The sequence below is a fragment of the Monodon monoceros genome, unplaced genomic scaffold, assembly GCF_005190385.1.
Source record: "Monodon monoceros isolate NGI ecotype Baffin Bay Population unplaced genomic scaffold, NGI_Narwhal_1 Super_Scaffold_21, whole genome shotgun sequence".
NCBI lineage: Eukaryota > Metazoa > Chordata > Mammalia > Artiodactyla > Monodontidae > Monodon > Monodon monoceros.
This window is the reverse complement of record NW_021703778.1, coordinates 128,930,080-129,002,019: the sequence shown is the minus strand read 5'-3', so window position 1 is coordinate 129,002,019 and position 71,940 is coordinate 128,930,080. Positions and strand designations below refer to the sequence as shown.

The following is a 71,940-nucleotide window of genomic DNA, read 5'->3' as shown; positions in this document are numbered from 1 at the left end:
GTTTTGACCAACTAACGTTAATTTTGTCATTCCTACTAATTTTTGATAGCAATACGTCTTGCACTTTATTTCTCAATATTTTAATTAGAAGTGTGCATAGTTTCTATTGGTAGATTCAAGGATACTCTTATTATTCTTATTTTTGTCACTGTTATTATTTTAAAGTACCATTCATTGAAAATCTACTATTTGCCAAGTATTTTATATAATGTATCTTTACCTTAAAATTCCATGAGGAAGGTGTTATCAAACAGAGGCTCTGGAAGGATTGAGTCTCTTGTCCAAGGCCATATGTGGCCTTTAACCTATGGATTGAAAACGTGGCAGTGTTGGGCTTTAAACCCAAATCTATGGAGCCAAAGCCCATACTCTTTCCACACTATGCTATACTCACCTTGGTAGCCTGCTAATCCAAAGCTTGGTTTACATGGACCCTGGAGCCACTAGGCATTAAAAGTTTATTAAGTTACAGAGTGAAGTAAGTCAGAAAGAGGAAAACAAATACCTTATACTAACACATATATGTGGAATCTAAAAAAAAAAAAAATGGTTCTGAAGAACCTAGGGGCAGGACAGGAATAGAGACGCAGACATAGAGAACGGACTTGAAGACATGGGGAGGGGAAGGGTAAGCTGGGACGAAGTGAGAGAGTGGCATGGACTTATATATACACTACCAAATGTAAAACAGATAGCTAGTGGGAAGCAGCCGCAAAGCACAGGGAGATCAGCTCGGTGCTTTGTGACCACCTAGAGGGGTGGGATAGGGAGGGTGGGAGGGAGAAGCAAGAGGGAGGGGATATGGGGATATATGTATATGTATAGCTGATTCACTTTATTATAAAGCAGAAACTAGCACACCATTGTAAAGCAATTATACTTCAGTAAAGATGTTAAAAAAAAAAGTTTAGTAAGCATATAAAGTAAAAGCATCTTTAAAACCTGGGAAAACAGACAAGGAAAGCCTTTGTGTGTAATTCCTTCACCCTTTAATTCCAGTGGAGATTAGAGGCCCTTTCACTCTCCTTTCAATTTTAACTGTTACAGGCAAATTGATTAATTAATTAATTAATTCCATTTGCCACCCAACCCCCTCTCCCTGCCTTGTCAGAAGCAGGGCTGGTCCAGAGAACACAGGAATGTCCACAGGATTTGGTTCTCATCCTAACTTTTCCCCTTTGTGGTCAGCTAACCGTAACAACCATTTTTTAAGTGTTCGCTGTATGCTAGCTGCTCTGCTGAGCTCTTCAGATAGGGTATTTTATTTAATCATCACGACAAACTTACCAAGTAGGTATTGATAGAACCTGCATCAATGAAGTTTGAGAACAGACATTGAGCAACCCAGGACTCAGCCCAGGTTGACTGGACTCTAAAACTCCACCTTTACATCATAAATGTTTCTTGAATCAATGAATGATTCATTCCTTTTTGGTTTGAATCATTTGGTTCAGAATCCAGTTTCAAGATTTCAAGACTCCACTTCAAAAGGTCCACAGATAAAGCCCATCGGATGAAGACCACCAGGAACACACTTGTGGTTTAAGTTTGGTTAATTTACTTGCTGCTGCAAGAGAGCACGCAGCCTCTCCCGGGGATCCTGGGATGTCTGGGCAAGAGAGACTTGGGAGGGGCTTACCTCAGGGCATGGGCCAGTGCTGAGTGACGCTGAGGAGGGAGCAGAAGAAGCGGGGATCCACTGTGGACTGGTGCTGTCACGAACAGGGGCACTTTAGCAACTGAGGTTTCTCTGTCATCTTTGTTCTGGAAGCAAAAGCAGAGCAGGCGATGTCACTGGTAAGAAAGCAGTGATCACTCCAAAGGAGAGGAATTGTACAGCCTGAGGAGAAACATTGTTTACGTGGCCTTGGCCTCCTCCTGTTGCAAACGTTTTTTAAACTTCTGTTAGACATATTCTGGTCTGATTACCTGTTTCTTGGAAACTACCATTTAAAAACCTCTTTTCTGAATCCCTGGGTTGGAAATTGAGGCTCCTTCCCTGTGTCAAAGTAACCCACAGGGAGTGAGACATTCCATTTTCCTTGATATTTCAGACAGCGAAGTTTCTCATAAACTACAATGGCATTTCCCAGTAGAAATGTAATGTGAGCCAGACACGCAATTAAAATTTTTCTAACAGCCACATTAAAAAGAAACAGGTGAGTGGCGAGGCCTTCGTGGGGCAGCCAGAGCTGAGTCTGCTCAGAGGTCAGCCTCAGACACCAGCTCTCAGCCTCCCTCTCAGCCTGTGTCCTCGAAGCCAGAGGACCAGGAGGCCACTGGCCATGCCCAGCGGGCCCAGCATGCAGGAGGTGGACACTAGGCAGCAAGGCTGCTGCCAGAATCATTTCTCCAATCAGTGTTCAGAGTATTATCATTTTGTGAATTTGTGGTGGGGGGAAGGTAGGGCTAATTTATTTTTCAATAAGGTTGGAGATGTAAGTTTGGTCCACTGGCAGTGCGGAAAGAGACCCACTGAAGGGCCCCTCAAGCCCAACCAGTGGGCTTCCTGTAGAGTGGGAGTGCCAGGACTAGCCTGCTCTCGGGCTCCGGGAAGGCAGGCAGGATCTCAGGCCAGCCCGCTCATGACACATTTTGGATTTTTGGGAAGCAGATGGGATATTCCCACAGCAGCCCCCAGCTTTCCCACAGGGAAACCCTGGAGCCATCCTTTAAGCCAACAAGATGTCCTGGGCTTGAGCAGCAGAGAGAACTTCAGAGCCTGGGAGGTGAGGCCTGGCCCAGCCTGATGGGCCCCACCCCCCAGCTGCCACCAACCCCTAGGACTGTGCCTGAGGCCTGGAGTGACCAACCTGGCAGCTGTTCTGAGTTTCAGCAATGAGACTGCCAGGTCCTTGGACCTGGACCAGAGGGAAGTAAGGCTCAAGGACCTCACCCAGGCTGTGGCAGCCATCCTGGGCATCTATCATGGAAGCAATAAAGCTCTTCCTGGAAATAAATAAATAAACAAATAAATAAATAAATAAATAAGTTTTTAAAAACAACAGGTGAAATTAAGTTTAGTAATATATTTTAACTCAATAGATTCACAATTTATCCAAAATATTATTTCAATACAGAATCAATATATTAAAAAAAAGTTAAATTAGACATCTCACTTTCTTTTATTCATACGAAGTCTCCAAAATCCAGTATAGCAGATCTCAGTTTTGAGTTTAGATTTTCATTGAAATAGTTTATCTGTATTTAGATGTCATAAAATTTACAGTTGAAAAAGTGTACTCATGGACCCAAGTTATTCCAAACATACTTGAGTTTTCTAATAACTGAATCAAGTACCAGGTTGTAAATTCAAATTTAGACTAATTAAGATTAAGTAAAATTTAAAATTCAGTTCCTCAGTCACCCTAGTTACATTTTAGCCACATGTGGCTGGTGGCAACCATGTTGGATAGGTCAGGTCCATGATTTTAGAGAACAAGTTTTCTCATCACCATGCCCTTGATGATAACTAATGAAAGCAGATTTTATAGGTTCACATTATCCTTAGTTCTTTTTTTTTTAATTTTTATTTATTCTTTAATTTTATTTATGGCTGTGTTGGGTCTTCGTTGCTGCGCGCGGGCTTTCTCTAGTTGCAGTGAGTGGGGGATACTTTTCATTGTGGTGCGTGGGCTTCTTACTGCGGTGGCTTCTCTTGTTGCGGAGCACGGGCTCTAGGTGCGCAGGCTTCAGTAGTTGTGGCACGCAGCCTCAGTAGTTGTGGCATGCGATATCCTTAGTTCTTTCTTCTCCTATCCCACCTTTTTTGTACCACAAATTCTCTGCCACGCTAAAAGAACTCTCGATTTTCTTAGATTCCAGTTTTTCTCTTCAGCTGCAGGGCAGGCCCGGCTACCCTAAATCAAAGCTCAGGATGGCTGATCAGCCCTGTTTCCTCCCCTTTGCAGAGATTCTATCATTATTGTGAAATAGAGACATTATCGTCTACATCTTCCAAGTACATCCCTGACAGCATAAAGGGACTATAAAGAAGTTTTTCAAAGCTCTTCCCTGAAATTTGATGCTGTTACAAGTAAGACACACCACAGGTTCCTTTGGACAGAAATAATTAGAAGTGCCTGGAGTCAGCATTAAAGAGTTTTGTCAGGGCTTCCCTGGTGGCACAGTGGTTAAGAATCCACCTGCCATTGCAGGGGACACGGGTTCGAGCCCTGGTCCGGGAAGATCCCACATGCCGCGGAGCAACTAAGCCCATGTGCCACAACTACTGAGCCTGTACTCTAGAGCCCATGAGCCACAACTACTGAAGCTCACGCACCTAGAGCCTGTGCTCCGCAACAAGAGAAGCCACCGTAATGAGAAATCTGTGCACCACAACGAAGAGTAGCCCCCGTTCACCGTGTGGCGTACAGGCTTCTCATTGTGGTGGCTGCTCTTGTTGCAGCACGTGGGCTCTAGGGTGAGCAGGCTTTAGTAGTTGTGGCACGTGGGCTCTAGAGCACAGTCTCAGTAGTTGTGGTTCATGGGCTTAGGTGCTCTGAGGCATGTGAGATCTTCCCAGACCAGGGCTCGAACCCGTGTCCGCTGCATTGGCAGGCAGATTCTTAACCACTGCGCCACCAGGGAAGTCCCTCAATGACTAATTTTATTGTACATATATGCTTTGAAATTTGTTGAAGCTTTCTTCATGGCCTAATATATGATTATTTGTAACTGTTCCATGTATACTTGAGAAAAATATGTATTCTCTGATTGTTGGATGTTTATCTGGCCTAGTTGTTAATTGTTTTGTTGACATCTTCCATATGTCCTTGCTAAAATTTTGTCTGTTTGGCCTATCAATAATGAGAGAGGTGTATTGAATTGCTCACAATAATGGTGGATTTATCAATTTTTTTCTGTAGCTCTAAAAATATTTGTTTCATCTACTGTGAAGCTATTTTGTTAGATGCATACATGTCTCAGACTGCTCTAGCTTGGTGAATTGAACCTTTTATCATTCCACCATGACCTTCTCCACTCCTAACAATGTACCAGCTTTTTTCTGGTTAGTTATTGCCTGACATAGTATATACCATCCTTTTATTTTTCACTCTTTATATCCATGTGCTTTGGGCATATGACTTTTAAACAGAATATATCTGGATTTCTAAAATCCCATCTATCTTCTGACTGGTGAGATTACTTCATTTATACTTACTATAATTATTGATATCTTTGTAACTTTTTCTATCAACTATATTTGTAATTTCAATTTATCTCACCTTTTTTATGTTTTCTACTTTAAAAAATGATATAGTTAGACAAGAATTTTATGACATCTTCATATCCCTTGTTTTTCCTTCATTTCCACTTTCCATATCTTATTATCTAGAGTGTTTCATTCTAGGTTAGTTTAAATATATGCTCTCCTTTTCCTTTGCTTGTAGCAGTTTTTAAACAACAAATATTACAAAGGTATTTGCTCATCTTAAAATATCTGTTTGTCTCTCTGTACCTGCTGCTATATAGAAGCAGGTGCAGTTTGTCCCAAGAGAATAGCAGGGATGACACAAAAACCAAACAATTTCTATCATATTTTATCCTCCATTGCCTTATGCCCCATGCCATATGCATTATCCCATAAACACCAGTTCAGAACAGCCATATTGCCCCAGAATTTTCTATTTCCTTGGTATTTGGGTGTTTACCAGGTAACTTGGCTGTTTTTTGTTTTTTGTTTTCTCTCTGTAGCTCCTCTGAGATTGATCTTGGGGGAAGGAGCTAGTAACTTTACTTTGTCAGCATCTTGTAGGAAGCGGAACAGGAACTAATTATTTCGTTTAATTTTCCTAACATTCCTAAGAGGTAGATAAGGAAATGGAGATTCAGAGAAGTGCAGAAAACTTGCCAATGTGAAGTGGCAATTTTAAATGTCATCCATTTGACCCCAAAGCCTATGCCCTTTTCCATTCTCAAATCAACACGGAAACAAGCTATGTTTCCAGCCAGGACAATGAAAATACCTCAGTTTGAGTCCTGATTCTGCTACTTAGTTAGCTGTGGGATCTTGTACAAGTCACTGATCTTCAAAGTCCTTTCCATCACTAAAGCTGCTAATTCCTCAGTTATACTCTCTGCTTGTGTTTCAGTAATTCCTAATGAAATTTTAATTCATTGCAGTATGGTTTCTGCCACCATCCTTCAGCTGAAATAATTCTCACCAAAGCTGCCAATCACACCCTTGCTGCTAAACGGATTGAATGTGCAATGCTGTGTCCTTCCATATGTTATGCTTTGCTTTATTATTTCTTAATGCACTACAGTGCTTTAGTTATAGTTAACTCAAAAAAATCATCTGAGGCTTTGCAGGGGGAACTTTTCCCACAAACAGCTATACACACGGGTTTTATTTACATGTGATGCTGGACAATGTATTAAAAAAGTGAGAAAAGATTGAAGATAACCACACACAAATTAATTCAAGATGGACCACAGACCTAAATGTAAGAGCTAAAACTACCAAGTTTCTAGAAAAAAAAAATAGGAGAATAATGTTATGATCTTGTGGTAGGCAAATAGTTCTTAGAGAGGAAACAAAGCACGAAAGATAAAAGAAAAAAATTTAAATTAGACTTCATCAAACTTAAACCCTCTTCTCACCAGTGATGCTAAGAAAATGCAAAGGCAACCAACAGAGCCAGGTTTTCTACTGTTAGGGTGGGAGGTTACAGATAAGCAAGGGGAGGAGGCTAGAATGATCCATGTGGTAATGGATTAGAGGTGGAGACATCAGCATGAACTCATGATTAGCTTAATGTAGGTACAGATGTTTACATATAGAAATATTTATAGATCTGTATATACATATGTTAGTCTACTTTCTCACCCTATCAGCTGAGAAACTCCCTAGTAGCAAGGAGCACACCTACTGTCCAGATCTTGGTTTCTAGTACCATTCTCCAATAAGAGGAACCAGTGCTCCCTAGAGAAATGGCTCATTCTAGTATTGAGGCAAGGAAAATATAAGATGAACCTGGAGCATATTGTAGAGCCAGAAAGTAAAGTAATACTAAAACAAATAAACAAAAAGAGACAAACAACAAACAAAACACCCACAACAATGGGGACATGTCCAAGTGATGGAGGAACAAATTGAAAGAGCTACCAATGGCTGAAATTGGAACAATGTGAGCAACAAAATAAAGTAGTATTAGCATATAACCCAAAGTAGAAAATAAATATCCACAAGTTCTAATGTAAGTAATTGCATAAACAAATAATGGGGGAGAAGAGACAAATTTCCCATGCAGAATAATTACAAGTAGTTTTTATGTTCATATTTTGTGCTCAAGAAGATAGAGTATATGTTCTCAGTCCTTAAGTGTTTTCTGCCCATACTTCCTTCCTTCCAAAGAGTACAGTATGGAAAGGGGGAAAGAGAGTAATTTGACACCGGAGAAATCTGGCAAACACTCCCTCAACCAAATAATCAAGGTTAACATTAACAGTAATAAATCATGTTGATAAGATATACTCTTGATGTGATATGAGAATGGCACTTCACTTCTACGGTGTTTCTCCCCAAAGCCCATAATCCCAGTCTAATTATAGGAAAACATCAGACAAATTCCTATTGAGGGACATTCTACAAAATACCTGACTAGTACTCCGCAAAACTGTCAAGGTTACCAAAAATACGGAAAGGTCTAAGAAACTGTCATAGCCTAAGTAGCCTAAGGCAACATGATGGCCAAATATAATGTGGTATCTTGGAACAGAAAAAGATCACTGGGTAAAAATTAAAGAAATCTAAATAAAGTATGGACTTCAGTTAATAATAATGTATCTGTATCAGTTCATTAATTGTAACAAATGTACCATACTAATGTAACAGGGGGAAATGGATGTGGGGCATATCGGAACTCACTTTACTATCTTTGTGATTTTTCTGTTAATCTAAAGCTATTCTAAGATTAAAGATTTATTATTTTAAAAAGTCAATGTACAGACTGGGAAAATATACTCAAAATACATATATCTGAAAAAGGACTTGTACCCAGAATAGATAGAACTGCTACAACTGAATACTAAAAAGACAACCAAATTTTAAAAGATAACCCTCAATTTTAAAAACATAGGCATGACTTCCCTGGTGGCTCAGTGGTTAAGAATCCACCTGCCAATGCAGGGGACACGGGTTCGATCCCTGGTCAGGGAAGATCCCACATGCCATGGAGCAACTAAGCCTATGTGCCACAATGACTGAGCCTGCACTCTAGAGTCCGTGAGCCACAACTACTGAGCCTGCGTGCCACAACTACTGAAGCCCGCGTGCCTAGAACCCGTGTTCCGCAACGAGAAGCCACCACAATGAGAAGTCCGCACACCGCAACAAAGAGTAGCCCCCGCTCACCACAACCAGAGAAAACCCGTGCGCAGCAATGAAGACTCAAAGCAGTGAAAAATAAATAAGTAAATTTATTAAAAAAACAAAAATAGGCAAAAGACTTGAGCAGGAATTTCACAAAACAAGATATAAAAATAGTTAATAAGCACATGAAAAGATGCTCATCATCATTAGTCATTGAGGAACTATAAAATTAAAATGAGATGCCATTTTACACCACTAGAGGGGTTAAAATTAAAGAGAACTCCAAACGTTGGCAAGCATGTGGAACAACATGAGCTCTTAAACATCACTAGTGAGAATGTAAAATGGTACAATCACTTTGGAAAACTGCTTGGCAATTTTTTATAAAATTAAGCATACCCAGAATGACCTAGAAATTCCACATCTATATTTCCCCAAGAGAAATAAAACATGCCCACAAACATGCTTGTACAAGAATGTTTATAGCAACTTTATTCATTGGAGGTATCACACTCCCTGGCTTGAAACTATACTGCAAAATTACAATAATCAAAATAGTGTGGTACTGGCACAAAAAGAGACACATAGATCACTGGAACAGAATAGAGAGGTCAGAAATAAACCCATGCTTATATGGTCAATTAATCTATGACAAAGGAGGCAAGAATGGGGAATGGGGAACAACAAAGGGGAAAAGATAGTCTCCTCAAGAAATGGTGCTGGGAAAATTGGACAACTACATACAAAAGGATAAAATTGGGCCACTTTTTTACACCATATACAAAAATAAACTCAGAACGGATTTAAAGACTTCAATGTAAGACCTGAAACTACAAAACTCCTAGAAGAAAACATAGGCAGTATCCTCTTTGACATTGGTCTTAGCAATTTTTTTTTGGATATGTCTCCTCAGAAGAGGGCAACAAAAGCAAACTAAAAAGTTTTTGCACAGTGAAGGAAACCACCAACAAAATGGAAAGGCAACCTATTGAATGGGAGAAGATATTTGCAAAAGATATATCCAAAAAGAGGTTGATATCCACATATATAAAAACTCATACAACTCAATATCAAAAAGACAAACAACCCGATTAAAAAAGAGGACCTGAATAGACATTTTTCCAAAGAAGACATATAGATGGCCAATAGACACATGAAAATGTGCTCAGCCTCCCTTATCATCAGGGAAATATTGATACAAATCAAAACCACAATGAGCTACCACCCCACACCTGTCAGAATGGCTATTATCAAAAAGACAAGAAACAACAAGTATTGGCAAGGATGTAGAGAAAAGGGAACACTTTTGCACTGTTAGTGGAAATGTAAATTGGTGCAGGCACTATGGAGAACAGTATGGAGGTTCCGTAAAAAAATAAAAATAGAACTACCATATGATCCAGCGATTCCACTTCTGGGTATTTATCTGTAGAAAGTGAAAACATGATTCAAAAGATATATATCCCTATGTTCATTGCAGCACTATTTACAATAGCCAAAATATGGAAGCAACCTAAATGTCTATCAATGGATGCGTCGGTGGTATAATAAGATGTAGTATACACAGACACACAGACTCACACACACACACAGGAATGTTACTCAACCATTAAAAAAGAATGAAATCTCACCATTTGTGGCAACATAGATGGAACTGGAGGGTAATACGCTAAATGAAATGTCAGACAGAGAAAAACAAATACCATATGATTTCATTTATATATAAAAACCAAAACAAACAAACAAACAAAACAAAACAGAAACTGTGGGAAACGGTCAGCCTTGAGAGCAAGCTGTGGACACGCCAGGCATGCCGCCGCTGCTCCAAGGGACTGTGCCTACTTGTTCGCCTCCTTGTTTCATTCCATGGGAGATAAATCACCAGGGCCCAGAAATCAGAAAGAATGTAAAATAAGACAAGCAAAGCTGTCTCCCCCCTGCATTTTGGATGATTCCGGGTTTATGGGTTTTCTCCCAGGGAAGTTAACCTTGAAGCCGAGACAGTCTGTAGATGATGTAAACCACCATCTGGCAACCAACCTCCCTTTTTCTAGTCTATATAATCTGCAACTGTAGCATAATAAAATTTGCCTTGCAACCATCAGTTGTCTTGGTCCTTCTGACCCCATTCGTCGGTACTGCTTCAGTTCCTTACCCCTTCCCTTCTGACCCTGGGCGGTGAAATCCTCTTCCTGCGGCTGGTCCGCGGCAAGAAACAGACTCATAGATACAGAAAACAAACTGTTCGTTGCCCAGGGAGGGAGTGTCAGGGAAAGGACCAAATAGGTGAAGGGGATTAAGAAGTAAAAATTTTCAGCTATAAAACAAATGTCACAGAATATGGTAAATAATATTGTAACAACTTTGTATGGTGACTGATGGTAACTGGATTTATTGTGGTGATCATTTCATAATGTATAAAAATATTGAATCACTATGTTGCACACCTGAAACTAATACTGCATGTTAATTAGAACTCAGTTAAAAAAAAAATTCCACACCTACATTTCCCCAAGAGAAATAAAACATGACCACAAATAGACTTGTACAAGAATGTTTATAGCAACTTTATTCATAATAGCTAAAAATTGGAACAATCCAATATCCATCAACAGGAGAATGGATAAGCAAATTATTCAATGGAATACTTTTCAGCAATAAAAATAACGGCTGATTCATGTAACAGTAGGGATGGATCTCGAAAACATTACACTGGGAGAAAGAAAGCAGACAAGAGTACCTACCACTCCTATTTTTAAGGTGATAGAAATCAGAAGAGTGATTGTCTAAGCTGTGGGAGATTTGGAAGGGGGCTTGAGAGAACCGGGTGATGGAAATGCTCTATATCCTGATTGGGTGGTGGTTACACAGCTGTTTACATTTAGCAAAACTCATCAAATCATATACGAAAAAAACTATGCTTTTCACTGTATTTGATAATTTTACCTCTATTTAAAAAGAAAAAAAAAAAGGACGGGAAGAAAAAAAAGACTGGTAACGCTGAAAGGTAACAGTAAAAGATGTAAGAAGAAATTTGATGTGGTAATAAGCCCTTTCTTTAAAACGTTAAGTGAAGAAAATATTCCAATAAGCTCTGCTGGATTTATGTAATCACATAAGGACTCAGACTCTGAGTCCCCTCTCCTCCGTCCGAGTTCCTCGGTCTTTTCTCGGATACCCGCGAGGCCCCGCGAACTCCAGGACGGTTTCAGGCGTAGCGCGCTGTCGACCGCCGGCCATTGTAGCTCTCCGCCAGCCCCAGTACTCCCACCGCTCCCCGCCTCATCAATATCGCATCGCGGACCCGCCCATTGATTCAGCTCACAGCCACCCTTTGAACGGTCCGTTCACCTTTCAATCAATTCAAACATAGCAAGGAGCTAACCAATCGCAAGCCTCGGCGAAGGGAAGAGGCGGGTACCTTTACAGGAAGTGTTGCTTAAAATACCTCCAATCAGAAGTTCGGTGCAGGAAGTTTGAATTTTGCCGAGTCTTGTAGGCGTTCCTTCTTCGGAGGCGGCGGTGGTCTTCCAGGCCCAGAGGGTTCCTTTACTTTTAGTTTGGTTGAGGTTTCACGCTAGAAGCTGCCTCAGGTAGGTGGATGCTGGGGAGCTGGGGGAGGGCGCTGGTCCGCTTCCTTCTAGAAGGTCTAGAAGTGTCGGAGGACCGGCGGCTGCGAGCTGGACGCCGCTCAGGGGAGGCTCCTCTTAGGACCGTGTTACCTGTCCTTCCCGAAGCTGATGACGCAGTCCTTCGGAAGAGTAAATATTTGTTGCCATGATCCGTGTAGCAGCATCATTTCACCACCGGGGCGTTGTTGGCTTTGGGCCCCAACATTATTCCAGTGGCTCTTTCCAGGTTCTATGACAACTAAAAACGCCTGGGTTGACAACCTTGGCAAGCAAAACTAAGGCATTCTAGACTTTCAAGCTGGAAGAAACTCCAGTCAGCCAAAGAAGAGAACTTAGATGTGTGTGAAGAGCCAGGCTGCCTGGCTTAAGATTCCAGCTCCACTACCTTTTAGCTGTGCAAATGTGGGCAATTAATTTACCTCATTTGTATAACGGCAGTTTTACTAAATACCTTTTAGGGTTTAGGTGATAATTAAATATGCCTTCGGTGTTAGTTCTCTCTCTCTCTCTCTATTTGCCGTGTATAGTTCTATGCTGTGTTTTTAAAATACCTAGTACGTAATTTTAATTTTCTTTAATATTTGCGGGAAGTGGCAAATCAAATAGTAGAGGAGAGTTCTTGATTAAAAAAGCACAGTCCTTTGTCACTTCCCCTGGACCCTTAAAGGAGAATGTTATTAGCATCCAGGTCAGATGAATTCTCATGTTTTTATACTCTGTTGATTGCTTAAAATAATACAACATTTTAATTTGTTGCATTTCTTGTGAAGTTTTTTTATCTGCATTTTTCTAGTGGACTCCTTGTTGTTGAAGGTATAGTGTGCTTGTATCTTTTTTTAAATAGACATTTATTGGAGTATAATTGCTTCACAATACTGTGTTAGTTTCTGTTGCACAGCAAAGCAAATCAGTCATATGCATACATATATGCCCATATCCCCTTTCTCTTGAGCCTCCCTCCCACCCTCCCTATCCCACCTCTCTAGGTGGTCACAAAGCACCGAGCCGATCTCCCTGTGCTATGCTGCTGCTTCCCACTAGCTATCTATTTTACATCTGGTAGTGTATATATGTCGATGCTACTCTCACTTCGCCCCAGCTTCCCCCTCCCACCCCATGTCTTCAAGTCCATTCTCTATGTCTACCTCTTTATTCCTGCCCTAACTTTCTAATGGCAGACCTCCATCCTTTTTTTTTTTTTCCTCCTTCTCTTTTAAGCTGGCAAGACTTTTCCCTGGAGAATCAATCCTCTTTCTCCAATTTGGCTTGGTTGTTCTCCATACCAGCTGTATAGGAGATGCCTTTAGACTTTCCACATTCCTTTATTCTTTTCCTCAGTTGGATCCGCGATTTCTTGGAACCCATGACATTGTCTTTCTTGGACTCCCAAGGATTTTTCTAAGAAAAGAGCATATGCCAAGTAAACTGTATGATTTCTTACATGGCCGAAAAGAATTTTATTTTGCCCTCACCAGGGCAAACTGATATGATTATCCTTCTGCATCACCATGGTATTTCTGAAAACCCTTCTTGGGCTTCCCTGGTGGCGCAGTGGTTGGGAGTCCGCCTGCTGATGCAGGGGACGTGGGTTCGTGCCCGGGTCCGGGAAGATCCCGCATGCCGCGGAGCGGCTGGGCCCGTGAGCCATGGCGGCTGGGCCTGCGTGTCTGGAGCCTGTGCTCCGCAGCGGGAGAGGCCACAGCAGTGAGAGGCCCGCGTACCGCAAAAAAAAAAAAACCTTCTTTTTCTCAATCTCGTATATCTAACTGCCTATTTATCATTCCTACCTACCTAATAGGCATCTTGTGTGTTTTGTTTGTTTTGTTTTGTGCCTTGAGAAAAAATGCCAGCCTGCCTGCATTCATCACCAGGGGAAAGTTAAGGAAACTATTCTGTATACTATATCTCTATTTTCACCTTTACTTCCTACTCTATTTTGCAGTGCTCTCTATGGTAAGCCTAGACCCTCTTATTTATATTCTGGACTTTAGCTTCCTGGGCTTCACTTCATCTGTCAAGCAAGTTCCTGTTCAGAACCTCAAAATAGGTTGTAGTGTTTTATCTCTTGATAACCTCCTTCCCACTCTTCAGTCACATATTTATTCCATTTTGTAGTTTTTATTATGTAAATTAACCCATTTATTATAGGCTAGCAATGTTTCAAATGGTGGCCTTCTACTGGTCCTTCAGTTCCTTCAGTCTTCTGGTGACTTTACTGTGATGGCAGAAGTGGTGTTGTAGGTCCAGGCACCATCAACCACCGTTTTCATGCAGGAAATGCCAAATGCCCACAGCTTGTCTCTTCGTCTTGGTTTTGCTACAGGAGCAAGTGTGCTAGGAGTGCTGGCTGATTTCAGTTTTCTTCACCATTTTCCTGAGGGAGGCAACATGGGTCCCGTATTTACCCACGATTCTGACCTTGGTGCGTTTAGCCATGTTGCCACAACCTAGATCTGAGCCCAGAGAGCTGTATTTTAATTTTTTTTTTTTCAGAAGACTCTGGGGTGGGAGGTGAACTGGAATCCTAACTTTTTAAATAATCAAATGAAATTTCATGTAAGTTGGTCTTTCTTTTTCCTGATAGGATGGCTTCATCACATTTTGCCAGTCGACACAGAAAGCAATTAAGTACCGACATGATTAGAACTAAAATTGCTCATAGGAAATCACTGTCTCAGAAAGAAAACAGACATAAGGAATATGAACGAAATAGACACTTTGGTTTGAAAGATGTCAACGTTCCAACCTTGGAAGGTAGAATTCTTCTTGAATTAGATGAGATATCTCATGAGCTTGTTCCAGAAAAGGCCGATGTCAAGCCAAGTAAGTAAAAGTCTATTGTAATTTCAAGTGTTTGAAGAGTGAATAAAAGTTGGTTTAATACCTGAGGTTAAAAACAACCCTGACCAGAAGAATGGAGTTTTGAAATGCCATTCTAAATAAATAACTTGGTGTTTTCTACAACTAAATACTGTCTATTTCAAGTAAAGGCTGTGTTAGGAATTCCCAGATGGTCCAGTAGTTAGGACTCCCCACTTCCACTGCCAGGGGCCCGGGTTTGATCCTTGGTGGGGGAACTAAGATCCTGCAGGCTGCCTGGCGTGCCCCCCTCCCCCACAAATAAAAGCACTCAAGTAAAGGCTGTGGACGTCCTAGCTAGGCTAAAGCCATTCACCTATGGAGTATTATAACACTTTTTACCTATATGGCCTTACAGGAATCCTAAAGTTCTTACTTCTGGAGCTTGGATAAGATAAATATTGACACGATAAATTGATAAGGGACATAGAAATAGAACTGATTGAAGTATCCATGAAGTAAGGGTACTTTGCCAATGGGAACACTTCTTAGAGGGAAGAGCAAAGGATTCATCCCTGTAGTTTGCCCAAAAGGATTTGGGGTAATTAGTAGGGAAAGAACCAACCAGAAAAGAGAATGATCTCAGCAAGAGATAAAAATAATAAAAATGGATGTCTTAGAAGGCAAGGGATGCTATAGAAAAGAAGGAAGAGAACTGGGAAATAACATGCATTTAATCGGAAGGACTTATTGGACTCCTATTTAGTTGTGTTTATATAGCAGGCACTAGGAGCTAGATTGCAGTGAAATAAAGCAAGGATAAATTGTGAAGAAATGGCAGAAAGATGAAGTCTTAAAAGTTTTATAGAGAAGGAAATGAGATGTCAAGTTGTTTTACGTGTTCGCTACTTCAGTTTTATCATTTTTCCAGAACCAGTGTAATGTGTGACATGTACAAGACACTCAACATATTCAGCTTAATTGCTTCTGTAAAAGGGGAGGTTGGGCTAAACTATTTCTTCCAGATTTGTCATTTTTGTGATTCTAAAGGAAAGTGAGAGAAAGGAAGTGGATTAAAGTGTCGTAGGGTACTTTTTTGTTTTTGAGATGAAGTGATCAGTTTATGTTTGAAGGTCAAAGGAAGTGGGTTGGTGGTTGAGGGGGATAGAGTAAAGAATAACATCTCTTAGGAGTTCAGAGAAAATGAACACTGGGTCGTAGGATTATATAGGATGGCCTTTGAAGGAAGAACTAGACATTTTCTGTCTGAGAAGAGGTGACATTACCTTCTGAGTTGTCTCCTTGCCTCTACTCATACCCTCTCAAATGCTTCTTTCCTCGACCAAAATCTTTCAAACAAAATTTAACCTTGTCAATATGCTATTAGAATATCTTTTATTCTTCATTTGCGAAGGCCTGGAGGTGGGAGTGGGTCTGGTATGTTCCAGAGAAAGCAAGTAGGTAAGCATGGCTAGAGAAGGCAAACAGCTTAGCTCCCATAGAGCCCTGAGGGCCATCATTATAAGGACATTGTCTTTTTGTTTTGGCTGCGCCGGGTCTTAGTTGCGGCACGCAGGCTTCTTAGTTGTGGCACATGGGCTTCTCTAGTTGTGGTGCCTGGGCCCAGTAGTTGTGGTGCACAGGCTTAGTTGTGGTGCACAGGCTTAGTTGTGGTATGTGGATCTTAGTTCCCCAACCAGGGATTGAACCCGGGCCCCCTGCATTGGGAGTCTTAACCACTGGACCACCAGAGAAGTCCCTGTTTTGATTATTGTAAAGGATCTGCTTCTAAGGTGACTCATTCACATTACCAGCAAGATGATGCTGGCTTTTGGCAGGAGGCCTTAGTTCTTTGTCATGTGGACATCTCCATGGGGCCGCTTGAGTTCCTTAAGGTTCCACGTGGCCACTGGCTTCCCCCCAAAGCAAGGGATCCAAGAGAGAGCAGGACAAAAGCTGCGATGTCTTTAATGACCTAGTTGTGGGAGTCGTTCTCTATCATTTCCACAGTACTTTCTTGGTTACACAGGTCAGCCCTATTCAGTATGGGAGGGGATGACACAAGGCATGTCTACCAGGAGGTGAGAATCGCTGGAGGTCAGCTTGGAGGCTGACTATCATAGAAGCTAGTTAATTTAAACGTGAAGTAATACATGCCTAGTACATAGTAAACAGTTATATATTTGAACAAATGAAGGTGAAAGAAATAGGAATTTTAAAATGGGGTGGAAATAACTTGAAGTGCTAAGGAATTAACAAGAAGTTACTAAAAGCATTCCTTAGCAACAGTTGAAGTTAGAAGTTGTTTGCCTAACTTTTTATCTGAAATGTTTTATATATTGTATTTTTCTTTTTTTCTTTTTCCTACTTAGAGTCAGTGAAAACTATTCTAGGTGATCAACGAAAACAAATGCTCCAAAAATACAAAGAAGAAAAGCAGCTTCAAAAATTGAAAGAGCAGAGAGAGAAAGCTAAACGAGGAGTATTTAAAGTGGGTCTTTATAGACCTGATATTCCTTGTTTTCTTTTCTCAAACCAGAGTACTATGAAAGCTGAGCCAAAAAAGGTAAGTTTAGTATCCTAACTTGATATATATCCTTTTAACTGGAATTTTCTTTAGAAGATTAGATGACTAAAATAACCATTTCCCCTGAGTCCCTTTATTCATTTAATTAGCTGGTAGGAGGTGAGAATGACATAACAGTAACTCACAAGATGAAAACAGGGTCTCTTGATGTAGCTATATTTAGGTTGAGATTGGATAAAACTAGGACAGCTGGTAGAGCCAGGCTGAAGAGTGAATGCTATACCAAAGTATTTGGCATTTATCCTCTAGGATATGGAGAGTCAAGGGAGGTTTATAAACGAGGTTGTACCATTATCAAAGTAATACTCAGGGAAGCTTAGGCTGGACTTGAGGATTATAGTCTAGAAAGGGAAGCATTTATAGATAGGAAGACCAGTTGTGAGTCTATATTGTGAATATTCTTTATAGAATAGGTGAGATAAGATAAGTGGACTGAGACATTTGTTTAAAAAGAAGAAATAGGGGCTTCCCTGGAGGTGCAGTGGTTGAGAGTCCGCCTGCCGATGCAGGGAACGCGGGTTCGTGCCCTGGTCTGGGAGGATCCCACATGCTGTGGAGCGGCTGGGCCCGTGAGCCATGGCCGCTGAGCCTGCGCGTCCGGAGCCGTGCTCTGCAGCAGGAGAGACCACAGCAGTGAGAGGCCTGCGTACCGCAAAAAAACAAAAGAAAAAACCAAAAAAAGAAATAGGTTTAAGACATCACTTTACTGGAGATATAATTGACATATTAGTTTCAGGTGTACACCATAATGATTCATTATTTGTATACATTACAAGGTGATCACCACAGTTGAAGTCTAGTTACCATCCATCACCACACATAGTTACAAAACTTTTTTTCTTGTGATGAGAACATTTCAGATATACTCTCTTAGCAACTTTCAAAGATACAATACAGTATTATTAACTGTAGTCACCATACTGTATATTACATTCCCGGGACTTACTTATTTTAAACCTGGAAGTTTGTACTTTTTGACCACCTTCACCCATTTCACCTACCCTGCACCTCACTCAAGTGATGGACACCTGAGTTGTTTACAAGTCTTGGCTATTGTAAATAATGCTGCAACGTACATGGGGATACATATATATTTTTGAGTTAGTGTTTTCATTTCCTTTGGATAAATACTCAGAATTGGAAATGCTGGATCATATGGTAGTTCTAATTTTAATTTTTTGAGGATCTTCCATACTGTGTTTCATAGTGGCTGCACCAATTGACATTCCTACCAACAGTGCTCAGGGGTTCCTGTTTCTCCATATCCTCACCAACACTTATTATTTCTTATCTTTTTGATAATAGCCATTCTAACAGGTGCCATGTAAGACATCTTAAGAGATAAATTTGATAGGACTGGTGACCAAGTAGATGTGAGGGGTGGAGGAAGTTGAAAAGTTAGAGATGATGATTCTGAAGATAATAGTTTGATCAATAATACAAATTTTGCTGCTGCTAGAAGAGATGAGGAAGGCAAGAAAAGCTTAAGTGGGTGAATATTAATACCCTTTTTAAGAAAAGATCCTATTTGGGCCATCTAGACATCAGGCAGTTGGGAATAAAAATTTGGAAATCAGGATGGGGATCCATGCTAAGATGTGGATTTTGGATATGATATTGGGAGTATGAATGGACACTTAAGCTGTAGGACTAAATGAGACCATTCCAATTAGGGTATATAAAATTATGAAAGAGTGAGGTCTAGAGAACACCTTTAGGTGGGCAGTGATAGGCTGAAAAGGACTGGTCAGAGTGGCAGCAGAGCTAAAATGGAGGATAGAAGCTAAAGGAGGGGTGATCTAAAGAGAATGGTTAGTGAATCAGGAAGGATGAAGTTTGAACAGATCAGTTGGATTTGTAAACTTGCTAGTCACTGGTGATTTGCTATTTATTTATTTATTTTATTATTATTTATTTATTTATTTTTGGCTGCGTTGGGTCTTCGTTGCTCTGTGCAGGCTTTCTCTAGTTGCAGCAATCCGGGGCTACTCTTCATTGTGGTGTGCAGGCTTCTCACTGAGGTGGCTTCTCTTTGCGGAGCACGGGCTCTTGGCATGCGGGCTTCAGTAGTTGTGGCATGCAGGCTCAGTTGTTGTGGCTCGCGGGCCCTAGAGCACAGGCTCAGTTGTTGTGTCGCACAGGCTTAGTTGCTCCGCGGCATGTGGGATCTTCCCGGACCAGGGCTCGAACCCGTGTCCCCTGCATTGGCAGGCGGATTCTTAACCACTGCGCCACCAGGGAAATCCCTGATTTGCTATTTAAAGATATGTATAAAAGATCTCATTGACTGTATACTCATTCCTGATTTAAATAAGAACTGAATAATATAAAGGCCGAAGATATTGCTTGTTTTTCTAGGCTTCATGAATCTCAATGATTCATTTGACAGATCTTTGATTTATTTACTCCGTATGATCTTAGGACACTGTAGAAGAGACCAAAATTAATAAACTGTAGTTCATGGTGGAAAGATACAGATAAATATGTTCTTTATATTAGAGGAAGGATAGATTGTTTATATTCGGAGGAACATCAAAGAAGACCTCTTGGAAGGGATTAGATTTAAGCTGTCTTTTTAGGAATATGTAGATACCAATCATTGGTCTACACTGTAAACAACTATTTTAAAATATCTTAAAAATATACGTAGGAGGAACAAGAGACACATCGTTGTGGGTTTTTTGTTTTAATTTTGGCTGCGTTGGGTTTTCGTTGCTGCATGTGGGCTTCTCTAGATGTGGCGCACGGGCGTAGTTGCGCCGTAGCGTGTGGGATCTTAGTTCCCCAACCAAGGATCAAACCCATGTCCCCTGCATTGGAAGGTGGATTCTTAACCACTGGACCACTGGGGAAGTCCCTGATTACGTTTCTTAAGAAATTTTACAGAGTTGATAAATACCTTATAATTTTTTAATTGGTCTTTCTCATGCTAAATTTTTTTCACATTTTGTGATTAGGTCTCCATTTTCTTACTGACAATGGACAGGTGTATAATCATGAGATTTGAAGGCAAATTGTCAAAGCTAAGGAAGTAAGCTGTACAGTGTCTTTTCATGAACAGAAAACAAAAGATCCTAACACTCTAGTTTGTTCATCTACCCCCTTTTAAATATGTCTAGCTAATCACATTAATGAGGATCCTAATACTTGGAAAATATGCTTTGAAATTTCTTCTCTCTCCTCATTGAGAAATATGGGTAAGTTTTGAAGTTATTAACTTAAACATAATTTAAATCAAGTCCAGGGGTTAGGACTCAGTGCTTTCACTGCCAGAGGCCTGGGTTCAATCCCTGGTTGGGGAACTAAGACCCGCAAGCTGCACGGCACGGCCAAAAAAATTTAAATTTAAATTAAAAAAAAAATTAATTTAAGTTAGCAAGTATCTTTTTGCCATAAATTATTAAAGATAAAATTTAAATTTAAAATGGAAACTTTATTTCATAATGAAACATGGAAGTAAATTTTGCCAGTTTATTTATTTATTTTTTTAACTTTATCTTCTTTTGACTGTTTTAGGCTGTTCCATCTTCTGTACGGATTACAAGGTCAAAGGCCAAAGACCAAATGGAGCTGACAAAGGTAAAGTTGATAGTTAGTAGGTCATTGTTACTAAAATGACAAATTGTACTTTTTTTCCTCAGAGTAAGTACATTTATTTTTAATCTAATACCATCTTCAAGCATAGTGATTATTTTACTAGAGTCAATAGTACTACCAAAATCACTGTTTTGGTATGGTGGCAGAACAGATTTGGCTAGATGCTAAGGAAATAGTCACTTAAAATATTCTTTGCCCAGACATCCCTTATGAGATCTATACTAAACTCTGTGCCACACTCTTTTTCCTTTGTTTGTTTACCGGGCTTCTATTATGCATCCCATGTCACCATGAAGTGCAGGTAGGAATATAAAGCATACAGGGTGAGTGTTATAAACTTATGGGTCTTCAAAACACGGTTATGGATAAACTTATTAGGAGGATTACTAAAATAAAATCAAGTGGGCAAAGAGGGAAATAGTATGCCTCTTTGTCAGGTGAGGAAGCTAAGTTTCATGTATTCAATGAATTTGAGTCACTACCATGTTCCTTTAGGCTCTAGAATATAACTGAGCAAAACAAACAAAATTCCCTGTTTTCAAGGAGCTTACATGAGAGATAGCACTAAAAAAGTGTGTCAGATGGTCAAAAGTATTAAGTATTATGGGGGAGATTAAAAAAAAAGAAGAAGAAGGGAGATGGGGAGTTTTGAAGTAGGTGTAGGGTGGAATTTTGATCAGGCCTCACTGAGATGGTGGCATTTTATTTTATTTTTGATAAATTTATTTATTTATTTATTTATTTTTGACTGTGTTGGGTCTTCATTGCTGTGCGCAGGCTTTTCTCTAGTTGCTGCGAGCAGGGGCTACTGTTTGTTGCGGTGCGCAGGCTTCTTATTGTGGTGGCTTCTCTTGTTGCGGAGCACGGGCTCTAGGCATGCGGGCTTCAGTAGTTGCAGTGTGTGGGCTCAGTAGTTGTGGTGCACAGGCTTAGTTGCTCCGTGGCATGTGGGATCTTCCCAGACCAAGGCTCAAACCTGGGTCCCCTGCATTGGCAGGCAGATTCTTAACCACTGCGCCACCAGGGAAGTTTCCAGATGGTGGCATTTTAAATGAAGTCTTTAAGGAAGTAGAAGAGTGAACTGTGGGAAAGAGCTTTCTTCCAGGAGAAGAATTTTCTGGACAAAATTCAAAGGTCTTGAATTGAAAACATGCCTGGTATGTTTAAGGAGTCTCAGAAGATATAGTCAGTTATTTTTTTAATAGCTTAGCTTGTTAGCATTTTCTAAATTCTAGGTTTCTGAAAAAGCTTGTAAGGAAATGTATATAATGGAAAACTTGTTTCTTCATCTCATTTTATTTGGGGTAGTGGGTTTTTTGCTGAGTCATTTACAATATCAGGTTTCAGATGAGGGGTCAATTTACACATTAAAAATGTGGTGGTTTGGTTCATTATGCAATTAAATCACATAGTACCTAATATTTTGAATAGATTGATAATGGGAGTGATGTTCGAGCAATCCGACCTGGTCAAAGACAGGCTTCTGAAAAGAAAGTGTTGGACAAAGAGAAAAAAGGTAAGTTCTGATGTTGCCACAACAATAATTTAAAATTACCACAAACATTTGATTTTATTATTTGTTCCCACAGCTATACAGCCTGTAATGCCGCCAGTGAGAATGACTCGATCGGCTACTCAGGCAGCAAAGCAGATTGCCAGAACAGTCCCGCCTACTACAGCAAGAAAGCCAGTGACAAGGGCTACTAATGGTAAGAACATTTCTTGATCAGTGACTGAGCTAGGATGTTTTGGTACTTGAAGTTCTTTGTGTTCAATTTTTTTAAATTAATTAATTAATTAATTTTTGGCTGCATTGGGTCTTCGTTGCTGCGCGCAGGCTTTGTCTAGTTGCAGCCAGCGGGGGCTACTCTTCATTGCAGTGCACAGTCTTCTCATCGCATTGGCTTCTCTTGTTGCGGAGCATGGACTCTAGGTGCACTGGCTTCAGTAGTTGTGACACGTGGGCTCAGTAGTTGTGGCTCTTGGGCTCTAGAGCACAGGCTCAGTAGTTGTGGCACACGGGCTTAGTTGCTCCGCAGCATGTGGGATCTTCCCGGGTCGAACCCTTGTCCCCTGCATTGGCAGGTGGATTCTTAACTACTGCACCACCAGGCAAGGCCCTGTGTTCAGTTTTTAAAATCATCATGTACTTCTTTGAGTAGGAGAGGAGGAAATGGAGATTCTAATTCCCGAAGATAGGTTTTGTGCCCCGATATCCCGTTAGCACACGGTGGGTGCTCAAATGTTGAAGTACTGAATTGGTGTAAGCAGTGCTTCAAAGTGAAAAATTAATGGCCCCAGTAAGTTACAGTCCATCCATTTGGTGGAATACAATGTAACCATTTAAGAACAATGTATGAGGGTTTCCCTGGTGGCGCAGTGGTTGAGAATCCGCTTGCTAATGCAGGGGACACGGGTTCGAGCCCTGGTCTGGGAAGATCCCACATGCCGCGGAACAACTAAGCCCGTGAGCCACAGCTACTGAGCCTGCGCGTCTGGAGCCAGTGCTCCGCAACAAGAGAGGGCGCGACAGTGAGAGGCCCGTGCACCGCGATGAAGAGTGGCCCCTGCTGGCCGCAACTAGAGAAAGCCCTCGCACAGAAACGAAGACCCAACGCAGCCAAAAATTAAATAAATAAATAAATTAAAAAAAAAAAAAAAAGAACAATGTATGAAAGAACACTTAATGACATGGCTAATCGTATTAAGTGGGCAAAGAAAATCAGCTCAAACTCTGAACAGTATGATTGAAATTCTAAAATATGTATGTGAATGTGAACATAGAAAAAAACTGGGAAAACGTACTCCGAAGTGTCAATAGTGATTACCACTGAGTAGTGTAAGCTTGGGTAAAATTTTTGATTGTTGTTGTTTTTGTGCTTTTTAAAATTTTTTCTAATTTTCTATAATAATTACATATTTGATATTCAGAGGCAAAAGGTAAAATACCTTAACACTTTTGTTTTGAAAACAGATGGCCTAAACTTGGCAGGAAATTTCATCTATTTTTTTCCTATTTTATAATGTGACTTTTAATCATAAAATTCTTTGACATACATTCCTATTGCCTGTTTTCCTTTCCCAAATTACCTAGTACTTTTAATGCAGCATTTTTTATCTAGTCTAAATGGATGGCTTATTTCACTTTTATTTTAGATAATGAAACAGAAACAGAGGCACCAAATCAAGGAAGACCTGCCAAAAAGCTAGAAACAAAACCTGACAAGGTAGAGTATAAACATCTGTTTATTTCTAGGTACTTTGAAAATCTCACTGCTACTTTCATAAAATTGAAATTAAGCATATAGCACTGCTTCAAGAAGATAACTTACACATGTGTTAAAATCTCTTGAACCATAAAGAAGCATCAGGAGGATTTACTGTTGTTTTTCAGGTGTCTTATCCTCAGAGTTTTATAGGTGGAGAAAGCATAATTTGATTAACAGGAAATAGAGAAAAGTGATAAAAACACAGCTGACCGAAACCTTCATGTGGGAACTAGCTAAGAGATAGGATGGAGTAGGGTGAAATGCATTGACTTTGGATTCAGTTAGGCCTGAGTTTGAATATTGTCTCTGCTTCCAATTAGCTATGTAACCTTGGACAACTTAGGAATTTGTTTTCCCATCTCCAACCCGTAATACCTACATGGAGTAGTTTTAAGAATTAAATAACCTAACATTTCTGATAGCGTCTACCATAGTACATGGTAGAGTCTTCAAAAAAGAGCCACAATTTTGAGGCCCCAATGCCTTGTTTTATAATCCATGCTACACAGTTCCTTAACCTTAAAAAAAGTTAGGGACTTCCCTGGTGGCGCAGTGGTTAAGAATCCGCCTGCCACTGCAGGGGACACGGATTCGAGCCCTGGTCCGGGAAGATCCCACATGCTGTGGAGCAACTAAGCCCGTGCACCACAACTACTGAGCCTGAGCTCTAGAGCCCGTGAGCCACAACTACTGAGCCTGCATGCCACAACTACTGAAACCCATGTGCCTAGAGCCCATGCTTCACAATAAGAGAAGCCACTGCAATGAGAAGCCCATGCACTGCAAGGAAGAGTAGTCCCCGCTCACTGCAACTAGAGAAAGACTGTGTGCAGCAATGAACACCCAACGCAGCCAAAAATAAATAAATAAATTTATTTTAAAAGAAAAAAAGTTATGCCAAAGTATAAGAAATGTGGCTAGATTCTTAACTAAAAATTAAAAATCAGAAATGTAAAAACCTCTAAAAATTATGTTTATATGGGTGGGTAAAATCGGTGAAGGTGGTCAAAAGTTACAAACTTCCAGTTACAAAGTGAGTCCTGGGGATTCACTATAAAACATAGTGACTATGGTTAATAATACTGTGTTGTATATTTGAAAGTTGCAAAGAGGGTAGGTCATTAAAGTTCTCATCACAAGAAAAAAAAATTGTAACTTTGTGTAGTGACAGTTGTTCATTAGACTCATCGTCTAGATCATTTTGCAGTATATGCAAATATCAAATCATTATGTTGCACACCTGATACTAATATAATGTTATATGTCAGTTATATCTCAGTTTTAAAAAAACCAAATAATTAAATTGACAGAGAAAATAAGCTTCACATTTTATATGGTTAATCTCACTGTGTCGTCACACTGAAAAATATTTTTCTCATGATAAATTTATTTATAATCAAGGTGATTTTAAAAGAGGATTTGGTCCTTGACAATAGTAGTCATCCAATAAACATTGGATTTCTGATTCTCAACCATTGTAATTATCAACATAATTTAAATAAAAAGGTAGATATTTGTTAGGTGGGTAATTTTTCCACCTTAGTTTTCATATATTTAATTTTAATACTTAAAACCTATTATTTAGTCCTTTTAATGAGGATTGGTTCTGTCTCTCTCTGGATCATGACAGTGGTTTAGTTAGCTGGCTACTGATTCCATATTTACATTTAATTGTATTTATTTTTTTCTCTTAAATTATGCACAAAGGACACATATCTCAGCTTTCATATTTTCAGGCCTGTAAAAATTGGTTTGAATATATCCCCAGAAGAGAAATTCTTACTCCATTCTGTTTCCTCCCATCTAGGCCATTTCTTTTAAAGTTGATAGTGAAGAAAGTACTTTGGATTCACAAACCAGTACAACAATTGGAATGGATCCAGATGGTGTCTTATCAAAAATGGAAAATTTATCTAAGACAAATAGTGCAAAAATGAAGGGGAAGAATTCCTTTGCACCTAAAGATTTTATGTTTCAGCCACTAGATGGTCTGAAGACCTATCAAGTAACACCTATGACTCCCAGAAGTGCCAGTGCTTTCTTGACACCCAGTTATACCTGGACCCCTTTAAACACAGAAGTGTAAGAATTTAATGTTAATAATGAATTCCTTGCTAAGATGGTTAACAAACGCCTTTCTTAGATTTGTCCTGTGCTTTTTAAAAGTTAATATTTAGTTAGTAAATTATATTAATTATAAATCATGAAAATTTGGTCTTTTAAAAAAATTCTTCAGAAGGCTACAGTAATGTATTTGACAGTTTTGGTATTTCCTATACATTGTTTTTATCATTATTTTCATGGTACACTTTGTGTTTTTTTGCTTTTTATAAGTGTCTTTATTATAATACTTAGAAATAAATGTTTAGAAGGAAGAAATTTCTATAGTACTGTAGTTCAGACATGGTTTGGGGTTTTTTTTGTTTGATTTTTTGCCGAGTATTTAGAAAAACTACTTCTAAAGCCAAAGATAATTAACTTGCAAAGTGGGGGGGAAATCAGTTGGAATCATTAAGAGAAACAGCAAGGTTGTTTTGCAAAGACTGCAAATTTGCGGCAAATTTACTAGAAACTGCTCAGCAGCATCCAAGACTATGAGTGCTTATGTTCCGTGAAGAGTTCTTCACAGTCTTTGGATCTCATTATAATTAGTAAAGATGGACATTCCGCTATAGGTGTTTAAATTTTTCCCCTCCAGAAAGACACATTAAAAAAAAATAGAAACATATTTCTATTAAATCCCAGGTTTTTAAAAAGTAACATCATTTTGAAATCCTTCAGTTAGATATAGGAGGCTCATGTTTCATAAAGTATTTTTTTGCTATTGTTTTTAGTGATAAGACTGTAGCAACAAAAGAAATCTTGGCACAAAAATGTAAAACTTTCTCTGCCAAGACAGTACATCAAGATTCAAGTAAACTACAATGTCCTTTGGGTTCTCTAACAGTTTGGAATAAAGGTATTGTATTTTAATTAATTTTTACTTGCTTTTCTGGATTGTGATTTATCAGACATTTGTTTAGAGCCCTTTTCAACATATAGTTCAGGGATGTGATCTCAGGGTCAGGAGAGATGGGAAAACATGGGGAAAGATGTCTGGAGAGAGAAAGAGTTGGAATAAGGAATACAGACTGAGAAGATGGGGGGAAATAAATGTAAATTTGAGGAGATGAATATAAGGAGACACTTTAGAGGATATGTGGTGAATGAAATCATTGCGTCAGAAATAAAATTTTAAAATTCAACATTGAAAAAAATTAAAGGATTTAAAAAAAATTTGTCTTGTGGGGGATGTCATTTTATGAGTTGCTGCTTTGAAATTTATATGTAATATTTTCTTTAATCTATAGAACATGTTTTAAATAAAAATGAAACTACTAATAAAAATTCAGATGGCCTTTCAATAAAAGAAGAAGTCCCATCACTTGAAGTAAATCAAGATCAGATATCTCAGCCACAACATGATGTGCCATATTTCAGGTTTGTCCATTTGTTCCTAGTGTAAGAATTTTGTATCAATGTCTAGACATTTAAAACCAAAATTATACTATTTTTAACCTGAATATAATAGATGAGTTGGGGGAAATTGAATTTTGGTGATTTTCATTTATCTTTTAAATTTTAATGATTTTTTTTCAGTAACTAGTACATTCATGTGGTTCCTAATTCAAAAGGTAGAAAAAGGTACAAGTGAGAAGTCTTTTTCCCAACTCTGCCTCCCAGGGGATAGTTTGAACCTTCCACAGAGGCAAATGTTACTCATTTCTTGTGAATATTTCCAGAGGTAGATAATGCATATGTAAACTAACATAAACATATATATATATATATATATTTTTTAATATTGTTTCATTTAATGTTAAATGTAGTAGACATTCCATTTTAGTACTTAAAGAGCTTTCTCATGTTGTTTTGTGTGTGTGTCTGTGTGTGTGTGTGTTCTTTAATGGCCACATAGTATCCAATAATATGGATATACCATAATTTACTTAATAGGTCCCTGTTGGTGGTTATTTACATTGGGTTCAGTCTCTTACTATTACAATCAAGGCTGCCAACAACAAACTTGTATATGTTTCAATTTTCTCATGTACAAGTATATAAGGACCTCAATTTACATTCCCCCCAGCAAGGTATGGGAGTTCCTATTTTCTCATACCTTTTTTTTTTCCTCCACAAAGAACTAAATTAAAGTTTATTTTATAAAAGAAGGATAATGGGAGATGGTAGGAGGCTCTTTGGCCCACCAAATTATGAGATAGGATTATGTTTCTCTAACTGAATTGAAAATTAACATCCTGTTTGGGGAACTTCAACATGTCACCTAAATGCCTTGGAAGCATATCAGAGGCCTGCATTTCGAGAAGGGCCTTAACATTCCACATCACACAGAAAATGATTACATTCTGTTATCTTTGAGTGAATATAGCAAGAAAATTCCCATACCTTTTCCAATACAATGTTAACAATTTTTGAGCTTTACCAATCAAACAGATTAAAAAATATTAGCTTTCTCTAGTTTATTTTATTTATTTATTTATTTATTTATTTATTTAGGCTGCGCTGTGTGGTATATGAGATCTTATTTCTCTGATCGGGGATCGAACCTGTGCCCCCTGCAGTGAACGCTTGGAGTCCTAACCACTGGACCGCCAGGGAATTCCCCTTACTCTAGTTCTAATATCCATTCTTTCTATTATGAATGAGTATCTTTTTATATTTTGGGGAACCACTTCAATTGTTTTTAGAGCATAATGTTTTAGAATTATAAGGTCTTTCAGAGATTAGCTAATCCACTGTGTTGTTCAACTGAGACATTGAGATGATAAACAATTTATCCAACTAAATAATGTCAGATCCAAGCCAGGTCTCTTTCTCATTAATTAAGCTGTTCTCTGTTGCCACTGGATATAGGCAGCTAAATTATTCTTCTAAGAAAAACTATCCTCAGTTTTCCTGCTTGGATGTTTTTGTAAAGAAACAGTTTAAATTTTTAAGCCAGGGTTTCTTATTTTTTTATAAATTTATTTTATTTTATTTTTTAAATTTATTTTTGGCTGCGTTGGGTCTTCGTTGCTGTGCGCGGGCTTTCTCTAGCTGTGGCGAGCGGGGGCTACTCTTCGTTGCGGTGCATGGGCTCCTCATTGCGGTAGCTTCTCCTGTTGCGGAGCACAGGCTCTAGGTGTGTGGGCTTCAGTAGTTGTGGCTCGCAGGCTCAGTAGTTGTGGCTCACGGGCTCTAGAGCGCAGGCTCAGTAGTTCTGGGGCATGGGCTTAGTTGCTCTGTGGCATGTGGGATCTTCCCGGACCAGGGCTCGAACCCGTGTGCCCTGCATTGGCAGGCAGATTCTTAACCACTGTGCCACCAGGGAAGCCCGAGCCTGGGTTTCTTAACCTTGGCACTACTGACATTTTAGACTGGATAATTCTTGTTGTGGGGTCTGTCCCCTGCATTGCAGGATGTTTTGTAGCATCCCTGGCCAGTAGCACTCCTCCAGTTCGTGACAATCAAAAATGCTTCTAGATATTGCCAAATACTCCCAGGTGGGAAAAATTGACCCAGTTGAGAACCACTGCCTTTGGACAAGCAAAGCCTAATAGAATCTGTAAGGCCCTATCACTGTAATTTGAGACTTACAGTAATTTGAGACTTAACAGTTTTTAGCTTCATCTTACACTTGGCAATTGAATTCGCCTTAGTTTCATGGAAAATAAACAGAACTAAGGAATGTCTGATTCTTTCTGCTTAGCCACTGAAAAATAAGAACAGAAAAGACTAGAAATATTAGCTTGAAAAATGGGCTCTTGGCATTAACCATCCACTTAAGTTTTAGGTGTGGAAGGATGGACATACATAGAATATCAAATTGTATTTATGGATTTTAACATATCACATTTCATAAAATAATTAAGCATCAGCTCTGGGAAGTTAATGTTGTATAATTGTCATAGTGCTAATGTATGTCATCATTTTAGAAATATTCTCCAGTCAGAAACTGAGAAGTTAACTTCACACTGCCTTGAGTGGGACAGAAAGCTTGAATTGGACATTCCAGATGACGGTGAGGGCACATTTTATATGTTTTTATGTCTTACCTTTATTTTTTTTAATATGGTTACATTTATTTGAAACACAAAAATCCAGTGTTGTCCAACTTTATAATTTCATTGTTATTCGAAATAGCAAGAATTTTTCATATCTCACATATGTTCACTAATATCTCTGTGCTAAAATGGTACCTGACTTAAAAGATATAAGTAGTTAGAATATTGACTATGATTCCTGAGAGTTAGACATTTGCCTATTTTATTATTAGGTTTTTTTACTGTGACTTTATGAATGACAGCTATAGCTGGTATTGCTTAATTATACAAAAGTATTTTCTGAACAAAAATTACCTAAATCAATATGAAATCAAATCAAAATCAATCGAGTTTTCTGAAAAGTTCCAACCTTACCTATTCAGGAAAGCTATTTAGAAAAAAGTCATTTGTGTACTGCCACATCAGTCCTTAGATACTGATGTGCAGTGAGTTGTTTGACGTTGAATTCTTATAAAATACAAGGAGAGGTAGAATGCTCTTTACTGTGTAGCAATATGTATGAGAATGTATATTGATACTTTTTAGCAGGAATTGAAGCAGATAGTAAATGCTCAATATTTGTATAACAAAGTTTTGTAGTAGATATTTTTTGTTTTGCTTTAAAGTAAGAATTTGATTCTGTAACTGTAGGATATTTGGAATGAGGTCGTCTTATCAGCTGGTTGGCTTGCAGTAAAGGTCCTGTCTTGTCCTTTAACTTTTAAAAACCTCATATTTCTTTTAGCTAAAGATCTTATTCGCACAGCAGTTGGTCAAACAAGACTCCTTATGAAAGAAAGGTTCAAACAGTTTGCAGGACTGGTGGACAATTGTGAATATAAACGAGGTGAAAAGGAAACTACCTGTACAGATCTGGATGGATTTTGGGATATGCTTAGTTTTCAGGTATGTGGTCAAGTATTTTGAATATGTTAACTTTGAGTCTGTTTTTTTTGTTTTTTTGAAAATGAGGTAACAGTAGTATAAAAGGGTTAGTATTAGCTACTTATGTGCCTGTAATATTATTTATGTATTTCTTTATTTATTTGTGGCTGCATTGGGTCTTCGTTGCTGAGCGTGGGCTTTCTCTAGTTGTGGCGAGCGGGGGCTTCTCTTGTTGTGGAGCATGGGCTCTAGGTGTGCGGGCTTCAGTAGTTGTGGCACGCGGGCTTCAGTAGTTGTGGCACGTGGGCTTCAGTAGTTGTGGCTCACGGGCTTCAGAAGTTGTTTCTCGTGGGCTCTAGAGCACAGGCTCAGTAGTTGTGGCGCACAGGCTTAGTTGCTCCACGGCATGTGGTATCTTCCCGGACCAGGGCTCAAACCCGTGTCCCCTGCATGGGAAGGCGGATTCTTAACCACTGCTCCAACAGGGAAGTCCCTGTGCCTGTAATATTAAATGAGATATTAGCACCTTTATAAACTGTAATGTGCTGTCTAAGTTTTTATTTTATTTTGTTTATTTGACTATGTCGGGTCTTAGTTGCAGCACATGGGATCTCTGTTGTGGCATGCGGGGTCTTTTAGTTGCGGCATTCGTGAATCTTTTAGTTGTGACATGCGGGATCTTTAGTTGCAGCACGTGAACTCTTAGTTGCGGCATGTGGGATCTAGTTTCCTGACCAGGGATCGAACCCAGGCCCCCTGCATTGGGAGTGCAGAGTCTTAGCCACTGGACCACCAGGGAAGTCCCAAGTGCTGTCTAAATTTGATGACTGATTTCTTCTCCTCCCCTATATTGTCAGTATGATTTCTATTTGGGTTGGAAACTGAGATTATATTCAACTGTTGAATAATCTGTAATGATTCTACATGTGAGAAGATGAGTAAATCTAGTCTTTAGTAGTTCAGTTCATCCAGCAGTTACTGAGTTCCTACCGTGTGCCAAACATTGTACTAGGAGTTGATAAAATAAGGCACATTCTCAGCCCCAAAGGAGTTTGTAGTTTGATTAGTGAGTTAGACAAAATATATAATTCCAATCTAATGTAAAAAAGTGCTATGAGAGAGGGAATCACTAGGAAGATCAGTAAAGGCATGGGAGGAGATGATACTTTGTAGCTTTTTGACCATATTTTAGAAATAAGCATATAAATTACTATTTCAGGAACCTATAGTCAACAACTATTAGACATTTCAAGAAAGCCTCAAACCTGAAAGAAAGAAGCCAAAGCCAAAATAAGAAGAAAGGTATTTGGATGGAGGAAGTGGACCAATCTAGGAAGTATAGTATCCAAATAATAGGTATTCCAGAAAAGGAGTACTGAAAAAATAGAAAATCATCAATGAAATGGTTTAAAAATTTTCCCCAGTACTGCAGGACATGAGTTCCAGATTGAAGGAGCCCACTGAGTGCCTAGCACTGTGAATCAAGTGTAGACCCACACCAACGTACGCCATTAAGTATAACTGTACAGCTCTTGGGATGAAGAGAAAACTGTAGAAGCTTCCAGAGAGAAAACAAGTTTCATACAAAGGGTCAAGGATCACAGTAGCCTTGGATTTCTCAACTGCAACATTTAAAGCTGGGAGAACAATGTCCTCAAACTTCTGAGGGAAATAACTTCCAACCTGGAGTTCTGTAGCCAACCAATCAAGTGTGAGGGTGGAAGGGCATTTTCCAAGCACACACAGTCTCAGATTTTACCTCCCAAGCACTCTTTCTTAGCAAGCTAAGTGAGAAAGTACCTCACAAAAATGAGGGAGTAAGCCAAGAATGGAGGAGGAGGTGGGTTGGATCCCCAGCAAGGGGCCAAGAGAATTGAGGCCGAGGGGAGACAAGAATGTGTGAAGCATGCTTAGGAAGCAGCACTTCCTGATCAACACAAGGGGACCAGGGGCTCTACCAGACCTGTCTCTGGAAAGCTGAACTGAGTAAAATACCTGATTTGTTTTTTATTAAGAGGAGATTTAATGCATTCTTTTTTTTTCTTTTCTATTTTTAAAATTTATTTATTTATTTTTGACTGCGTTGGGTCTTTGTTGCTACGCATGGGCTTTCTCTAGTTGTGGCGAGCAGGGGCTACTCTGTTGCAGTGCGTGGGCTTCTCACTGCGGTGGCTTCTCTTGTTGCGGAGCACGGGCTCTAGGCGCATGGGCTTCAGTAGTTGTGGCACGTGGGTTCAGTAGTTGTGGCTCTAGGACTCTAGAGCACAGGCTCAGTAGCTGTGGCGCACGGGCTTAGCTGCTCCGCGGCATGTGGGATCTTCCCGGACCAGGGATCGAACCCGTGTCCCCTGCATTGGCAGGCCGATTCTTAACCACTGCGCCACCAGGGAAGTCCTTAAGAGGAAATTTATACTTACTGTGCAGAGTTTAGACTGAATCGATGATAGACACATGAACAACTAAGCAAACAAAAAGCAAAACAATTATTACATCTAGAGAAAAGTGAGTAAGGGAACATAATAGTCTCAATAACTTTATGGCCCAGATGTGAATAGTGTTTACGTAGTCATAATATAAGCATTACTTTGTGAGCAGTTTTTATATACATTTACCAGTTTTCATATTGATGAGTTGGTTAACTAGAATCCTTTGATGGTGGTCAATTAATTCTGTGTTTCTTACTATCATTGTTAATTTATGGATTTAAAGATATTTGATGTGTTTTCATTATTTACAGTTACTGTCTTTATTGATGCTCATTTCTCAGCTTTGGCCAATGACAGCCTCTTCAAACTGGCTGCTGGGGCCTTTTTTTTTTTTAAGAGTTGTATTGAAGTACAATCTGTGTATCATAAAATTAGCCTGTTTTAAATACCGTATGCTAACACATATATATGGAATCTAAAAAAAAAGAAAATGGTTCTGAAGAACCCAGAGGCAGGACAGGAATAAAGACGCAGACATTGAGAATGGATTTGAGGACACGGGGAGGGGGAAGGGTAGGCTGGGACGAAGTGAGAGAGTGGCAAGGACATATATACACTATTAAATGTAAAATAGATAGCTAGTGGGAAGCAGCCACATAGCACAGGGAGATCAGCTCGGTGCTTTGTGACCACCTAGAGGGGTGGGATAGGGAGGGTGGGAGGGAGGGAGATGCAAGAGGGAGGAGATATGGGGATATAGGTATACATATAGCTGATTCACCTTGTTATACAGCAGAAACTAACACAACATTGTAAAGCAATTATACTCCAATAAAGATGTTAAAAAAATTTTGCCTGTTTTAAGTGTACAATTCAATGACTGTCAGTAAATTTACAGAGTTGCACACCCTGACCGTAATCCAAATTTAGAACATTTTTAGCACCACAAAAGGATCTGTCCTGCCTATTTGCAAGTCAATCCCCATTCTCACTCCTAGCCCCAGGCATCACTAATCTTCTTGCTGTCTTTGTAGATTTGCCTTTTCTGGGCATTTCACATTACGTAGAATAATACAATATGTGGTCTTTTGTATGTGACTTCTTTCACTTAGCATGATGTTTTTGAGGTTCATCCATGTTGTAGCTTGTATCTATATTTATCAATTGATGGACATTTATATTGTTTCTACTCTTTGGTGATTATGAATAGTCTTCTATGAATATTCATATACAAATATTAATGTGGATATATATTGTCATTTCTCTCAGGTAGATACCTAGATTTTGCTGGATCATGTAGTAAATTTATGTTTAACTTTTTAAGAAAGTGCCAAACTGTTTTCCAAAGTGATTACTCCATTTTACGTCTCCACCAACAATGTGTGCTCCTGTTTCACCACATCCATACTTGTTATTGTCTGTGTTTTTTAATACAGCCATCCTAGTGGGTGAGAAGTGTCTCTATAGTTTTGATAATGATGTTAAGCATCTTTTCATGTGCTTATTAGCCATTCATATGTCTGTTTTGGCAAAATGTCTAGTAAAATCTTTTGCCCATTTTTAAATTGGTTTGCCTTTATTACTGAGTGGTGTTTTTCATATATCCTGGATACAAGTCCTTTATCAGAAATATTTGCAAATATTTTCTCCCAATTTGTGGCTTCTGTTATAATTTCTTAATGATGTCTTTTGCAGTATAAATGTTTTTGATTTTTGTATTTTTTGGCCACACTGTGCGGCATGCAGGATCTTGGTTCCCTGACTAGGGACTGAACCCGTGCCCCTAAATTGGGAGCTCAGAGTCTTAACCACTGGACCGCCGGGGAAGTCCCAAATGTTTTTGATTTTGATGAAGTTCAATTTATCAACTTTTTTCTTTTATGTTGTGTACATGTCTAAGAACTCGTTTTGCCTAACCACAGGTCACAAAGATTTTCTCTTATGTTTTCTTCTAAAAGTGTTATAGTTTCAGCTCTTACTGTTAGGTCTGTGATCCATTTGTAGTTCGTTTTTCTGTATGGTGTAGATAAGAGTCTAAATTCAACTTTTTTCTTGAGGATATCCAATTTTCCCAGTACTGTTTCTTGGAAAGATTGTCTTTTCCTCATTGAATTACAGTGGCAACTTGTTGAAAATCAGTGATCATAAATGTAATCCTGAGTCGTTTTGACATTTAAATTTTTTTTTTGAGAGAGGGAGAGATTGAGAGTACATATGAATATAAATGCATAGTAAGGGGTCTTGAAGCAAGTTTACCAAACTGTTGACAGTGGTTACCTCGTTGGAGGAGATTGGAAATACCAGAAGGATGGGGATATTATTTGAATCTTTTAAAATGAGATTGTGTGAAGAGAATGAGAAGGCATGCCACAGACTGGGAAATGAATATTTATAAAAGATGTATCTGATATTTGATACAAACATCTGTATCAAAATATACAAAGAACCCTTCAAACAACCTGATTTTTAAATGGAGAAAAGACCTGATCAGACCCTTCACCAAAGAAGATATACAGATGGCAAGTAAGCATATGACAAGATAAAGCTCAACATCGTAGATCATTAAGGAATTGCCAATTAAAACTATAATAAGCTACCACTGGATGCCTATTAGAATGGCAAAAATCCAAACCACTGACAACACCAAATGCTGGTGAATATGGAGAGCAGCAGGAACTCTGATTCATTGCTGGTGGTACATTGCAAAATGGTACAACCACTTTGGAAGACAGTTTGACAGTTTTTTACAAAACTAAACATGCTCTTTTCATACAATCCAGCAATCACAGTCCTTGGTATTTTCCCAAATGGTTGAAAACATATGTCTACACAAATATGTGTACACAGGTGTTTATAGCATCTTTATTTATAATTGCCAAAACTTGGAAGCAACCAAGATGTCCTGTAAAAAAAGAGAGAGAGATTGTATTCATATTGTGTAATTTAGGAAACAAAAACATTTAGGATATCTCTCCTACCATTTTAGTGATCAAAAATAATTTAGGAGAGTTATCCATATATGGCATTCTTTTTTTTTTTTTTTTTTTTTTTTGCGGTATGCAGGCCTCTCCCTGCTGTGGCCTCTCCCGTTGCGGAGCACAGGCTCCGGACGCGCAGGCTCAGCGGCCATGGCTCACGGGCCTAGCCGCTCTGCGGCATGTGGGATCTTCCGGGACCGGGGCACGAACCCGTGTCCCCTGCATTGGCAGGCAGACTCTCAACCACTGCGGCACCAGGGAGGCCCCCATATATGACATTCTTTATGTAGATTTTGAAGGTCTGTAACACCAAAAATAACAATGAACAATTTTACTGTAAGAGTTTTTCACTTGAATACTAAATTCAGGGGGATTTAGTCTAATTTTATGTTGCCATTCTCAATTTTTTTGAAGCTTCAGTTTATTAGTTTGTAATTTTAATGTGGTTAGCATTAATCTGATAAACTTGTGCTTTATTTGTTAATAGATAGAAGACGTAAATCAAAAATTCAACAATCTGACCAAACTTGAGGAATCTGGGTGGCAAAACAATAACAATACAAGCAAAAAAGTTTTTCGGGTAAGTTTGTGGGTTTCTAATATAGACTCTTCTACTCTAAATAATTTTTATTTTCAAGCTTTATAAACATTTAGCTTCAGATTTTTTTATCATTTTTTAAAATAAGTTTCATATATTGCTTACAATGTGCTGATTGTCTTTGAAGAAAGAAAGGAAATGAGCAATGCAAAATTCAGAATGGTTATTTCCGGAGGGAGGAAGGATAGGGGCTATGATTGATTTGGGGCTGTGATTGATTGAGAGCTTCTGAGTTGCTACATAGTGGGTATGTGTGTGTTTGTTTTATTCTTTAAATTGTGTTTATACATTTTTTGGTAATAATAATGGTAGAAGTAGATAATTTATATAATGCTTAGTATGTGCCAAATGTTGTTCCAAATACTTTACATGTTTTAACTCATTTAATCCTCAACAATCCTCCTGAGGTGGGTACTGTTATCCCCATTTTACAGTTGAGGAATATGAGGCCCAGAAAGATTAAGTTACTTGCCCAAGGTGGAGCTGGGTTTCAGGCCAGACTTTCTCATTCCAGAATTCCTATTCTTATCCAGTAGGCTGTGCTTTTGTGTGATATATTTCAAAATGAAAGATTTTTTGGGTTTTTTTTGGCCATGCCGTGTGGCTTGCGGGATCTTAGCTCCCCAACCAGGGATCGAACCAGGGCGCCCTGCAGTGTAAACGCGGAGTCCTAACCACTGGACTACCACAGAAGTCCTGAAAGAATTTTTTAAATAGAAAAGAAAGAGAAACAATGGCTCTTTAGAGTGTCTGTCTTCTTCCTATACTTTATCTTGCAAAATTTCCTATTACTTTATCGTGATAGCTTCCATTCTTATCTATTTGTAGAATTTTTTCTAGTAATGTTTTAAACTCAGAGTTTTTGATTCAGATGAATGCTTCTCAAACCACAGTAGAGCATTGCCAGTTTTCCTTTTAGATTTTAGAAAAATGCCTGTGGTTATAAAATCAGGTCTCTAGATTGGTACTTTATCATGCTATGTAATCCATAGCAAAACTGTTTTGAATCCTTAGGAGTTTAAGCTGTTACAGTATTAAAGAAACATTTTAATAACATTATTTTACTAATTGTTATGACAAAGACTCAAAGGATATTGACAAAATTGATTGAATGAGTTTTAAATCTACTAAACAATAAAGGATGCTTGAACATTTTGAAGCTACTGTGGATATTTCTTATTGAGTATTTAGTCCTGGAAACATTAATATCATCAGTGATGCAGATAATGGCTGTATCAGTACAGTAGTATATCAGAGCCTTGTAATTCTGCCCCTTATCACCAGGTGTCTCTCTCCTCCTACTTTATTTATAGGCTACTGTTAAGATATTGGACAAATAAAATAAATTTTGTCTTTTACCTATACTTTGTTACCATTCCCTTCTACCTCCTATTCATTGCCTCTCATTCCATCACTTATCCTATTTTCATCTTTCCCTCTTTTTTCCATCAGTTTTTAGGTATGTTTAAGGGTCTTATCTCTGTTTACATTAGGAAAAAGCAAAACAACAACAGCTAAACCTGTGAGGTCCACATCTCTTACAGTTATCTGTACCTCCCCTTCCCCCATTCCCATTTCTTTCTTCCCAGTCACAGACAAGCTTCCTGAAAAAGTTGTCTATACTCTGTCTTTACTATTTTGATTCCCACTTACCTTTCCAACTCACTGCAATTCAGCTTCACCCCCTCTATGCTTCCAGAACAGTTATAACCATGGTTATTGATCCACTAATTGCTGCAGTTATTAGGTACTTAATTATAAAGTCTAGTCCCTCTGCAGTATTAAATACAGTCTACTCCCTCTTTCTTGAAATTATTTTATACTGATTTTCCTCCTACCTCTGTCCCTTTTTATCAGTCATGTTTGCAAGTTTCTTTCCATTTATCCCTTAAGTGTTTGTGATACTCCAGTTCCTACCTCAACTCTCTTCTCTCCTTCCATATTCTTCATGCGCAATCTTACCCACTCGGCGATGATTCCCGAATCTGTATTTCAAACCACTCTTACTGCTGACACAGTAATACTTTAAAATCTGTGTATCCCAAACGGAAATCATCTTCACACACATCGATGTTTCCCTGTCTCAGAGAATGGTATTATCATCCCTCCAGGCATCCAAGACAGAAACCTGGCTATCTTCTGTGGTCCTTTCCTTTCTGTATTTCACCATCTTCATTCCACCTATCTAAAAGATTGCTAAGTCCTCTCAATTCTTCCTCATATCTCCTGAATCTGTTTACTTTTTTCCATTTTTCCCTCCGTAATCTAACTACTAGCATCTTTTTCCAGTATCACTGAAGTAATCGCCTTCCTAACTGGCTTGTAACCCTCCAATCCATTCTCCAGGCTGGACACAGAGCGACTTTTCCAGAATACAAATTTGATAATGTTAACCTCCTGATTAAAAATCGTCAGTAACCTCTATTACTTTGTCCTCTGTGTAAATGTAGCTCCTCAAAATGGTTACATGTGAGGGATCATAATTAGCTGTTACTTACCTCTTGCCAACTCCTCTGTGCTTTCTTTCATTTCTGGTTTTGCAAACATGCTATTCTCTCTACCTAGCCCTTTCCTCATCCCATCTTGTAGCCCACCTAGCTGTGATTTCAGCTCACGTGCTACTTCCTATAAGCCTTTCTTGGTGCCTCTGAAGGTTGATTAATTGATAAATTCAGCCCTCTGAATTTATTTCTAACACGACATTTATTCTTCTCAGTGTCCTTATCTAGCTCTTCCACTGTGAAGCTGAGAACTCCTTGAGGGCAGGAACTTTGTCCTTTACCTTTTGACCCCCAGCATTTTATTTATTTATTAAAAATTTATTATTTTTAAATTTTTGCCTGCTTTGGGTCTTCGTTGCTGCATGTAGACTTTCTCTAGTTGCAGCAAGCGGGGCCCCTCTTCGTTGTGGCGCGCAGGCTTCTCATTGTGGTGGCTTCTCTTATTGTGGAGCACGAGCTCTAGGCACGCAGGCTTCAGTAGTTGCAGCACTCGGACTCAGTAGTTGTAGCCCATGGGCTTCGGAGCAGACTCAGTAGCTGTGGTGCACGAGTTTAGTTGCTCCGTGGCATGAGAGATCTTCCTGGACCAGGGGTTGAACCTGTGTCCCGAGTATTGGCAAGCAGATTCTTAACCACTGCGCCACCAGGGAAGTCCAACCCCCCCACCCAAGCATTTTAGCACGTATTAGGAGGTTGGTAAGTATATGATGAATGTGTTGAGTATTTCATGTATGCCTTATTTGTTTTTCTTATAAGATGGTAATGAATCCCTTTAATAAGTCATAATTTCTCTTCACAGAAAAAAGTTGTCTCAGGTATAGTGAGTAAACCCAAACAGGATGATGGTGGAAGAATTGCAGCTAGAAATCGCCTAGCTGCCATAAAAAATGCAGTGAGAGAGAGAATTAAGCAGAAAGAACATGCTGAGGCAGCAGCCTCTGCAATGCCAAAGGAAGTGGATAAAATAGTGTTTGATGCTGGATTTTTCAGAATTGAAAGTCCTGTTAAATCATTCTCAGGTTAGTTTTTCTGCTGAGACTACTAAACGGAAATATTTGGGTTGGATGGGAGCTTGTGTAAGAGGTGAAAAATAGTTTTCACATGGAGATTTATGTGTTTTCTGTGATTTCTGAGAAATAGCTTATGGAAGGTGGATTTGGTTTAATCTTCATTTGGAGTAAAAATTTTCCTCCTATCTTTTCTTTTTTTTTTGCGGTACACGGGCCTCTCACTGTTGTGGCCTCTCCCGTTGTGGAGCACAGGCTCCGGACGCGCAGGCTCAGCGGCCATGGCTCACGGGCCCAGCCGCTCCGCGGCATGTGGGATCCTCCCGGACCGGGGCATGAACCCGTGTCCCCTGCATCGGCAGGCGGACTCTCAACCACTGCGCCACCAGGGAAGCCCCTCCTCTTATCTTTTTGAAATATAGTAAATGTACCAATTTCCTTATTTAAAAAAAATCTTTTTTAATTTATTTGGCTGCACCGGGTCTTAGTTGCGGCATGTGAACTCTTAGTTGCGGCATGTGGGATCTAGTTCCCTGATCAGGGATCGAACCTGGGCCCCCTGCATTGGGAGCGCGAAGTCTTAGCCACTGAACCACCAGGGAAGCCCCCCATTTTCCTAATTTTAAAATATTGCAGTGTAACCAGCTTTTACTACTTCAGGAAACCATTCTTTCTTATGATTTTCTAACTCTGGTTGTATTTTTCAATAGCCATTTTTCATAGGCTATCTTTATTAGATTGAATTTATTTACCTAGATTGAAATTATATATAAGCCATATAATGAGAGGTCATAGTTGAGGTAATCTGTTCCTTCAATCTTGGTAGACACTTTTTTTTTTTTTTTTTTTTTTTTGCGGTGTACAGGCCTCTCACTGTTGTGGCCTCTCCCGTTGCGGAGCACAGGCTCCGGACGCGCAGGCTCAGCGGCCATGGCTCACGGGCCCAGCCGCTCCGCGGCATGTGGGATCCTCCCGCACCGGGGCATGAACCCATGTCACCTGCATCGGCAGGCGGACTCTCAACCACTGCGCCACCAGGGAAGCCCGACACTTCTATTAATGCTTTAAGTGCTAGATGTTTATTTTCAAGGAGAAAGGGGCTAAGTCCTCTTTAAGTACTAATCAGGAGAAGGGATTTTTTTCCCTATTATTTAAGTGTGCCCACTTGGAAGATTTCTGACAATAAACTTGAGTTGCTACTTAATATTTGCATTAAAATGTAAATTTATCACCTCAAGTATATTATTACCTCCCTGTCAATTTAGGTATCACACCTAGTGTGTGGTTTTGGTGCGTTCCCTTTACACCAAGCAGCTGCACTCCCTGGACTCCAGGAATTGCCTCACTGCTAATGGCATGGGTCTTGTTACTTACTTCCCAAGGATCCTAGTGGTTTCCATGACTATGGGCCCACCACTGTCTATTCTTTCAGGGAGCTATCTTGGTACTTATGACTAGAGAGATCAAGGTTTTTGATCAAAATTGATCTTTCTGAAATTGATTTTTAATTATAGAACTCAATAGAGTTTTAATTGTAGAACTCATAGTTTATATGAGGTTTGTTACAAAACAGAAGTCCCCAGGAAGCCCCACTCATCCCGTTTGTCACTTCCTAAAGGCAACCACTTCCAATGCTTAAAGGAGTCTTGGGGTATTGTTTACAGCCCTCTCTAAACAAGGTGTAGATTTTTTTCTTGAATTATTCCTTTGATGTACTTTCCTTGGTTTTCTCTGATCTTTCTTTCAGAAACTCTTATCTTTCTCCTGGTAAATAAACTGTTTTTATCATTCTTTCCTGTACTTGTCATTTTCTTCTACTTCGTGAATTTCTTCAACTTTCCTGTTGGCTATCATGTTTTTAATTCCCAAGAACTCTTTCTTAATCTTTGAATGTTTATAACATTCTGTACTTGTTTCGTAAGTGCACTGTCTTATTTTTCTACAGACGTTAACGATAGCTTTTACATATTCTTCCCTTGGATAATTTGTTCCAAGATACTCTCATCTGTTTGGTTTTGGTTTCTGTCTCTCCTATTAGAGTCTTCCATCGGGTGTCTGATGATCATTCACTGCCTGCTCATGGTTAAGAGCAGGACTCTGCATGGCAGCGTGTGGGTAATAAGGTCTTTACTGTGGGGTGATTTAGCTGCACCATTGTTCTGGGAACCTGCACATCATCACTGTATTTAAGTCTTTTCTCATGGGCTAGTTAGATTCCCCAGAGAAGATCCTTCTGATCTGTTGCCTGGAGGGTATAATTCTGGCTTCCAGTCTTTCAGGAGCCACATGGGGGGAGGGAAACTGAGTGTATCAACAATTTAAATAATACTCATTTAATCCTCCCTTTTCCATATAGTACCAGTCTCTCAACTTTATCCCCTAAACCAGAGACGCCCTGTTTCACCTTTTTGGGGAGATAAGCCTCTAGTTTTTTTTATCTTGGTGGTGGGAGGGGGTTGTTGACAGTTTCCCAGCTGTGCATAATGAGGAAAGGAATCTGGACTCTAATTGTTCTTTAAACTGACTTTGAACCAATCTTCCTGTTTTTACCTTTGCTTGCAGAGATTCTTGAGGCCACCAATTCTTTTGAGAGGTGCTGCGGTATAAACTGGGTTGATTCACATCTTTCCTGACTAGTGGCTTAGGATTTATTTTCTTGAGTCTACTAAGTAATATCCCACTCATCTATCTATATTACGCTTCCAAATTTTTCTGAGTTTTGTTGTTTCTGGTTTAGTTTCCTTTGTCCTTGAAAATTATATTTCGAATTTTAAAAGCCACTGACCTTAAAAAAAAGGATGCTTTGTCCTTGTAGCATTCAACCTTTCAAGATTATCTGTTACTGTTTATAGTAGTGGGATGTCAAGAGGAAGCAGTTTAGTGTGTGTATTCAGTACTATCTTTAACTGAAAGTCCCAGGCATTGACTTTAACAAACATTATTTTATAGGAGAAAGGTAGGGGAATAGGAAGAATTTGCACTGTCTTCCTAGTTATAGTGAAAAATGAATGAAAGAGCTTTTTGGTATTAAGATGATTTCTCTCATCTTCTAGGACTTTCTTCTGAATGTCTTTCTCAACGACTTAGAATACCTAAGTCTGCCAGCAAAGCTGCGTCTGAGAGCAGGGCTGAGATGGGTGTTCTAAGACAAACCACATCACCAGAGAATCCTGATCCTCAGGGCACCAAAAGTGAACATGTTGATAAGACTTTGATTTCAAATATTCCTGGAAACAGGTATTTCTTTAATATTAAGAGTTTAACAGATGCAGACATTAAATACCATTTCAGATTGTTAACCTGGTTAAGTATGCAAGATATGTATTGTTTATTAAATTTCACAATGACCCTGTAACGTATAGGCAATACTTCTATTTTATAAATGAGGAAATTAGGGCTTCACATTTCAGATTGGTAAATGGTCATATCTAGATGGGCAAAGTAAATGCTGCAGAACCAAGAAGAAAAGAAGTAATACAGTGTTCTTTGTTGATAAACGGCCAGAAATTTTGGTGCTTGACAGATCTGAGCTCAAAACCAGCTCTATGACATACTAGCTATGAAACTTCAGGACAAGTTTAATTAACTCACTAAGCTTCAGATTCATCATCCACAAAACAGTGCTGATACCTCCCTGCAGTGTCGTTGAGAGGTAGGCACTTTTGTACCAGCCATTATAGAAAGTACCTTGAGGCTGCTGACTTGACAGATGGCAGAGTGAGAGAAGGGGGAGCTAATATGTACTGAACAATTATTATGGGCTGGACATTGTTCAAGGTTCCTATCACATATTATCTCATTTAATCCTCAAAACAACCATGTGAGGTACTAGATCTCCATTTTTAAAAAATGAGGAAACTTGAAAAGTTAGTAACTTACCCAAATTCAGCTTACAGTTGGTGAAAGTGGATGTTACCTACATTCTTTATGCTACATAGTACTGCCTCTGCAAAGATGCATCAAAATTACCTATATAGTCCTTGTTCGTGGAACATAAATGTACCAGAAATATGATAGGAAAAAGATACTTTAAGTAGGAAATAAAATTGTAGTCTGGAGCCAAGATAGGACTGTTGGATTTATTATTAATCTGGAGATGGGACAGCATTGAATATCCTGCCGTCACACCAAACAAGGTTGTCAAAAAATAAAGAACACCCTATGCATTGACTATTTCAATGGGGAAACAAATGAAAGTTTTTCTTTTTAAATATTTCATGGAACAAGTTATAAAATTTCTAGTTTTCAGTATAAACTAAAGTATATTTAGCCTTTGTAGGGATTAAATTGTTTTAGAAATCTGTGGATTATAAAATACCAATTTATTGTCATTTCTTAAATGCAAGTTACTTTACTTTGTGTACCCTGTAGTTCATTATCTTGTACTAAGAAGATCCAAAATTGTATTTAAGTGATATTACAAGTACTCTTTAAAAAAAATGTTTTACTTTATTTCTGATAATAGTCCTGAAAGAGCATCTTACAAATAAACAACTTCGTACAATGAAGGCAAAGTGAAGCTGAAAACCAGAAAAATAGAGTATATATACATATTTTTAAATGACTCCAAGAGGTTGAGACAAATGTTTCTAGTAAAATGCAAGTTAAGAACTTCAGGATTAGAATATATTGTGCTATAACTAGCTAACAAGTAAAGGTAGGCAACTCCAGCCATACAATAATTGAGTTGATGCTTTAATCCCCCAGAAGTAAGCTTTATCCTGACTTTTTCTAGTATATGGCTCTGGATTTGGCTGAGGTTCAAAAGATTGCCAGCAGACTGACCAGCACAGTCACAGCTTGTGAGTTTTCTTAGGAAAATGCGTTTGGTTTGTAAGGCCATCCTGAAGTAGCTGTCATCCACAACTAATCTACTTGGAACAGGCCTGATCTTGGATGAGGCTCCATCTTTGACCCATAAAGGATAGTCTCAAAACATAGCAAAATGTTTTAATTATCTGAGTACAATGCTGCCTTTTTCCTTTTTCAGGAACAGCATAGTAGAAGATGCTAAGTGTCCTGGATTACAAGATTTAATTGAAGTAAACCATGTAAGTCCTATTCCAGTGCATTAGATAGCCCAGTATGTTATCTATTTATATCATTAAATATAGTAACTCCATAAACAACCTCCGGAATTTCCATTGGAAATCTAAAGCAGTCATATAGAATTACAGTTCTTACTTCAAAGACCTTTGGCTTGTTTGAGATCATAGTGCCAATTTGGTTTTCAGCTCACATCAAGATTATTTTTGTAAATAAAGTTTTATGGTATCACAGCCACAGTCATTTGTTTATGTATTGTATCTGGCCGCTTTCAAAATATAATGGTAGAGTGTTCATGTTTGTGCAGAGACTCTTTGGATCACAAAGCCTAAAATATTTATAGTTGGCTCTTGAAGAACAGCATGAGGGGTTGCCATCCCTCTGCACAGTCAAAAATCCACGTATAACTTACAGTTGGTGCACCCCTTATACTTGGTTCTTCCATATTTGTGGGTCCGCATCCGTGGATTCAACCAACCACAGATCCTGTAGTATTTACAATTGTAAAGATTCTGCGTATAAGTGGGCCCTCGCAGTTCAAACCCATGTTGTTCAAGGGTCAACTGTACTACCTGGCCTATCACATGGAATGTTTGCCAATCTCTGAGCTGGACTGTTGGTACTTGCTGAGAAACTTTCCTTCATTTGTACTATTGCTGTAATATTATCTGATCTAATTGTTCAAGAAGCAAGATGGTAGGATTTACAGTGTTCTTTAGCTTGTGCTCAGAATGTCATCCTTCTATTATTTCTTATTTTTAATAGCAGTGAGACTTTTTCTGTTTATTTCAATTTGGGGTAATTAAATGTAATAACATTTTTACTTCCAGGATGTAAATAAGATAAACTTTGAAATAAGTCGTTTGCCTAGTGAAAGAATGAATTTGGCTCTGCTTGCTGGCAAAGTGGCAGATGATGTTAATACTAACAGAAAGGAAGAAGTTTCAGATGTTGTGTATGGAATGGAACTAAATTCAATTACAGCACAGGATGTTTTGATGATTAGCCCTGAAAAAAATGTACCATCACAAAATAACATCTCACAGGAAGAAGAAACTAAAATTTCTCAGTCAGGTAAAGTCTTTTAATGTATTTAAATGAGGCTTTGTTAAATAAATGAACTTGGACTAAAGTATAGCTTATTATAAACACTTCGGGATACAGTTGCCAAGAATGAAGGCTGAGAAATTGGACACTTGCAATAAATATCTTGTGAGAATTAGTTTGTGTTGTGGTACCCTACTATCCACCCAAACCTTTTGAGGTAGACCCATTAAAAATCAACAACAGATACGAATCCATATTGGACGTCAGCAGCACTTTACATTAGACCTAACTATGTGGCATCCTTTGTTGTTTGCGAAGACTCAGAAAAATTCCCTGAAGTTTTTTTAGTTCTCTTCTTTTCCATCAAACTCCTCAAACCTTTCTTCAAAACACCCTCTTTTTCTGCCCTAGTGCCTTTTCCTACCTACTGTGTTGTGATTGTTCAGTAGGAAATGGCTCTTGTATTTTTGTTATAATATAATGTGTGATGGTTTCACCTACTATTTTCATCTGCTACTGCATGGTGCTCTTCTGGCTGGGGTCTAAGGCAAAATAAACATTATAACCTTGGTCAGACATTTAAGGCACTCCAGCTATGTTCTAGCATCTTTTGGGTACCTTTAAATTACAAGCATGAGATTTATTTATAGAAACCTTTTTTTATACTGAAATTAAGGATGAGAATTTTACAAAGAAATTTAACTACATTTAAAAATATATTATAGCATAAGATGATCCATATTTTTCTTAGCACATGATGTATGGAATTTTTCATATCTTTCAAGGCTTTGTTCCTTTCTAACAACACTTAACTGCGAGAATATTACTTTAAAAGTTAAAAATTATTCCTTTTTGTTTTTCAGTACTATTTGATAATAAAAGTCTCACTACTGAATGCCATCTTCTTGATTCAGTAAGTTTTCCAACTTGATTTGAAAAGTTCTTTATATTCCAGATTTGTTTTATAAAATGAATATTACTCACTTTTCAATTTATGTGCAAAGTTTACATCTTGTCATTGTTTTATTTACTCTGAAATCCACTTTTATTCATTTTTTCTCAAAATGGGAAAAATTGTATTAAGTTATATTAATACTTTAAAATATAGTGTGCTTTAGTATTAAACTCTGAAGATTTAATTCTCTATATGGTTTATGTATCAAATTTGTTGTGACAAAGTGGTTGAATACTTGAACATCTAATATGTAGCTTGGATTATGCTGGGTAGTTCTCAGTGATGTATGAAAAATATAATGCAAGATTTCTATACTTTTGAAGCTTACAGTTGGGGAGATAACGTCTGTCCTACCTTCAGTCATTGCTTATTTTCATTCTAGTTCTTTTAGATTACTATATTTATGTCCTGCTATTTTATTTGGAAGCTCCCCAGCCTTTACTTTTAGTGACCTCTTGCCTTTAAATCTAGTTCAAACATTTGCCCATCTGTGAAGCCTTCCTGTAAAAGCTCTCATCTCTCGCATGTTAATTTCTGTATAGGCACAGGTGCACAATGCATACAGGCACACATTAAATCTCTTATTAAGAGTATAATATGAATAAATGATACTGTATTCCTAAAACATATTGTACTTTCAGGAATCTATTTCCCTTATTAACTATAAATTCCTCTTTAGGCAGAGCTGTCTGATTCGCATTCATGGATGCTGGCACTGAATAGTAGGGCATGAATGGAATGGTGCTCTCTTGCCTACTAACTGTTTACAGCATTGGCTTTCACCCCTACTGCCAGATATTTTTATTTCAATGATCTGTATTAGGACGTTTGTCAGGGGATTCTAACGTGTGGCCATGGTCAACAACTCTGGTTTATAACCTTACCTTGAAATTTTCTAGGACCAATTGCTAAAATAAATTAGGGACTGGCTTTGGTTTGCTAATCTTCCATCTCAGAATATAAAAAATTCATTAAGGCAAATGTAGGATCAAACAGAAACAATTTTTGTTAACCTCATGAAGCCTGGCAAATGCTTGGCTTCCTTAAGCCACTAATTCCTTAAGGACCTCTGAATATGTTGACTTTTATTATCTTTCGAAGATGGCTTCTTTGTATTCAGCCTTCTGGGGTGGCTACATCTCAGGAGCTGAACGGAGTGTGTTACTGCGACCACACTGTTCCTTCTTAGTCTTGGCCTTCTTTATTTATTTATTTAAAAAATAAATATATTTATTTTATTTTTGGCTTTATTTGGGTCTTCGTTGCTTCACGTGGGCTTTCTCTAGTTGTGGTGAGCGGGGGCTACTCTTCGTTACAGTGCGCGGGCTTCTCATTGTGGTGGCTTCTCTTGTTGCGGACCATGGGTTCTAGGTGTGCAGGCTCAGTAGTTGTGGCACACGGGCTTAGTTGCTCCACAGCGTGTGGGATCTTCCTGGACCAGGGCTGGAACCCGTGTGCCCTGCATTGGCAGGCAGATTCTTAACCACTGCACCACTAGGGAAGTCCCAGTCCAAGCCTTCTTTTTTTAAAAAATTAATTAATTAATTAATTAATTTTGGCTGCATTGGGTCTTCATTGCTGCGTGCAGGCTTTCTCTAGTTGTGGCGAGCAGGGGCTACTCTTCATTGTAAGTTGCAGAGCACAGGCTCTAGGCGCGCGGGCTCAGTAGTTGTGGCTCACAGCCTCTAGAGCACAGGCTCAGTAGTTGTGGCTCACGGGCTTTAGTTGCTGCGGCATGTGTGATCTTTCCGGACCAGGGCTTGAACCCGTGTCCCCTGCATTGGCAGGCGGATTCTTAACCACTGCGCCACCAGGGAAGTCCCAGTCTTGGGTTTCTTTAATCCTAGGCTGAGACCTAGAGAGACGGATTTCAGCATAAGGCCAATTTATATAAACCTGATTTAATCTTGTTCTCAGAGCTAAATTCTGAATGATTGGTTCTGATAATATGTGGTATTATAAGTAAATCTGGATGTTAATGAATCATAATATTCTATTTTTGATACATTAGTAATATGATTAAGATTGCTTCACAGTTATCATATATTGTTGATAAATCTTAGTATCTTAAAACTTAGTCTCCCTGTGAATTATTTTCCACTTCCATAAATTTTAGAAGTTATATTTTTGGATTTTTTTTTTAATAGGTCCACCTGTCTATTTTAGACCCACATTATTACTAGCTCTGTGCATCATTTGAACTTGAAGTAGGGTTTGAGAGGGAACAAAGAAAAGGATCCCAGCAGGATCACACTAGTAAAAGACCTATTAAGTACAATTATATGGACTAGGATTTGTGGAATCTGCATAAGTGGCCTCAGTTTTATTCATCCTGCATATGTTGCTGAAGTCCATTTACATATTACTAATCACCTTTTAAGGCGTATATTCCTAATATGCTTTTCAGTTAAAAAAAACTATATGTTTGAAATTAGATCCATGGAAAGTAGCATAATCATGTCATTAATAACTTTTTATTGTGTATAAGAAACGTTATTTATATTATTAATCCATTACTAATTTGCAATGTTGAAAACTTAATTGGTGAAACTCTTGATGGTTACTTTAGTGACTTCTCTAAATTTATTCTCTAGCCAGGCCTAAACTGCAGTAATACATTCACTCAGGTGGAAAGAAGACATCAAGAACGTACCAGACACATTCCCTTTGGTGGTAACCTGATTACGTTTTCACCTCTAAAGCCCCTCAGTGGAGATCAACCAGAAGAATTTTGAATTTAAAAATAAATCCAGACATTTTTCTTCATGTTATCAGTGCTGTGGTATATTCTTAGAATATTGAAAAGTTGAAGAATATGTATTTGTGTTCACCTCTATTCAATCCATTTATATAGTGTCATACAGCAGCCCTCCGTATACTGAGGGCCTACTGTTGGGGACTTGAGCTTCCTTGAATTTTGATATCTGTGCATGTGTATGAGGGGGCGGTGTCCTGGAACCAATACCCCCCCACCCCAGGATTCTGAGGAACAACTGTATACTATTTCAATATTCAGTGTTCATCAAAGTATGTTTTAGATATGATACTGTTTCTCAAGGGAAGTGGGGATATTTTGTATATTAACCATGCAGAATAAAAATGTACTGTGCCTTGCCTCTCTTGTTTAAAATGTATAAGCTTAAATGTTAAGTATACCTACTCAGAGCTTATGCACATTCTTTCATTTAATCAAAATACAGTGTTAAACTCTGACAGAAATATTTGCATTCCTTTATACTTTACTCTTAACTTGAACTTTTAAACTTGTTGATGTTGAACAGCTTTGCATAGTGCATTTTCCAGGGTATGTTGAGTTTCTTTAGATGAACTTTCTGGATTCTGAAGTCAGTTTACATGCTGCAGTTTCAAATGGTTAAATTATAAGCGGTTCCCATTAAATTCTTGTATTTTTTTTTTCATTTTCCCCTTGATGTGACTGACAGCCTTTGAAGGAAATGCTGCCTTCCCTTAAAGAGAATTATATCAATCACTTAATGCGTTCGAAATATTTTCTCTTTTATGAAACTCTTAACTACAGGATTTGTAGAAGACAGGGTGATCAGAATAACAGAGCACCAAGATGACTCATTGTAGCTAAAGCTTGTCACCAGACCTGGATCCAGTTATTTCTGTTTGCAAATGAGGTGAGTGTTCGAGGTATTCACCAAACAAGCAGCAACTTCATGGATAGTCCTTTAAGATGAAGAGTTTCCAAACAAGAAGGGAAAGCACATCTACTTTTGTTGTCAGAGGAAGGTATGTTAGGCTTGTGGAAAAGACAGTATTTATTATCAAGCCCACGTGAGCAGTTAGGAGACTATGTGAGGTGCTGGTTTAGAAGCATATTCTCAGAATGCCTAGTCTTAACAAAATATAAAAGCAGCTTTAACAGCCCATTAATGAATAATCCAAGCAAGACATTCAGAACAAAGAAACATTTTATGTAAAAGTTAGGGTTTTCTAAGGGTCCAGGGCCATGAACGTGTAAAAGAGATGGGTACAAAGCAACCCAAGACTTAGAATCTATATAAAGCAATATGCAACAATGGGACTGCCCTGGTGGTGCAGTGGATAAGACTCCGAACCCCCAATGCAGGGGGCCCGGGTTCGATCCCCGGTCAGGGAACTAGATCCCACATGCATACCACAACTAAGGAGCCCGTGTGCCGCAGCTAAGGAGCTGGTGAGCCGCAACTCGGGATCCATGGAGCCACAACTAAGGAGCCTGCCTGTCGCAACTAAGACCTGGCGCAACCAAATAAATTTTTTTAAAAAATGCAACATAACAATAAAATAATGTTTGCCCTCAAGGATAAAGTAGATGAGAATAAAACAATATGAGTAAACATGATTTTTTTGGTAGGTTTAATAAGATGTACTATTGAATCATTTAGAAAGCTTTTGGCTATTAAGTGATAATGAATTGAACTCGAATTGGCTTAACAGTAAGGAAATTTATTATTTCACAAGTTGTCAGGGTGATTTCAGGCACTTTATAATCAACAGCTCAATGATGCCATCGAAGTCCAACATCTGTTCATAGTTCATTCTGGCATCCTTGGTGTCAGTGTCTCTAAAGCTGGGTCCTTTTGGAGTCACATGATGGTTGCTAGTGGTAATCAGAGCTGTATCCTTCCCTTTAGTCTGGTTAGGCCAGCTAATGCCACACCTCCACCTGCAGATCAGCTGGGGTGTGCTTAAACTAATCAGGTTTCCCTATTTTATCTGGGATTATACCTGGGTAAAACCAGGACTGTTAGGAAGCAGGGAATGAGTTGGGTAGGCAGCCATCAATGTGTCCTACAACTAGAGAGAGTGTCCTTGGGCTATTGGACTCTAGAATTGTGAGGTATTAAGAAAATCTTTAAAGACAAAATGAAAGAAAACTGGGTAGAACAAGAGCCTTTCCAAAAATAAAAAAAAAAGGAATTTCCATTTATTGAGGACCTACTATATGACAACATCTTTGCAAACAATATTTTATTCAATGGTCATAGTAACCCATTTTATAGACAAAAGATGTGTTATAAAATGTATTATACAGTTCGTTTTACAGACAAAGGAACCAAGGCTCAGAGGATTTAAGTAATTTTGTATAAACCAAATTCCCTTTTTTCTCCATAGCTTACTATGTTCTTCTGTTTAATCACTGGAGTAGAACAGTCAAGATCAGAATGTTAGAATAAGGAATTAACGTACTTTTTGAAATAAGACGTGATGTGCTGCTCACATCCCACTTTAGGACTGAAGGACTCATTTTTTTAGTTGCTATAACTGCTGCTAGCAGACAGTCCTTGGGAATCATCCCGTGTGAGAACTGTGTCAGGTGAAGAAAGCCACTTCACCCAAGATCAGACTGTTTCCTAAGATCAGACTGTGGCCTGTATTAACTGACTGAAGTGAAAATATGAAGGCATCCCCCTCTTGACAGCTCTAAAACATCATCCCAGCTCATAACCTCTATAGTGTAGGCTGAGGCATGGGTGCTCAACTTCTTACTCTGCCTAATTGTGTGCCTTCTCATCTCCACACCTGTTGAGAGAAAGGGCACTCCTTCATAAACCTCTTGCATTCTAATCTCTTTGCCTCCTGGGGGACCCAACCTGTGGCAACAAAATACTTGAGAAGATGGTATTGTAGAAACAATAATAGATCAAATAATATTTGGTCTCCTATAAAATGAGGTGATGGGAGCACACCCTGGTTTTGAAATTATATTAATCTTTGGCCTAGCTGGTAATGAGGAAGGGCAGAAAGGCATGGTTGAGAGTATTAACAATGGGAACTATAAACTTTTTCAAGCTGATTACATTTCTACTGATTACATTTCTAGCTGATTACATTTCTAATTAAAAACCTACTTTTTTTTCCCTCTACAAATCTGGAGATTTCATAAAACCAAAAGAACCCACGGGAAGATTGTCTGGATACCATTACTGATTTGAAAGCAGTGAAGTATAGTTTAGAGAGATGAAATAGTTAAAAGGAGTCCAGAGAAATATACCAGAATGCTAACAGTAATTGTCTATATGTAAAATTTTTCTTTCTGCTTTTCTCATTTCCTGAATATATTGTTTCCTGAAGTAAGAAAATAGAACGATTTCTTTGTAGCATCTGTTGGAAAGGTTAATTTGGGGGTAGTATTTACTCCTATTTACTTTTTTTTTTTTTTGGTCTTTATTGAATTTGTTACAATATTGCTTCTGTTTTATGTTTTTTGGCCATGAGGCATGTGGGATCTTAGCTCCCTGACCAGGGATGAACCTGCACTTCCTGCATTGGAAGGCGAAGTCTTAACCACTGCACTGCCAGGGAAGTCCCTCCTTTTTAAAAAATAGTTTAGCAAGTATTGAAAACTTTGGGAGACTCTGATGCAGTATTAAATTGCTACATATTTCTTTTTCCATTGAGTCCTTTTCCATTGAGTCCATTGCACATTATCAAGAATAAACTGCCCCAATTAAATGACATATAAAGACAGGTAAACTCTTTATTAAATGGATGATTTGCAAGAAGGACATTGATGAATAAAGGTAAAATTTTTCACTCATAGCGAACATGAAACTTTTAAATGTGTAAGGTTTACGTTCGATTTCATTTCTTTAAAAAGTATCTGCCCCTTTATATCATGGTGTGCGAAGCACTGGTGAGATTTATGTCACCAGAAATTCCCAGTTTGCTGATTTCCCCGAGATTTTTCACCCGATGATTGTACTGCAACAAGTGAGCATCATTGACTGCAACCTTGAAGTGGTCAGCTTCAACCAGGACTTGTATCTGAAATGGCACGTACACAAAACTGTTAGGAATGCCCATTCATCACAAAACCAGTGTGGCCTGAGCTCAGGATGTCTAGCATTTCACCTTTATGATCAATTGTAGAACTAATTAAAGTCAGAAAAAGTAACTTTACAGCAAAAATAAACTCCAACTTATTCAAGATTTAAACAAAACAAAATGATAAAATTTTTAGAAGGATATATAGTTGAAGCCACAGAGGAAAAGATTAATAATTTATCTACATAAAAACCTAAAGTTTTTGGATGGCCTCAAACACCTAAAAATAAAAATAAATGCTAAAATAGGAATCCTCTACTTAAGAGTGGCAAATGTTATGAAGATTGATAATAACCAGTTTGGGCCAAGAGTAGGGGAAACATACTCTCCCAGTAGTTAGAGGATGTGTTAATCCTTACATCCTTTTGGAAGCAGCACTTTGGCAATATCCTTATCTAAATTTTAAACATGTATATTCTTTGAGTAAAGTTATTCTAGGAAGCAAAGATTTATAAGGATAGCTATCACAGTATTTTAGTAAAATAAATAAAACTTTCCTGGTTTTATTTGTTTGGAATATTTCCATACTCCAAATTTTCATCAGTAGGGTACAGGCTGAATTATTACACATCTGAACAATGAAGTACTATTAGGTGGCAATGTTCTCATAAGGAAAGATGTCCACCAAATGTAGAATATGGTCCCTGTTAGACCCTGCCCTTGAGCTGGCGGTCTAGCTGTTTTTTTAAATTTATTTATTTATTTTTATATGTGGCTGTGTTGGGTCTTCGTTGCTACGCACAGGCTTTCTCTAGTTGCGGCGAGCGGGGGCTACTCTTTGTTGCAGTTCACGGGCTTCTCACTGTGGTGTCTTCTCTTGCTGCGGAGCACGGGCTCTAGGCCCACGGGCTTCAGTAGTTGTGGCTCATGGGCTCTAGAGCACAGGCTCAGTAGTTGTGGCGCACGGGCTTAGTTGCTCCGCGGCATGTGGGATCTTCCTAGGCCAGGGATCGAACCCGTGTCCCCTGCATTGGCAGGTGGATTCTCAACCACTGCGCCACCAGGGAAGCCCGGTCTAGCTGTTTTATAACCCACTCTATAGTCAACCCTTACCCGATACTGTGGACCTAATATTTGTTGAAGCAGTGCTTAAAAATAAAAAGTGTGTTGCTTGTCATAGAAAACACTGGAAAGTTACTCAAGTTGAAACCTTTGTGAGGATGGGGGAAGCGGTAAAGGATGGAGGACTTTTTAGTTAATTTTTAAAAATCTATAAATTTTTCTTTTCATAAAACAAGTATGTATTACTTTTAGAATTTAAAATTTTTACGTTTTTTAATTTTTTTTGACTACGCCACACGGCATGTGGGATCTTAGTTCCCCAACCAGGGATTGAACTCACGCCCCCTGCATTGGAAGCATGGAGTCTTAACCACTGGACCACCAGGGAAATCCAATATTTCGTTTTGATTGCCATGCTAACTATGTTGTTTTGAGGAATTAAGTCTCAGCCCAACTGTACCATAAAGACTCTCTACTTTTTTTATTAAAGAAGCTATTTTTCTCACTTCCAGAAAAGCTTAAACTCAGAAGGGTGGTAACGGGTGATGGTAAGGTGCCTGAATGGAGTTGGGGAGAGTGCCACTATTTCTGAGACCTGTCCCCTGGTATGGAGAGCAGATGTACTGGTTAGGTGTCCCAGGACAGCTGATGAAAATTCATTTCCAGTGCATTGTGGTTTAAGAGTGATTCCCCATGAGAAATATACATTATCAATATATAATAGTAGCAATAACTTACTTTGAAAGGTTTACCACTTTCAAATGGGAAAACCGTCTGTCTTTCTTCCTTCCCCCAGTTATTATTCAGCTTCGAATTGCAAACGATGACTTTCCTGTTGTCCTCATTGAAGCGTGGGTTAAAGTGGAAGGCAACATCATTTCCTGTCTTGAAATCTAAAGCAAGTCTGTTTTAAACCAAAGACCAGAGTTAGTAAAATTATTCAAGTTGTACATTTGTATCAAGTGAAGAACATAAAATTTTCTAAAGAGCAAATCATTTATAAAATACAGGAAAAACTTCTAAACAGAAAGCAAATAAACCAGAGAATGGGTTCAAACTGGAAAGTATACTGGGCCAAGTACAGTAGTTCCACTTTATGTGCAGAGGGTATGTTCTAAGACCCCAGTGGATGCCTGAAACCATGGATAGTACCGAACCAAATATCTATTTAGCTAGCTAGCTAGCTGGCTAGCTATCCACGCACACTTTTTTCCTATACATGTATACCTATGATAAAGTTTAATTTATAAATTAGGTACAGTAAGAGGTTAATAATAAAATAGAACAATTACAGCAATATACTGTTGTAAAAGTCATGTGAATGTTGTCTTTCAAAATATTGTACACATTTAATGCCTTTTCCATCTGAACTAAGCACTTATGCACTGGGGCTGTAACTTTTGCCGTTTGAGGTATGACAGGGAAGAAAAAAAAACTAGCATGAGTTTCTTTCCTTTCTCACAATTTCATGGACAGAAGATTTGTACTTACTATAGATCTTAGCAACCTCAGCATACAATTTTTTTCTTTCCATTAAGTCAAGAACCTTCCCTTTTTCACTTAAGAGGAGCCTTTTATAGCTTCTCTTTGGCATATATGAATTGCCAGCATCACTACTCTTGCTTTTGGGGTCATTATTAAGTAAAAAAAGGGTTACTTGGACACAAGCGCCAGGGTACCATGACAGCGGATCTGATAACTGAGAGCTACTAAGTGACTAACAGGCCAGACATTGCTGCACAAAGGCATGATTTCACGTACTGGGCAGGATGGGGCTGGACAGCGTGAGATTTCACCATGCTGCTCACAACGGTGGCAACTTAAAGCTTATCAATTGCTTATTTCTGGGAATCTCCATTTAATATTTTCAGACCGCGATTGACCCTTGGTAACTGAAATCGTGGAAAGCGAAACCTCAGATAAGGGGGGACTACTGTATTCGATGTACTACCACAGTATCTCAAAGTAAACAAGACAATATGTGTTGAGTTTTCTGGCCTCGTTGTCTTTGGTCATATCCTTCTATTCAGCTGTAATTCTCTTTTTACTCTCTACACATAAAACAGTCAAGGTGTGCTCGCTTCGGCAGCACATATACTAAAATTCGAACGATACAGAGAAGATTAGCATGGCCCCTGGGCAAGGAAGACACGCAAATTCATGAAGCGTTCTATTTTTTTTTCCCTGGTGGTGCAGTGGTTAAGAATCCGCCTGCCAATGCAGGGGACACGGGTTCGAGCCCTGGTCCGGGAAGATCCCACGTGCCGTGGAGCAACTAAGCCCGTGTGCCACAGCTACTGAGCCTGTGCTCTAGAGCCCACGTGCCACAACTATGGGTGCCTAGAGCCCGTGCTCCACAACAAGAGAAGCCACCGCAATGAGAAGCTCGTGCACCACAACTAGAGAAAGCCTGTGCGCAGCAACAAAGACCCAACGCAGCCAAAAATAAATAAAAATAAATTTTTTAAAAAAGAAAATTCAATTGAGTAAAATTTAAAAAAAAAAAGCAAGGTCCGCTTTCTAGACCTACTAACAATGATTCCTTGGGTATTTAATTCACCCAGTAACAGACACATACAACCACCAATGATTAAATTCACAGGGAAAGGACCAATATGGTCAAATGGCAATAAAATTTGTATTTGACTAAATATGCAATGCCTGTATTTTCTCAGCAGTGAAAAGGAAGATAATTGTCAACTCTACCGCCGTAAGGATTTTTTTCTTTCATGTAACTGCTCACATAGATTTTGCAGATCAAAGCAATACATTTCTCAGTTTACTACCACCTTAATCATTTCAACCAAAATTGGTTTTGACCTGCCACATTCTCAGTCGACATCTCTTTTGTTATTGGAACTAACCTTTTTAGTGCAACAGTCATAAATAAGGCAAAGATACCAGTGTGGTCCTGCGTGACAGCAGCTGCAGCAGGAGGAGAGCAGATATCACCAAATCGTGAGTGCTGTCTGCAGAGGATCAGGGCGCTGGGTCCTATGTTATTTTGGGAGGCAGGATGGATAAGGACACAGGCAGAGGATATATATGTTGTGTAACTTGCTGTGAGACAAGCTTTATTATGTAGGGAAGTATTGTGCTGAGAGAAGCTGTATAGGCTGTGTGGAAGGAAGAGCTGGCTTAGGGTAGTGACTAACACGTAGAACCAGAGGAGGCTGGCTGGAGGTGGAGTGAACTGGTTAGCTGAATGTAAAACGATCAGATCAGAATCTGAGTCCACCTCCTGGTAACAGAGGAGGTTGCTCCTGCCGATTCACGAGGATCAAGATGACAGGCACTCACAGGGGCTGTTTATAGATTCTTAAATAAACCTGTGTACACAGCTGGAACTTGTACCTTTTGTGTCCTGTCTATAAGACCCAGAAACATTAATTAATCTAGGAGCTTTAATAGTACTACTAACCTCAAGGACAGACATACTGAACAGCTTCAGGATAGCCCTAGCCTGCTTGTATTATCTATAAATATAACCAGTGGTGGTAACCAGAGCCAAGCATCCCAGGGCAGCCCGTAAATCAGCATGGATTTTCCTAAGTGAGCTCAAAGTCTTACCCGCCCCGAGCTCACCCCACCAGTACCAATGGCAGAGGCTGATTTACAAAGTCTTTAACTTGCAGAGTCTTTTCAGACTTTTTAAGTAAACAGTGTCTACTCAGAAGACTGGGGTTCCCCACCTTGTCCCTTATCATCTGTAGACCAGGCCGACACGTGGGAATCTGTGACTCTGCTGTTTCACCCGGTATGAAGACGGAAATGGCGGCCAAGCGCACAAATCTGAGTGCACCAAGACCTGCACAACTGCAGGGAGATTTGTACCACTATGAGGACAGAGAGGTATAATTGGTTTTTTTTTTTTTTGCGGTACGCGGGCCTCTCACTGTTGTGGCCTCTCCCGTTGCGGAGCACAGGCTCCGGACGCGCAGGCTCAGCGGCCATGGCTCACGGGCCCAGCCGCTCCGCGGCCTGTGGGATCCTCCGGGACCAGGGTTCGAACCCGTGTCCCTGCATTAGCAGGCAGACTCTCAACCACTGCGCCACCAGGGAAGCCCCGAGAGGTATAATACTTAAGCTCTCAGATCAACTAGGCATCTTTTTGTCTTTGACCCTAGTTTTTTTTTTATATATAGTTATTTATTTGGCTGCACCGGGTCTTAGTTGCGGCACGCGTGATCTTCGTTGCGACATGCAGGATCTTTCAGCCGTGGCATGTGGGATCTTTTTTAGTTGTAACCTGAGAACTCTTAGTTGAGGCATGTGGGATCTAGTTCCCTGACCAGGGATCAAACCCCAGCCCCCTGCATTGGGGGCATGGAGTCTTAGCCCCTGAACCACCATGGAAGTCCTTGACCCTAATTTTGTGTTTTAGACAATCTATGGCTCAGAGGTGGAGGGATGGCCAAACATTACATTACAAAGGCTCTACTTTCCTTTAATTCTAAGGCTTTCACTGCCTAGAAGAACCAACAGAATGGGTTTTCCTGCTCTTCCTCTTTGTCCTCACAAAGTAGAACTCTGTTTTATTCTGGTTCTGGGAGAAACACAAGATTTAGTGAGAGAAACCTTGTCTTCTTGGTGGGAATGCATATTGATTTATGGGGAAATCCCAAACTATGGTATAGCCAAGATTCTAAATGTGCAATTTTAAAAACTCTATCAAAATTCAAAACAGATCACCCTTTATTCCAAAAGCAATCAGTAAATATGTTAGACTTGCTGACTTTGCTCTTTACCTGTTTGCATCGGGCTTTACTGTGCCCAGGATTGTTATCAGCATGCGAGGCATGACTCCTCCGGAAAAAGGCAGGTCATAAGGCACATTCTGGGAATTAAAAAAAAAAAAAAATATATATATATATATATATCAATGAAGAGTCATGTTTTCTTGGCAAGAAAGAAAAAGATATCGCTAAAGTTCAACCACTTTTAATATGTGTGAATAACACATAACCCTACTTTAGCCATCTTTTCAGACTCTCAGGCCACCTTGCCCAGGGCCTGAAGAGAGAAGGCTCCCTACACAACTGCAGCTAATAATCGAGAATAAGGCCATCAGTTAATTGGTGCCAAGGCAGAACATGTTCCCTTTCGGAGCACTGTATCTCTCAGGACAAGGCCTATCCCAATCTATAACTCATCCACTTGACCTATTTTTTGGAAAGACCCTTGTCATATAACATTCTCTGTCAGGTTGTTCTGCTCCCTGTGGGCAGGCACTGTGGTACCTTCTGGGCTTCTGAGGCCCCCTATGTTCCACTCACACAAGGCCCTGAGGAGTGCTTCGAATGTGGCAGGTACTTGATATTTGTAGAATGGACACTTTCCAATTAATACCTTCCCCAGTTCATTTTACAAATATTTCTTGACCTTCTATGTTCAAGGCACTGTAAATATTCCCAATGCTCTGTCCTTGGCCTCTTCTCTTTTTCCTGTAAAATTGTTTCCCCCTGGGTTCGACCATCACCCAAGTCTTTTCTCTCTAGCACTGATCTGTCTGATCCGTACTAGTCCTGTGCTTCCTCCCGGAACTCAATAGTCCTGTGCTTTTGAACTCTTTCCTCATATCTGTATCTTTTCTGCCAACTACACTATTTGGAAGGGAAGGGTCTGTGTCCGAGATGTGGCTGGAGCCCCACAGAGTTTTATGCTTAGAATTCATTTATTGAAATGGGTTTTAATGTAAGTGAAAATTTAATCCTTAGATGACAAAATTATCTTTAGAAGGTTTTTAAAAACCCAATTACCGTGGTTCCCCCAAAGGTTCCCTCTATGAGCACGGGAAGGTTGTATAACTCTTTATTGCCCCATTTCCTCATTTGTGAAGTGGGGATAATAACTGTATCTTAGAGGGTGCTTATGGGGTTGAATGAGATCATCCATGTAGAAGCACACAGCTGGCACATGTTATATACTCAGTGTTTATTAATAATAATAACCAAAACTTCCCCCATTGCTATGATCTTAACTTGATTTATATTAAAGCTGCTTTACAGATGCCTTCAAAAGATGCATTAGCTTCTCTTTAACAGTACACATACTGAACTCAACATGAGCAACTATTTTTTCTATTGGACCAACATACACTGTGGCTGGTCCTTGCAAAGCAGCTCTAAGCAGTGAGTTTAAAGCTTCAGTTCTCCCAGAAGCCCTCTGCAGGTCAGTAGCCAGAGCCAGCTCCCAGCCACAGCACTACAAAGTGATGGCACCACCGCTCCAGACAATTGCTACGTGCTTCATTAGCTTTGTCCTGATCACAGTCAAGCATATGAAATGACTAACACCATCTTACCAGGGGTCCAGAGGGGATGCCATAAGGGCCAGCAGCAGGGTAGGCTCCAGGAGCACTTGGCTGTCCAGGAGGTGGGTAGACCCCAGGCCCAGGGTAGGCACCTGGTGCAGTTGGTCCAGGATAACCAGATGCAGTTGGGCCAGGGTAGGCCCCTGGAGGTGCCTGGCCTGGGTAACCCCCAGGAGGTCCCTGGCCAGGATAGGGGCCGGGTGGTACCTGGCCAGGGTAGGCCCCAGGATAGGATGCTCCCGGGTAGCCTCCTGCCCCAGCAGGCTGGTTTCCCCATGGACCAGGCCATCCTTGAGGGTTTGGGTTTCCAGACCCAGATACGGCATCATTAAGCTGGAAAGAAAGACATAAACAGTTACAGGATGAAAGACATTCACAACAACAGAATTTTCAGGAATATGTGACCTAAGAATTAGAGCGATATGGTGAAGATATGAAATTCATATCAATAAAATTTTCCCCACCTATTAGTTTTGAGTTCCTAAGACTAAAATTAGACTTTAGGATTATACATGCTTTATCACTCTATTCTTTTTTTTTTTTTTTTTATAAATTTATTTATTTTATTTATTTATTTTTGGCTGCGGTGGGTCTTTGTTGCGGTGCGCGGCTTCTCATTGCAGTGGCTTCTCTTGTTGTGGAGCACGGGCTCTAGGCACGTGGGCTTTAGGAGTTGTGACTCGTGGGCTCAGTAGCTGTGCTCGCGGGCTCTAGAGCGCAGGCTCAGTAGCTGTGGCGCACGGGCTTAGTTGCTCCGCGGCATGTGGGATCTTCCCGGGCCAGGGCTCGAACCCGTGTTCCCCGCACTGGCAGGCGGACTCTTAACCACTGCGCCACCAGGGAAGCCCTGTCACTCTATTCTTGCTTCCCATCATCTCAGATCATTAAGGGTTGCCTTTTCGTAATTTGCTAAAGTCAGGAGCTAGCCATCCTCTGTGTAAAAGCACATACTTTCTGACATGAGAAAAACAATCACGAAAATCAAGATGCATTTGGGCTGGAAAACCTCCACCAAGCTGGCGCTGGTTGCCTTGGCCTTCCCTTTGCTGGATGTCTACTGCACTTCAGGTGCACCAGGTTAGTCACCACTTAGTGGCATCCAGGCTAGTATCAGAGAAGCTGCCTTGTACACAGGGATGTGGAATCACAAGATTTGGTTTGAAATCCAGTGCCATCCTTCAAGAGCCCCAAACTCTTGGAGCCATCATGTCACTTGTACAGGACTTAGTGTCTTTGTCTGTGTAACAGGGATAATGATCTTATCTCATGTGATTGTTGTGAGGAACAGATGAGGCAGCATTTGGGACGGCTCTTTATAGACCGCAAGATGCTGTGCCAGTATTGGTTTGTGTCCTTTCTCTCCAGGAGGAGACTCTGCCTTCTCCCTCTCTGACATCTACAGTATTTAGCAGAGTGCTAGGTGGTACATGGAAGATACTCAGTAAAAACTTCTATGTTGATTGAATATGATCTGCCAGGATTGTCTGACCCTTTGGTGCATCAGGAACCCAACCCCAGACCTGGTATCGGGGCAGCAGAGTGAGGCTGTGAAGGGAGCCCATGGGGTCTGGGGGAGGGGGAGAGATAAACAGAGGGCTGGATGATGACGGAAAGTAAACCGGATTTAGAAAACAACTCAAGCTCATGGCTGTAGGTGGTGTGAGTCATTCTGTTAAGGAATTTGAGAATACATAAGCATGCTAATAGGAATTTATTTTGGCTGCTTCTTACTCCAGCATTTGGGAAAGGAGGAGTAGAGGGCACTGCAGGATTTAAAAAAAAAAAAAATCAGGATGCTCAGACTGTACCACACTGCCCTTTGTTCAGCTGGTTTCTCAGCTCCTGCCAGTGGAATCCACCCACTTCTGTCCTAGGCCTTGGGTAAAGGGGTTACTGTTGGTGAGGCCCAGGCCTCTCTCTTCCTGGCTTTCTTCCCAAATCTGTTGCTGGAAAAACAAGACTCCAGCTAACAAGCCCTCATTGGACGGGTGAGGCCAGAGGAAGCCAAGTGGTGGGAGAGTTAGGAAAACTTGAGTGGTTAAAAAAAAAAACAACCTTCAACCTACATGACTGTATACATATTAGGGTAGGAAAACAGACATAAAACACTTACCGAAAAACTGTCTGCCATTTTCCTGAAAGGAGAAACAAACAAACACAGGTTATTGATCCGAAAAGATTTCACTGGTTTCCGTATGAATTTAACATCACAAACAGCTCATTGTGCAGGTCTAGTCAGTGTACAGGCATTCTCCTAACACAAGCCAGTCTACTCCTCAAATATGCTGAAATCATTAGCGGGGAACCACAAAAATGTCTCATCAAAGGGCGGAGATGCACTCCACCTGGATCACCACGCCCTATTTAACTCATACCTTTAAACTCTAATCACACTAGCCTGTGGCCTGAATCCTGGGAGTACCAGGCGATCCAACGCAGGTGGGAGAGGGGGGAATAAAATGCTCTGCCCCTTTCCTAGGTAACAAATGTAAACAGTCCTGGGTTTTTGGTCCTCCTTCACCTTCCTTCCTGTGTTCTTTTTCTACCACCTCATAAAAAGTGTTCAGTGAATTAATCTCACCCACCTCCCCTCCGGTTCCCTCTAACAGCCTCACACCCTCCTCTGGGTTTTGGGAGGAAGCAGTTGGTTCTTCCTACTGAGATTTGAAAGACAATCCTTGCCTTCCCCACCCCACCCTCCAAGACCTAGTTGCTGCTGTTGATTTATTCCTTCATTTGTACACATTTATGCCTACTCTGGGCCAGGCACCGGGTGGCTCCTGTCTGGGTTTGAAGATGAAATCGACCAAGATGTATGGCCAAAGGGTCCAGAGGCCAGAAGGGGGTCACAAGTGATGGACGCTGTGAGCCAGACTGCATGCTGTGGGAAGTCACAACTCGAAAGATGACTTCTAACAGGGGAAGAGACAGTGTTGCTTGAGCTAAGCCTTGAAGGAAAGGTGAGACTTGTGATGTGAAGCAATAAAGAAGAAAGGCGGGCACAAGATGATTACCTTTTTTTTTTTTTTTTAAAGATACTTGTTATTTCAAATGAAATGTCTGGCAGTATAACAAACAACTAAGGTTAAAAAAAAAAGTCAGGGTTTCCCTGGTGGCGCAGTGGTTGAGAGTCCGCCTGACAATGCAGGGGACTCGGGTTCGTGACCCAGTCCGGGAAGATCCCACGTGCCGCGGAGCGGCTGGGCCTGTGAGCCATGGCCGCTGAGCCTGCGCGTCCGGAGCCTGTGCTCCGCAACGGGAGAGGCCACAACAGTGAGAGGCCCGCGTACCGCAAAAAAAAAAAAAAAAAAAGCAGACAATGTGGAGGAAAATATTTTTGGGTAGGATGCTACCAGAAAGGGTTGGCCTTGCCCACAGCTGCCTCAAAGGGTAGCCCCGAGACATCATTCTTGCTTCTCCGGCTCCTCCCCCTGTGCCAAGGGCCCATCCAAACAGGATGTTTTACACCTGCTCCCGCTGCTGGCGCTCTCTAGCGGTGAGAGGAGGAGAGTAGCTTTGGACTTCTCAGGCCTGGGTGAGTTTTCTCAGCTCAGGATCACTGGTGCTGTGGCCAAAATTACCTGGACTTGAACAATCAGAATCTCTTTTTCCTTAAGTCGCCTATTTGTGATAGTTACTCAATTATTAGTCTTAAAATAATTGAGTAAATGGTGGCTACTTGATAGGTCCTAAAAATGTAAAATATTAGATTTTATTGTTAAAAAAACCAAACAGGCAGACCTCCTCCTAGAACTTAATGTGTGCTTTATTTATACACCAGATATTTTATCCTACTCTGCTGTAGGATAAAATACTCTGTCTTTCTTTTTGCACATCTCTTTTAATCTGGGCATTCTCAAATATATTTGGAAACACTCAGGTTATCACTGTTATCACTGTGCCCATCTTCCAACGTGGAAACTGCTAGCAATTTGATTAGGAAGTCACGGTGACTCTCCCAGGGCTTATAGTCACTGTATTTAGTATATAGTATTTGACCTTTTAAAGCAAAAGTCAGGTGCTCTTCTGTGCTTCCTTCCCCAAAAGGCTACCACTACCTTGAAAACTGTGCTGCTACCCCAGAAAGAACTTAAGAGTTGTTAAAGACAAAGAAAGGACATTTCTTAAGTCAAGAAAATAAAGCTTCTCATTTTGGATGCCAGTAGGAAACAATCTTGAACTTCATAGTGGGCAGAAAGCTTAGTTCCTTTGATTACACAACTTCTTCTTCCACTCCTGGGCAATGTATCAAAGCCTCAGCAATAACATTGTAAGTGTTTTGACTTCTTTTAAATATCCCCATTGTGTTCAGGCTTATTCCCAACCTCACACCACTGACATTTCAGGTGGGATACTTAGTAGGGAAGGGCTGCCCCGTGCATTGCAGTATGTGCAGCAGGATCCCTGGCTTCAACACACAAGATGCCAGTAGCACCCCTCCCCCCCCATTGTGATAATGCAGAATGTCTTAAGACATTGCCAAATAACTCTGGGGGGAAGTGGGAAGAGGGCAAAATTGTGCCTGGTTTGAGAACCACTGGTGTAGGCTAATTAGCATATGTATCCTCACATAAATGTACCTATGCAGGTCAATAAAAAACAGAAAGGTAGTTTCAATTGTTAAAACTAGCTAACTCTGTTCCATTGGCCTCATAAAGTGTCTTATTAACATAAATCCAATTAAATTTAGATGTGTTTAAAGGCTGATCATAACCAGAAACTCACACAAAGACATTTACATTTCCAAAATGTAACATTTATTCTTTTCAAAGTTTCTGTTCAAGCATATTCAGTTTATTATCCAACTAGCCCAAAACAATTTAAGAAACAAAGCAGATTCCACTTTATTTCTACTGTGTTTCACGTGACACCAAGGATGACAGTTTGGATTGTGTTGTGACACATTAGACAAGCCCATTAGAATAATGACACCCTGCATTTATGTGGTGCTTTTCAGTTTACAAAGCACTTTCACATACCTTACCTATTTTGATTTTGATAATAATCTTATGAGATTGACAGGGAAAAATTAATATCCTCACTTTAAAGGTGAGGAAACTGAGTCTCAGAAAGGTAATGTGGTGACCCAAAGTCATTCTGTCATTGGCAGGCCAAGGACCAGGGTCCAAGCATCCTGACTCCTAATTCAGGCTGATTTTACACTAGTATAAAACCTCACACTTTGAAATTTTAAAGTATAGTCCTTCGAAAGTGTTAGTTACTTCATTTAGAAATTCATTCTCTGGCTTAAACATTCAGAACTGCATAAACATGCTGAAATTGCAAACAAATTAAAAAGAGATCATGGGGACTTCCCTGGTGGCACAGTGGTTGAGAATCCTCCTGCCAATGCAGGGGACATGGGTTCGAGCCCTGGTCCAGGAAGATCCCACATGCCGTGGAGCAGCTGAGCCTATGCGCTACCACAATGAGAAGCCCCGCCCATAGCAACGAAGACCCAATGCAGACAAAAATAAGTAAATAAAATGAATAAGTTAAAAAAAAATCATGTTTTTGTCAGAAAACTAGCTGGGTGACTCAGTGTGCAGTGATATTGAATACAAGGATGGCATTTTGCACAGTCACTTTGCTAATTATAACCACATTTAAACCGATAAAGCTTACTTTTCCAAAAATTGGGTATGCATTGTTTTGATTATGTCAACTCCCAACCATCAGATCTCTGATGAAACAGGTTCTAACCAATGTTCTTTTGAAATCAAGGTTAGCAACCTTAGAACTTAAAAACAAAAAAAGGAACCAAAAAAAGAATTAAAAAAACACACACACACACACACATCTATTTGGGTAAATATCTTCCCTACTTGCGTGGAAATTTTCTTTTTTCTTTCTGTCTTTCTTTTTTTTTTTTTTAAGAGGAGTAGCTTATAGAGACAATCAAATGTAAAATTAAAAAAATCTTCCCACTCCACAGGTACTATAGGTTTGCGAACTCTGGCATTCCCAGAATCAGAGAATTTTGAAAAGCCAGGATAGAAACACTACGTCAAAGACAAAAACATTTAAAAACTACATCAAAGACAAAAACGTTTAAAAACTACATCAAAGACAAAAACATTTAAAAACTACTACCTGAGTCTTCACATTTGGAAAAATCTACAGAAAGTAGTTCAGTATTGCTTTGGAATAAGGAATTTAAACATGAGTCAGAACGCAGGCCACTTTAATCGGTTGTTAATTGCAGCTCTGCCCTTCAATAAAGAGTAGCTATCCACTGTGCTAAGCTATTCTAGGCCCATGCAGCAATTAATTCAGGTGCCAGCGTTCCCAGGAGCACTTCTGAAATTTCTGCCCACAAAGGGCCCCAACTTTTATATGAGCTGTAAGGGAAGTAGATCACAAACGTATTTCCTCAGAACCCCAAGCACTGCCCACACTCCTCCCCAAAGAACACAGGACAGGCAGTCTATGTCCTGGTCTTACTGAAACACAGAACAGGCCTTGAGGAACGCCCACCTACCAAAGCCAAATTCAATGATGCTGGTTAGAATAAAGGAAACTGGTCCTTTACTAGGATTTCTTTTTCATCATTGCTCCTCAGCATCAAGGAAGGTAAAGTTACTTTGTGCCTCTCAGTTACTGATTTTTTTTTTCCCTATGGAAAAGCTGAACATCAGTCAAGAGAGAACACATGATACTTAGTCAGCAGCAAATTGGAATTACTTCCCTGGCAGGCTTACCACTCAGAATTTAATGAGAAGAACCCGTTCAGGCACCAGACACAAAATGTTAACTAGCTGTCCTCAGAGAAGCCTGTGTCCCAAACTATCACAGGAAAGAGAGGCTAAGTTTTAGATCAGTTACTATGAGTCTCAGGTATATGAAGTTTACAAGCCAACTGGTATTTAAGGTAACATAAGAGTCTCAAATTTTACTATATGAATAAATATCTCTATTACTGTTAAAATTTAGAGTCTGACTGATGAAGGTTCTAGGCAAACAGTATCTAAATCACAGGTGAGACCAATATTGGCTTTTGATCTCACTAGCAGTAAGTAAAAAGTCTTTATAAAGCACTTCTGCATATTTGTGGCATAGCAAAATGTCATTGATTAAGGACCCCTCAACAGAGTGAGATTTGCTATTCCATTTTTTTTAAAACTAGCTTTTGGACTTCCCTGGTGGCACAGTGGTTAAGAGTCCGCCTGTCAATGCAGAGGGCACGGGTTCGAGCCCTGGTCCGGGAAGATCACACATGCCACGAAGCAACTAAGCCCGTGCGCCACAACTACTGAGCCTGCGCTCTAGAGCCCGTGCTCCACAACAAAAGAAGCCACCGCAATGAGAAGCCCGCGCACCGCAACGAAGAGTAGCCCCCGCTCGCTGCAACTAGAGAAAGCCCGTGCACAGCAACGAAGACCCAACACAGCCAAAAATAAATAAATAAAATAAATAAATTTAAATAAATAAATAAAAATAAAAAAGTATTGGTGACTTACAAAAGAAAAGCATGTCTTAAAAAAACCCAAAAAACTAGCTTTTGGGGTCAATCTATCAAGGAATGCTCCTTCTTTTCTGCTTCTTATGTAACCGGGTGAGGCACCACGTAATATTTCTAAGCTCAAAACATTCAAGACCCATCATCAAACTTCTCCCAAGAATATGAAGTAAATGCTGATTCTAAGTATAACACCCACACATTATTAACTTAGGAAAGAGCTCCAATCTCCCATAGATCAAGGATGAGGCATAGCCATCAAAGGAATGAAAGACTCTCCTCTAGGGATTCAAAGTCAATGTCTGAAAAGGAGACTATTGTGGAACAATAAATTTTTATTATTAAACTTTAACTTTTATGGAAACAATTTCCTAGTATGAAAGATTAACTTGGGGCAAATGAGTCAGAATTTTGGAAGCTGGTGAAAATTTTCTCTCATGCTCTGTGCCAAGAGGTCAATTTTCATTGCTATCATTTTCTTCAGAACTAAATGAGCCTTTCTTCCATTCCCTTTCCAGAATCCTAGAAACAGACTGGGTCACTGAGGTCCAACTGTCCTCATTGTCCAGCAACCCAACTCCCAGGAGTCACTTTACAAATATTCCACGGTATCTGGAATAGGAATCGCTAAGGGGAGGGCATGAAGCCTAAGGCGTGGCCTCAAGCCCTGTGTCCCTGAGCTCTTACTCCTCAAAGCGCATGCATTTTCGTGCTTTGATTTGAGCAACTCACAATCCAGAATAAATGCTCAAACATGTTTGAAAAGCCTCCCCACCCCCGCCTCGGCTAGGCCTCTGCACCCTGGGACCAACATTCTGCCACACCCCACATATCCCTGGCACAGATGTGAGATCGTTAATGCCCAAATCTGGACAGGGATGAGTCACTGATTTGCAAAAACTGAGGGTGTACGGTCTTTGTCAAGCCGGGCACATGTCCACTCAGCCTTGGGGCAGCACCATTTTCTACGGGATCAGCATCCTGAGAGAGGCTGCAGCCCTTGACCCTGTTGGCCAGGTAGCAGGGCGCATTCCCATCCCACAGCAAGATCAAGTGGTCGACAGCCAAGTCAGGGGTCGTGGAGCCGCCCGACAGAGTCCGGGAGCAGTACCCTCTGTGGACTGGGGGCAGGAAGGCCTGCTTCCTCCCGCCCAGCTGGAGCGCGCGGCTGGGGTGATGCGCGCGCGCCCGCCGCTCACCGCCCGCGGCCCTGGGCGGCCGACGACGGGAGGGCGCGACGCCGGGGCTGAGCCTCCCAGTCGCCTCAGAGGGTAACACACCCGTCCGCCTCGAGTAAATGCAGGTGAGTCCTTGTAAGGCGTTGCTAACTTTCCCCGAGTCTCAGACTCCACTCTCCCTTCTCGGCGACCCCCTCCCGCGGGCCTCCGGGAAGTCAAGCCCCGGCCGCGCACCGAGCAGCGCCCGGGCGCCCTCGCCCTGACAGGCTCAGCCGCCAGCAAGCCCGTGTGCGCCCCAGTCCCGGCGCCCCGCGCCACTCACCCGACGCCTCGGCACTAGCTCGCGTGCTGCGGGGGTGGCTTCGGCAGAGGTGCTGTCGTCCTGGCTGGGCGGCGGCCGGCTCTGCGCCTCAAATACGCCGGGCCAGGCCCGCCTTTCCCGGGGCGGGGCCGCCACCCCTGCCACCCACGGCCTCGCTCTGCGGACCAGGCGGGGCGAGTCCCCGGCCTCGCTGGACACCCGGGCGCCCAGGCGCCGCGGTTCCAGGGCGCAGAGGAGACGCCTGACTCGGAACAGCGGCGGGTGGGACCCTGACCCGAGGCCTCCATCCCCGCAGCGTCCAGTCGGTCCCCTCCGCAGCCGCTGGAGATCGGGGTTCACCGCCCTCTCACCAGATTCACCTGCTAACTCCTCAGACCAAGATAGGGAGAGTCTGCGAAGCTTTTTGTGTGTGCTTCTTTGGGGAGTTTTGCTTGCTTACTTGCTTTAACCGTGTTTACTCTTTTTCTGCCTGAATCTCAGGCACTCTCAGCCCTTCTGCATTTACTTTACCTAAATCCCTTCTCAGCATCAAAGCCTTCGCACAGTGACTTGGGTCACAGTTTCCTGAGATGCTAGGTGAGACGCTCCATGTTCCTGGCCTTGCTTTCAGTCCCTTTATGAACTGTGACGTGGGTCCACACCTCAGACTAGGAGCCCTAAATTGTTTTGCTGTTTGCTCCCCACTGCATCCTTAGCATCTACCCTGTGTTTGGTAAATATTTGTTTAATGAATGAATGATTGAAATGGTGAATCACTTCCTATTGGGAAGAGTCCTGATAAAGGAGGGAAGAATTAAATAAAATAAAGCTATGGCTCCAAAAAGGTTGTTACAACAAGTAGTGATGCTTCCAAGAGAAATGGTATTTGTTTGGTAGCATTTAGCTGGGTAGTAGCTGAGTGAAATGGCTAAGGATGTCAAAGATGAATTTCTTTTTAAGTTTAGACTCACAAAAATTAACTCGACTCACAGACATCGAAAACAAATTTATGGTTACCAACGGGGAAAGTGAGGGGGGGATAAATAGGAATTTGGGATTAACGGATACATACTACTATATATAAAATAAAAAACAAGGAACTACTGTATGGCACAGGGAACTA

General features: G+C 40.1%; 2 protein-coding genes, 1 non-coding gene and 1 pseudogene across 4 annotated transcripts; 2 read left to right on the top strand and 2 right to left on the bottom strand.

Annotated features, from left to right (window-relative positions):
• The first annotated feature begins 11,785 nt into the window (after nt 1-11,785).
• DLGAP5 (DLG associated protein 5) lies at nt 11,786-50,841 on the top strand. 2 transcript variants are annotated; one of them, XM_029239808.1, is made up of 19 exons: nt 11,786-11,910; nt 14,534-14,772; nt 17,121-17,314; nt 20,852-20,914; nt 22,364-22,448; nt 22,522-22,641; nt 24,089-24,159; nt 26,009-26,283; nt 27,036-27,160; nt 27,552-27,681; nt 30,177-30,262; nt 31,030-31,190; nt 37,061-37,153; nt 40,472-40,691; nt 43,733-43,916; nt 45,670-45,730; nt 46,556-46,799; nt 47,636-47,685; nt 50,322-50,841. In XM_029239808.1, the coding sequence occupies exons 2-19, from the start codon at nt 14,535-14,537 to the stop codon at nt 50,460-50,462; spliced, it is 2,541 nt and encodes an 846-aa protein (XP_029095641.1). In that variant the 5' UTR covers nt 11,786-11,910; nt 14,534; the 3' UTR covers nt 50,463-50,841. The 2 variants fall into 2 exon arrangements, with proteins under 2 accessions (XP_029095641.1, XP_029095642.1); XM_029239809.1 differs by having other exon boundaries at nt 50,326-50,382.
• On the bottom strand, nt 14,125-14,385 carry LOC114905228 (annotated as a pseudogene).
• A 3,362-nt stretch (nt 50,842-54,203) lies between the features above and the next one.
• LGALS3 (galectin 3) lies at nt 54,204-70,941 on the bottom strand. Its single transcript, XM_029239233.1, has 6 exons — nt 70,839-70,941; nt 63,993-64,014; nt 61,871-62,212; nt 60,315-60,403; nt 56,305-56,470; nt 54,204-54,504 (listed from the first exon to the last, which is right to left on the bottom strand). The coding sequence occupies exons 2-6, from the start codon at nt 64,008-64,010 to the stop codon at nt 54,349-54,351; spliced, it is 771 nt and encodes a 256-aa protein (XP_029095066.1). The 5' UTR covers nt 64,011-64,014; nt 70,839-70,941; the 3' UTR covers nt 54,204-54,348.
• LOC114905462 lies at nt 57,640-57,746 on the top strand. Its single transcript, XR_003796286.1, has one exon. It is a non-coding gene; the product is annotated as a U6 spliceosomal RNA (small nuclear RNA).
• Nucleotides 70,942-71,940: the final 999 nt, after the last annotated feature.

Coding starts and splice junctions, on each gene's coding strand:
- LGALS3 (XM_029239233.1), bottom strand. Junction 60,404..61,870: donor GCATCCCCTCTGGACCCCTG/GTAAGATGGTGT, acceptor TTTAATTCCCAG/AATGTGCCTTATGACCTGCC. Junction 54,505..56,304: donor AAAGTGGTAAACCTTTCAAA/GTAAGTTATTGC, acceptor GTGCCATTTCAG/ATACAAGTCCTGGTTGAAGC.
- DLGAP5 (XM_029239808.1), top strand. CDS start 14,535: ATGGCTTCATCACATTTTGCCAGTCGACACAGAAAGCAATTAAGTACC. Junction 17,315..20,851: donor TGAAAGCTGAGCCAAAAAAG/GTAAGTTTAGTA, acceptor TGACTGTTTTAG/GCTGTTCCATCTTCTGTACG. Junction 20,915..22,363: donor ACCAAATGGAGCTGACAAAG/GTAAAGTTGATA, acceptor TATTTTGAATAG/ATTGATAATGGGAGTGATGT.